This window comes from Paralichthys olivaceus, chromosome 21 (assembly GCF_024713975.1).
Source record: "Paralichthys olivaceus isolate ysfri-2021 chromosome 21, ASM2471397v2, whole genome shotgun sequence".
Lineage (NCBI taxonomy): Eukaryota > Metazoa > Chordata > Actinopteri > Pleuronectiformes > Paralichthyidae > Paralichthys > Paralichthys olivaceus.
In genome coordinates, this window is record NC_091113.1 from 14,153,459 (window position 1) to 14,214,406 (window position 60,948).

The window sequence follows — 60,948 nt, forward strand, 5'->3', positions numbered from 1 at the left end:
GCATAAATGATACATTTATCTTATAACAACTAGACTTCTTTTTTATTATTCATGAATAATTGTAATCTTGCTTCTGCAGAAATAGAGCATACAGAATGATGCAGATCCATAGGATTAGCTGTAACATGTTTATTATATGCAGTTTTTACAGTCATGCATTTGCAGAAAAAAACATTAATTTCTTAGAAATTTAGTACAGATAAATTTTCTAAGAACACAGGGCCATGCATCATTGCTCGGTCATTAATCAAACAGTTAATGTTTCTTTTGAACTTTTCTTCTAACTACTTCAAACAGAATGTTTATGAAAAACCTGCTCAACAGACAACCCTCTTTTCTGAATGTTTCAAAGATTGTCATTACAATTGCTTCACTTTTCACATAGGGAAGAAAACTTTCCAAGATGTTCCCTGTCACCAAGTCTATTTACCTGCATGCTGCTTTTCCAGCGTATGGTGCACACACACCGAGGAATCAGACATGACCCCCGGAGGATGTCCAGAGAATTGGGTCTGGACTTTCTCTTGAGTTTGCCTTTCACAACGCAGCGGGAGATTCTCCGCCCTGACACAAAAACACAAACATCTCCGGTACGTTCAGGTGAGGCGTGGAGCAGCAGGCAGAGGAAGGATGTAATGTCTAAATTCTGCTGTAGAGATCAAGGGTTTTTCGTTTATAGCACATTGACACAGGCGTCGGCCCTTATCACCAAAAGCTCTTTTTTCATTTTTCCCACATTGATTTTGGTTCTGTAAGTAGTTTCTTCAAGTTAATGAGGGAGTTTTTTTTCTCTCCACAGTCGCCAAAGTGTGGGGACTGTTGGGTTTCTCTATAGTTTTTAAGGTCTTGACCTTCTATGTAAAGTGCCTTGAGTTAATGTATATTACGATCTGGCGCTATACAAATAAAACTGAATTGAATTAAAGACATTTGTGCTCCCTGTATAATTACGCCAGGTCCTAATTTTAATCATGACTTCTCAGAGATATGATTTACTTTGTATGGCTTAATTATTAATTAAACAGTTTGGAAAAAGTTAATCAGAGCACATTTCAAAATATATACACATTTATAAAATATATATATATAAAGAGCAGATAAAACACAAATTGAGTTATTGACAGTACAGTCTCCTCACACCAGTCTTTACAAGACTTGTTTCAACTGATGTTTTCTTTCTCCTGGATGCCCTCCTTCTCCCTCCTTCTCCCTCCTTCTCTTCCCAGGGCAGGTTTTGACACCACATGAGCAGTATGGAGGCATGTTTGATGTCACTATGATGTACATCAGCTCCATTTCTATTGCCCTGTTTGTCTCACAACACGTGTTGAAACTGATTACAATTTCACAGTGAAGCTTCAAACGGGATTTGTCCTGACTTCCCTCCCACTGTCCCTCTTTGATACTTGAACTTACTGTTGCTGGTGGTCATGACGAAATGAAATCCAGTCTGAGTATCGAGTACACAAAGTGATTATAGTTTTTACTACACTAGTGCAGTACTCGTTCTAAACCGGCCTGTTTAGAATGTGCTCTTTCTTTGTCCTGAGTTAATGCTTCAGAGCTACTTCAGAGCTATTCCTTGTCATTAATGAGTCCTCCTCAAACAGTTCTACAAGTCACTTTTTATTGTTTGTGTGCAGAACTTTTTATAATGCGGAAGGAAGTTAGAAAACTTAGTGCTCATCCTACCTGGTTTATCTGAAGTAAAGATTTTATTATTAATGTTTTTCATAAAATAAAACTGTATTGGCTTTTTTACTGTTCATGAGTTTGGCATAGATGTAAGTTTGACTGAACCAATGTTATTTTATCCGGCCTTGCATGTCGGCTATTTCAGAGGTCTGAGTTCATCCAGTGACGTAGAAGAAGACTCGCCTTGACATTTCCCCTGAAATAAATGTCTCTTTCACACAATATATTATCTTTTCAGTTTGAACTGATCTACATTGTTAGCATGAGTGTCACACTGATAGAAGTATAGAGAAATGACCTGCAGCAACACATGCCAATGCTGCCAACATGACCTTTGTGGCTTTATGGCTGTGACTAAAACAGTCTGCAGGCTTCATACATGAATCTCTTTTTTGTAAGTGACAGATAAGTGGGTTACTCAACCAGAGCATGAAAGAGGGAGAGGATTATGAAACAAGATAATATTAAACATTCTCCAGTTGCTCAAGCGCTGCATGGAGGCCCAGAGGGCTTTATGACAACCCATGTGATCTGTGCATTTAAATGTTAATCCTCTGATGTATCATCACTCTGCATCTTATCTGATCATCCCAGCAGTGAATTGACAAAGATTTAGCCCCACTACAAAGCCATTCCTCATCTTATGATCCTTGGTTTTAGTTACAGCAGAGCTGTAAGGACACAGGCTACACATATAGATAGATATACTTAGAGATTTCCAGAACACACAGTTCTAATGAATGCTTTTAAAGTGATTTACCTTTTTATATGTATCTCATGACTGCTCATGTGGAATACTGCTATACTAGCATATTAATAGCACCTATAGAACCTTCTTTTCAATAGTAATATGTGGCAAATTATGTGCATTAACTGCAGCACTCTACTGTAACAGTTTATAAGCTCCGGAGCAATTTCTTTGATTATTGAACGTTCACTATGGGAGACGAAGTGATGCACATTAAAAGAAACTAGTTTTTTTGTGTGTGTATATGTGTATGTGTGCACATCTCTCAACTGTCAGTAAGTGGGAGTAAATGGACTGACGAGTTGCAGCTCAGCCCACAAGTGTACGTGGGTCGACATCTCAGATAGAAAGCTGAGAGAGTGCATGATTTGTTAAAGCCCACAAGTGATCACCCAGCCATCCCTCTCATGTTTGCTTCCACACAACCCTGTACACCGAGCAGGGTGTGCATGGGATCGAGGGATATGACAGAATGAGTAGAAGTAAGAAAAATTGAGGCGATGAAAATCAATTTGAATTGAAAAATAGATGTGAAATGAAAAAAGTTAACCATGAATTATCAAGTAATTTGAATAATTTAAAGCAGTTTTGACTAAAACATACTTAATATGATGAACACAGAGACACATTTCATCATTTCCCTGGTTCAGATTCATCATTGGCAACACAAATGATCATTTATTCATTTATCATTTCAGAAAGTGGCCTCAAGGGAATGAAATTCCTTCAAATTAACTGCTTACAAATGAATAATGGGAGTGATGAAGTGCACGTGAACTGATGTCATCATACCCAGCTTTCTATGGTCTACCATTCACCATTCAGAATTTTTGTTATTTCCGCCCAAAATGAGACTCAAAAACCCACAGCCATTGTAAAATGAGATCTCAGTGGCCGTGGACTTTGGACAGGAGAAACAAAATATGCTACTGAGTTAGCAGTTACCTAGCTAGCTTCAGGGGTTCACCAGCCCAACTCAACTAGGATGGCATCAATCACATACCTCTACCAAGACCCAACAGTCACATTAACCACAACTAGACCTGACTTTTTAATTTGCATCTGCACCGGATACTCATAGATATCAGTTCCCCTAAGGAGAACAGACATAGAGAAGCTGTGTCTCAATTGCATCCTTCGGAGGATGCATTCTACCCAGCCCATGTAGACAGCATCCTTTGTGGGCTTGGTAGACTGTGAAAGACAAACCAAAACAAGAATCCTCTTGGTTCTGTGATTGGCATCACCAGTTCTTCCTGCCCTGATTGCTGTTGCCTAGCAACAAAGTTGAAATTGGACATGACAAGAAAGTTATAATGCTCCTTGTTTTTTTAGTTGGCATTTTGGTTGACTTGAAGCGTGATACTTAAGCGTCAAACATCATGTTGCTTGTTGGTGCCATTTCTTCTTTGATAAAATGTGCAATGAATCCTGGGATAGGTCGGCCCGGGAAGGATCCATCCATCGGAGCCTTTATTTCCTGAGGATAGAAGGACACATTTGTAATCCACATCTGAAGGTGCCTTCAGAGTGGAAGAGTCTAGTTGTGCTGCTTTGATGCAATCAGTCTTCAAATTCAGCCTCCAAAGAATGCAGCCCCTTGAGTCAAAGCTACAGAGTTTTGAATAAGAGACCAGTTTTGTTTTACACTATAATTCACTGAACCTGACTCTTGTAGGCGACCCAATATTTTGCGTCTTAGTCAAAAAAACAATGCGCAGGTGGACAAAGAAGGGGAGGAGCCTGACAGCACTGCTTTGGATCCTCCGACTCAAGTGAACTGCACAGAACAAAAAATCCCTCAATAAATCCATCTCTAAAAAAACCTTCAGCCATAATCAGTCTACATGGAGGAGTATAACAGACAAAGATCTAACATTGTGCCTCACAAACTTACTCACTTACTTTCTGCATTGTTTCTTCATCGACCTCATGAATTGTTCTGCGCTGCTGCTGTTGTGGTAATGTAACATTATTTCATGCATCACCTGACGTTTTATGGTTTCTGTTTAGTTGTAACACTCATGAATGCTCAGAAAATTGTTGTTACATTGTTTTAGTGTGAAGCGTGAAGTTGTTTCTATGAGCATTTTACGAGAAAGCTGCAACCAGGGAAAGGGTCAAGGGTTTTCCTGATTCATATAAGGTCACTGACGAGTTCCAGCTCAGCCCACAATCATGGAACGACATGATGGAGCCTCTGAGAGAGCGCATGATTTTTGTATCACTGACCTTTGACCACTGAAACCTAATCAGTTAATGGTCAAGATTTGAATCAAGACCACCTTGAGAGAACAGATTCAAGAGGCCAGAAACATGTTCTGTGAGGCCACCTTGCACTTTTAAGAAATTCCTTGAAAGCGCTCTTGAGATATTGGATTCACAAGAATGGGAAATATGGCTGGACCGACAACCCAAAAACACAATCCCTCTGGCTACTGGCTTAAAAAAAGTATCCATCATTTACTCATATGCTTCCCTTTATACACAGTATGTGTTTTGGCTGTGGTAGAAGCAGGTTTCCCACTGGCTGATGACGAACAGGCCGCGTCAGTCTGTGTCTAAAACAAAAACACCAGGGGAATGGATGGAATGCCATTTAAGGATTTAACATGCTGAGTACGGGGAGCGACATGTTGGCAGCATCGCTCGGCATCACGCTGTGAGCCTTCCTCTGCGCTCCGGCCTCTATCTGTTGAGCAAAGACGTCAGTGTGTGAAGTTTCCTGGCAAACAAATGTGTGGTCACAGCCAAGGATGCTTACATAGAAATACACACATAAGGAAGACCTATATAGTGGCTGGGTTTACAACTGACGAAAGGAAATAGCCTGAATATGTTGATTGCCTGAAATACAATCAATATTAACCACTTTCAATGATTCAAGAGAGGATTTTGGACCAGTAGACCATAAGAGGAGACAACTATCAAACTGGAGCAACAAAAACCTTCAGAGGTTTAAAATCCACAGGACATCCCTGTGAAAATCCACCCCCCCTATTAGCACCTGCTCTAAAGAATATGCTTCCACATTTTCAAACCAAACGCAATTCATATTTGTAGAGAGGAAATAAGCTATTTTTGTAATTCTCTTTTTCATATGCCCGTTTCTTCTAATTTTAGCCCTTCTCACTTCAGAGCTGAGTGATTCAGTATTTCTGGTGGCAGCTCCTCCTCCCTCGCTTGATTAAACACACATACACAGACACACACACAAACACAGGAGAGAGACTTTGTGAGCCAATCTGTGCAGTGAACTGTTGCCGATCTTTCTTCCTTAATCCTTTCTCTTCTCAGACCACACACACACATATGCACAAAAAGATATAAATGTGCACTGTGTCGTTTGCGTCATCTTGTGTTTCCACTCGAGTGTGCGAGTGTGTGTGTGTGAGTCTCCTCTGCCGCTGAGCCCACTGCATCATTTATCATCTTGTATTCAGTGGAAAACCTTGCAGCCTAGAACGTATCTCTTGGAAAATGACCACATGATGGAAACAAACCCAGTGCTAATAAAAAAATTCACAATGACCTGTTGAGTCATGCATACACAATACAGCTTGTGATGGGAATACCAACCGTCAAAACACATCAATAATCTTAAATGCAGACATTGGACATTCTCAGCTGTCTAAAACCAGCTAAAACCTAGATCAGATCATACTGGAAATATGTGAAAATACATTAATATGAAAGTTTAAAGATGAAATAAAAAGTCTTGCTGGAGTAATAATTGTTGATTACTTATAATTATTAAATTCTTTAAAACTATTTTCAACTATTTGACTTTAATGTGATCACATCTCCAGTTCCTTTTTAATTCTGTATCATTTCCTGTTTTATATTGAATCTTGCCTGGTTCCAGGTCAGTTCACTTCCTGATGCTCCTGTGTTCCCTGCTCTCCAGTTCACACTCACCTGCTCTGATGTGTTTTACCTGTGTCTTGTTGTCTCTCGTCCTCTTTTACTCAAGTTTCCCTTTAGTTGTGTCAGTTTGTGTTCAACTTGTGAGTTCCAGCACATTCTTAAATATTGTTCCTACGTGTATGATCTTGGATCCTCTGTTGTTTTTGCCTTTTGATGGTTTTGCTACCTCTGCTGTCTCTTGGACTGATTTTATCTTCTGAACTTTATGGTTAAAGACTGAGATTTTGAGCCTGGTCCTGTCTCCTAGTTTACATTCTGTGTCCTTTGCCTCTGACCAGTGTGATATTGATGTGAAATCCCACACAGCATTCGGATGTGATGCTGCTCAATGATGCTGCACCTGTGCACTTCATGTGGCCTGAACAAAATGGATGTAAACTTGAAGTTGCTTGCTTGTAAAATAGCAAATGTGACCAAATAGCACAAGTGTACAAGGGCATCATATTAAATGCAGCTGTTGCAGCACCACATTCATGTTTTGTGTATGAATTTTAATGGACAACACTTTATTCCAATTTTAAAACATTTTAAACTACAACAGACGACAAACATTCGAACAATTAAAGTTTAGTTTTTTGTTTTTTTAGTTGTATCAATTATATAACTCATTATTTCTTATATTTTCTTGTATGTTAAAGCCACCAATTCCACAGAATGATCCAAGGGGCTCGCCAAGTTTTTCTTTCCATGTCAGCAGCTTGTGTGCTATTTTTAAAAGTTAATATAATCCTGTAGCATATGAAGGAAAAACATGCAAAGGAACACAGTGGGGAGCAATCTGTGACAGGAAGTTAACGACTTCATGGGAAATACATTCTTTATCCTGAGCAACCATATTGAGATGGTGGAAAAACACTATCTCATGTTGTTTGGTGATTATGTGTCAGATTAAGGTTATTGTGTTACCACAGACGACGCCAAATACCCAAACCTAATAAACAATTGGGACGGCATGAAATGAACATGTGTTTATTAGTGACGTGTGTGGCCCCTAATGTGAAAATTTTCCAGCTTGGCTCCCTGCGCCTGGAAATGAAGAAGCTCTACCGAGACCTCTGCGGCCGTCAGCAGCAATATCTGCTCTTGCGTGAAGATGGATGGCAGAGCGATGTGGTGGTCTGGCTGCACCGCTGTGGAAATTTACCCACTTTTCCTTTCCATTTACACACACACACACACACACACACACACACACACACACACACACACATGCACACACACAATAAAGCAGGTATTAACAAACGCATACGCTGAAAGAACACAAAGGAAATTAATCATAACTAATAATACGCTACACACAACTTATCAAACCCAGCGGACCCCAGGGCAGTTTTTTAATTGACATAATGCATAAAGCCAAATCACAACTGAGCTGTGTTAAACTTCTCCTGTTATATCGTAATATTAAACTTAATTTCTGGCTCACATACCAATCCATTTTCCCTGTACTCATCATTTTTATCCCTCTATTCTGCAGAAATCATTAAGCCCTACTTGGAAGCGAATTACATTTACAGGAGCCTTTGGCATAACATGACTAATAGTGATTACATGAATAAGTGTATGGCGGTCTGCAGAGTTTAATTGACACCCTCTTTCATCCCAGATATTTCATGTAATTTCATTTTTCCCTTGAAAAGAAAATGATGTCCCGTCTTTTATAAGCTTTAAGAAAATGTATTAATGGTCTCTTAACAGCAGCTCTTCACAGAACCACAGCGAACTCTTTGCCCTCCTAACAAACCTGAACCAAATGAAACAAGGAGAACTATTACATTGTTATGTTATCTTTGTTTCAGCTCAGTCCCAGTAAATGAGGCTTCACTTTATGAAACTATATAGTTAGTTCCATCTGCATTAAAGGTTCAGTGTGTGAAATCTAATGGCATCTAGTGGTGAATTAACATGTTGCAGCTGAACACCCCTCACTTCACCCTCCCCTTCCAAACATGAGAGAGAACCTATGGATCCTTCAATAATCATTTAAACTCAAAAAGTGTTTAGTTGGTCCAGTTTGGGCTACTGTAAAAAACATGGCGGCCTCTGTAGAGAGGACCCTCGCCTGATAAGTATTTAAATGTAAAGAAAACAACAATTTGTGCAATTCAGATGAAACACACTAGTGAAAACAGCCCAAGGATTCTTTTATATTGAATTTCTACCAACAGATTCCTTTCACCTAAATCTTACACATTCAACTTTTGAGATGAGGAATTGCTTTTCCTTGCCTGACCCACTTCTCTTCAATCCGCCTCATCTAAATCCTTTTTATGGTTTCCAACATTACTCAGGATTCCTCGACAAAACCAAATTAAGATGTGTTAATCAAATATGGCGGGGTTTTTTTCCATTGAGGAAGTGACTCATTCACCCTAATGCAGCGTAACAGGCCCTGGTCATACCTCTTATCAACATGGGTCTAATTTGCTGGAAATCAAAGGAGACATATGCTTGTATCCAGGTTCATTCATTTATATTCGTTAAATATTCAGTCATTTGGATTTGTACTTGAAAAAAAACACTTTCCTCATACTGTCTGTTACTGCAGCTCCTGTTTTCAGCCTGTGTCTGAAACATTTGATTTGAACTCCTTTCTCTTCTGGAGTCTCAGGGGTAAACGGTGCGGATTGAAGTCAGTTGTGGCTTCAGCTCGTTCACTGCCTTTTGAATCCAGGCAGAGTCGATCAGCCAACTAGTCTCAGCTGTGCCAATCCCCTCTCCCTGCAGGTGCTCACTGAGCCACCTCCACAATCCATGTTTGCCTTCTACCCTGGTAGCCAAGGCTAATGTCAGTTGTTTTCTCCTGAAAAGGGAGTCATTTGATAAGATCCAGACAAATCAGTGTAAGCAAAGTCGTGACCAAAACGACCAAATCAGCAAACCCTCGCGAGTGTCTACGTCACTGTTTCAAAACAACTCTGCTTCTGCCCATCCAGATTAAAATGCTGGGCTGGTAAAGTTAAGGCATTTTCAAATGAAAAGGTTAGAGTGTTGTGCATGAACAGGGTTCAGTGAACGCGTTCATATTTTTGGTGAACGCTGAGCTGAACAAATCTGTTTACAAATGATGAACGTGAACTCTCACTGGAGTGAACGCTGCTCACGTTTTTTTAATCGCCATCGTATAGGCCAGCACATGAAATACCAGGGGTGAGTGAAAACACACACACATGCCCAAGGGCCCAGCCCCACTCACTCACAGCGACACAGTGAGATAAGAGGAGCTTGTTCACGTGAAGCAGCCTGTAAGTTACTTTGTTGAAGAACAGTGGGAACAAACACTGAAAATATAGTTTCCACTGAAGTCCACAGCTGCACCACGATCAGAGCAGAAGCTGCATGTGGTTTGTACCGAGCTGAATTATCTCTGTCCTCCTCCACTCTGACCTGCTCTCACTTCAACTAATAAACTCTCCTCACAGGTTATCAGGACCTGATCAGTACATGATGTTTGCTCAGTGTTTGTTTGATTTGCTCCGGAGTTTATGAGGCTGCAACATAATGAAAAATGAGTCGTTAACATTTCGTGCGCTCAGTACAACACGAGACGTGACGCACACAGTCAGGACTCAGTGTTAAAGCCACCGGAGCGATTCTGATTCATGATCCGACACCATCGATTCGTATTTTAATACCTGACCGTAATTTTCTCATCCAAATCATAACCATCTCAAGATAGAGTAGTAGTTTGAAATTTTAACTTGAACTGATTCAACACTGGTGCAGCCTCAAGCGTGTGCAGAGAAAACCGATAAGACCAATTTGGACCATGTGAATCAAAGCAGAACAAACAAATGTTCAGTGTCACCGTACTGCAGGTGTACACTTTTCACTCGCAGTGTTTGACTTCCACCCACAGCAGCAGCTCAGCGAAACACAGTGTTCCTGTTCCTGCAGCCACACAGAGGCAATGAATAGACTGATGCACACACGCAGCGACAGGAACATAACAATAAGCCACACCAACAGAGAGCATGCTGCACGTCAGTGACTCACTCAGTCTAGGGCTATAGCAAAAACGTGGTATCTATCTGCTGACTCATATATTACATATTAGTAACATCTGTGTTTTTTGCACTTATTAACACATGAGGATCATATGCACGTGCACACAAACACACACAGAGAACACATTGGGCAGCTCAAGCACATGCAACTTTCCTTACATATCTAAAAAACTGGAAAATCACTGGAAAACACCACCAGCTACATAGTAAATATAGAAATGTGTTAGCTGGTCTGTCTGGGTTCTGGTTTAAGATCTTCCCTGACATTGGATTATTGATGATTATTGATATTTGCTGTGAGAATGGTCCTTCATTAGCTGGTTGTAATAACAAGGGAACAAAAGCAGGGAGTGAGTGAAGCTTCCACATGCAGATGGTCCTGATGTTGACCTGCAGCAGATCCTGCGCAGACAGAAGAGCGATTCAAACACACAGAGAGGACAACAGACTGCTGGACCGCACTCTCTGCACTTCCAGTTTTTTTCCGTCATCACATACGACACATCCACGAATGTTCTGTGGATTGTCCCAGTCCAATTATAAACCTTCCCCATCAGCAGCAATATCACCCCCCACCCCCCTCTATCTTAGGGAACATCTAGTACATTACATCTCCACAGCACAAACAGAAACTGTACTGCACAGGGTTTATGTCCTTATTGCGTTCAATACCAGTAAACTCCCATAAGCCCTTTCTATTTATCTTAAAGAGAAATTCACTCCAAGTTCCATTTTTACTGCTCCGGTGGGATTTCCTCAGGACTCTGACGCACTTGCGCTGTAACCCCAGCACAATGCAGAGCAGAAAACACAAGGACGTCCTCTGCAGGAATTGTGTTAGGTCAGAAATGGCCCACATGCTGTGTGGATGGATGGCACTTGGATCTGCTGATCTGGGCAACAAGTAAGCAAAAGATGGCCTGGATGTGTTTTGTGTGTGTCTGTGTTTTCCAGGTAACACGTTACTGAGAGCCCTGCCAAAAGAGGCACAAATTTGTTTTGGGATATTTGATCCTCATCCTTCTATTTTACAAATGGGCAACTTTAGGCTCACATCCATTTTGTTTGGGCCACAGGTGCCAGATCATTGCCTAAAGTGGCCCACATCCGTAATGCTATCCATACAGATTTTTATTTGGATCTGCACTGAATTGCACACACTCATAAATATCAGTCCCCTCAAGATGCCAGATTTTTTAATCAAGGGTTAATTATTATTTTCAGAGAAATCAAATAAATAGTCAAAAAACAGCCTATCTCAAACCAAAATTAGTGAAAAAACTAATCCTGGATCCGCCCCCGATCCAGATTCATACCAACATTTGAGGTTCTTTCCTGAACCACACCACATCCTTCATCCAACAGGTTTTCATGGAAATCAAGTCGTTTTTGCCTCATATACCTCAAGCTGCTTTCAGACCTCCAAAGTAACTGTCCACATAATCACCTGTCCCTCTCCAGAGAGGCTGTATGTGAGAGAGTGGAAGAGGGGGGGGGGGGGGGGGATTTCTCCCTTCCTTGTTTGTGTGATGCAGAAATATGAAGCGCCACCTTGTCAGCACGCCACGCTGTTTTGCCTCCAGGTAAAATGACACCTACAGAAGAAATATGGCCGACAGCAGAGTCGGAGAGCGAGACGCCAAACTTTAAATCATTATCCTGCAATGAGGGTGGAAATGTGTCACTGTGTGATGAGGGACAACTTTCTAACTGGCACACAAACACAAGACGACATGTGACACACACACACAGAAACATACTTTTTCTTTTATCCCTTATGTGTGCGTGTTTCACTTTCTATGTATTTAGAAACTGCAAATAAAAAAAGAGATAGTTTTATCACACTGTCCACCAGAAAATCTCAGATTATTTTTTCCTGCTTCCTCTCATGAAACGTGAGGCACAGTAGCCTATATGTCTGATGACGACAGATAAAGCCCACACTCGTTTTGAGATCCAACAGGTTTGCCCACCATTAACATTTCATCCACACTGTGCAGAAAAGAATACTGTCACAACATGCTTCACTTGACTTGGACTGGGATGAATACCCACTCAAGATATTCTTCAATAACTTTTTTTCTGAAGGCCATAGAGACCATAACCCTCTCCACTAATGTGGGTATGCCCGATCCATTGGTACCATCCCCGAGCTTCTACGACCTTTGGAAGGGTTAGGGTAAGGGTTGTGATTAGTGTTTGGTTTTTGGGTTGTGGTTAGGGTTAGGGATGAAAACCTATTGGAGATCAAGATATTCTTCATAGAGGCTTGGGCATTTCAGGATTAATAAAGGGTAGCTTGCCACGCAACCACACCGAATTTCAGCACGTTTCGCATAAGCAGCGCGGAGTTATTCACCCTATGGTGAATATGGCTTAGGGTTGCAATGAGGGTTAGAGTTAGGGTTAGGGTTGTGATTAGGGTTTATTAGGGAAGACTGTCAGCTGAAATTCGAGAATTGAGTTAACGCACAATTCTGCCACAATGCAATAATCAGAGAACATGGAAGAGGTGAAATTTCTTTTTTTATTGAAATAACATGTTCTTTTCTTGTTGGAATTTTCACAGTAGCAGTGGTGGACCTGGGATCTTTCTAAATCAGGGGCCATTAAGGGGGGGCCACTCAGATTTCAGCTGATAAATATCCACCCCTATCCAACAATGTTAGTAATGACAACATTTACAGCAATACTCTACTATTGACACTTTAAATAAGATTTTTCTTTTGATGTTTGCATTAGTTGTTAATGCACCATATATTACATTATTTTGTATGATTTTGATAATAAAAAAGACAGTTTTTAATAACCCCTGCAATATGTTTTATAAATGCAGCTAAATTTATTGAATATTGCGTTCAGGGTTTTTAAATTATGTACTTATCTGTGTTCAGTATGTGTGACTAACAATTTTCCATCCGCAAACAGGCCTTGAGAGACTCGGTCAGCCAACGATATTTGCATCAGGCTGACCCACATAGCTCTGTGCAGACATGACCTTAATATTCTGCCTCGCTTCATATAGAGCACACCACTTCCATCAGTTCAACTGAGCGGCACAAAAGAGTGAAGGTGCACGCTGAGATTTGAGTCTTGAGGTGTGTTTGAAAAGGCTGAAGAAGCAGAGCGATGACCTGAAAGAGCCCGAGAATCAATGCTGTGTGAGGAAGACATAAGATTGTGTTTATACCCCCCCCCTCCAGTGAACATATCCTTCCCGTTGACAAACCACTGTGGACAATGATTGCAGTGTTGTTTATTTAATATCCACTGTCAGAGAGTTACGCAGAGGTTCACTTCTACATGGAGCCTTTAGGGACCTATAGAGACACAGCCAGCTGCAGTAGTCTGGGCAGCTTCACGGGTACTGGTAAAATGCAGAGAACATGGGCTGCCTGTGAGGAAAGAGGATGTGCGACTGGGGTTGAAGGAGCTGGATCACCTAGGATCTAGATCACCATCTTAAACAAGGGAGTTACTTCTCAAAAGGACCAAAATATATCTGGCACCTGGACTTAATGACACTCCTCGGGGATCCAGCTCTTTCAACGCTGAGCGCACATCCTCTTTCCTCATGCGCAGCTGGTTGCGAATGAATTCATGACTTGTCCACTCTCATGTATTCTCCTGAGATGTCTTCCTCTTATGTAAAACCCTTACCTACTGATTTAATATCTTTATATTTGAGGCCAAAGTAAAGATCTTGTTGTGGTTTCCATGTTACCAAACTGGAGTACATTGAAGTGCTGAATGAAAAACATTATGAGATGTGGTAAAAGTAGATATTTTTTATTTTACAACCATCAATTTCTTTTTCTCCATGTCCCGTCATACTTTTACATGATAGATAACAGGTTATATCACTTTTCTTCATCGTTACTTTGAGAACTCTTTAATGAATCAATCATCTCCGGTGCTGCTCAAATATTTACCAGCACCACAAACATGAGACGTGACAAAAGTGGATGAGTTACAACTGACACTAGAACAGTGTTTGCGCCACTGAAAGCTGACTAGCTTTTTTTTTGCTTTTGAGTAGCTTCAGTGACAACAAATCCATCGAGGGGGCGATCACATGACACTGACAGGACTTCCGATGAAGCTGCTTCACAGTGGTCTCCAGCACAAGTTGACCTAGTTGACAGCGGATGTAAGCACAGTAAGGAAGCAGTTTCATAGGAGAAAGGAAGTGAGGGGAGAGAGAATGGCAGCAAAGTGCTGGGTTCACAAACAAATGCACAGCCGCTGCCAGGAGCCCCTCCCTGCTCTTTTTTGCGTAAACTTGACCATTTTCTTTTTCATTTGAATTAACTTCCTATTTCAGAGATATTGAAGATATTTTTTTCATAAATGAAGTAAAAAAAGAAGAAAAAATAAGCTTCATTTTAAAGAATCAACATCGGGCGGATGTTTAATGTCTTGCCTCTAACTGTTTGTCTCCTCTGTAACCATGATGAACTATATTATGAGCTATTCTTTAACATTACTCCTACACTTCTCCGCAAGAAAGAGGAAGTTGCTTAATTAACTTTCATTTATTCCCATGTAGGCTTTTGATAGTATTTCTTTTGTAATTCTCAAAAGTGTGAAAGAGTTTGATTACAAATGACACAGTATTTGGAGCTAACTACAGGAATCGTTAACAAAAACAACGATTCAAGTGTATGAGTAGGTCGATTGATCAAACCGATAGATCTACCTCTCCAAAACTCCTGAAATGGTTTTTAAGCTTTCCAAACTTTTGTCAAGCCGTTTGTGACTCTTAGCAATGTGAATTAAAATGATGACATGCCTTGGTCCAGTTATTCTTTGCTTTGAATGTGGTTGAAGTGAGGTGAATACATATGTTCAAGATCCATCACTTTGTTATTAAAAAGCACAATTGAGGCAAAATCATGACTGGTCACCCAGAGATACATTTCTCAGCTGAAACAGAGTGGTTTAAAAAATAATGTGGATACCTTGAATGATTTGTTTTGGTCGATACTGATTTGAAATTAACAAAAGACATGAAAAATAAACACAAACATATCTGATCATGTTTTGGAGATACTCTGGTTCTGTTTTCTTGTTTACCCTTTAACTTCAGTGTGTATTTACAACCCTAACACATGTAAAAGCGGAACATATCTGATAATATATCGTCTATATAAATGTTTTAATCTCAAAATTACAATTATATTCATTATTTTTCGTACATCTTTTAATTTTTTAAAATGTCTTAATATTTCATAAATTCAACACAGATTTGTTTGACACAAGTGATGGTTTTGGCCACATGCATATGTATTTGTTCAATTCTGAGGGGTTTGACCAGCACTTTGTTTGTCTTATCAATCTATTAAAGCTGCTTTCAGACATGCACTGAACTCTTGATAATGTCCAGAGGGGCTGTGTGTGAGAACGCAAAGGTCTGAGTCAGTTGCTCGGGAAATTCTCTAGAGTTCCCCCTAGTAAAAACTCTGGATAATGTGCGAGTGAGAAAAAAAACAGGAGATTCTCTTGAAGATTAAATGCAAGCGAGTGGGCGGGTTGATGTTGTTTCTAACACGTGACCCCCCCCAAAAAAAATACTAATATCTCAGGATGAAAAGGAGAATTTATATGTCATGTCCCGTTTCCTGCATGAATCTCCTGCTGCGTTCTTGTGGAGAAAGTCTGGACCCCATTATGTGGACATTCTGCAGAGTTCACATCTGAAAACAGCGTAATTAAGATCCATGGATCTTTGTGGAAAAAGCACCAGAATACAGTAGCCAGATTAACTCTTGAGGTATCTCTGCGTGTGTATTCACATTGCTGACAGTGGTATGGTACACACCTAAAAACAGCAACTAATAAGCTTATAAAACAGTAACAATGTAAGTCCAGGTCACTTTCCCTACAACTCATGGAGGCTATTGTTTTGTAAATATTAGCATGTAGTGGAGTGGTCTGTTGTTGTGAGTCAATCGTGGTTGAATGACTCATTAATGCAACACAGTGTTGAGAAATCCTGATAAGCCTTTTTGTGATCGACAGATAAAAACACTCTGGTGGCTCAAAAGAAAAAAACTAAAAACATGTTTGACTTGAGGCAGAAATGTCAACAGATAGATCCTTAAAAAAACATAATAACAGCAAACAGGTCGCAGCCGACAAGAAGTCCAATCTGCTCTGTCAGACTTCCCATGTATCCACATTGTCTAAATGTTCGTTTGTTTTGTTGTGACATGTTGTTTCAGAAAGAAGTGGAAATGTGGTTGTCAACATGACTTCACTCTCAGTCTCATAGTGCCCCCCTGTGGTCCTTCAAGTGAATGTCAACTCCCAGCAGAGACCTTGAGTCAACCATATAAATCAGTTTCCTTCCAGTGACACCCACTGGTGATGATATCATGGCGGTGGTGGTGACCCCCCACCCCAAGAAACTAACTTGGAAGCCAGGCCGCCATGGCTCTTCAGTGCAAGCATCCCTCACTGCCTCTTGCTGTCCAGGATGGCCCTCCAGTCGTCCGACCAAGACAGGAGGCGTCTCTGGGAGGGGCTGAGAGACAGATGCTTGTTGTGGCAGGCGGTAAACAAGATGTGCTCCCACGTCGGTTTCGTCTCCACGCCTGCTCGGGACACAACCACACTCATTTCACTGTGCGCAGTGTCCACATGTTTCAGACGACCTAGCAGCACCTGACTGACACTTCACACACTGTGGCAGCTGTCTCATAAACTGCAAACTGATTGAACTATTCCCAGGAATATGTATGTTTTCATTTTGATCTTGTTACATCACTGTCTATCTTGAGGCCAGTTTTTTCATCTTGTACGAACCCTCCCTGGAATGATTGTGTGATCATTATCGGCGGCCTACGGCTCAGGTGGTAGAGTGGATAGTTCATTAACCAGGTTGGCGAATTGATCCCCGTCTCCACCATCTGCGCACAAAGTGTCTTTGGACAAGATACTGAACCCCAAATGTGCAAGTGCAAAGTATTACTCATCTCAACATGACTGCTCCCCAAAAGTGAGGCTAATGCATCTCAATCACCCCCTAGTGGCTGGCTGCAGTGGACGTCATGAACCCTGCCTCATCAATGTTAGTGGATGGGACATGGACCAAACTAAAAAGTCGAATAGATTTTTCTCAGGGATAATTTTTACAATAAAATGAAATGTAAATCACTAGACATGTTTACATGGATATCAATAACCTGATTAAGCCTGAATAAGACGTAGCACATGTATATTTCTATATATGTCTATGTGCCCTGAGTGTAAACAAATAGTACGACTTAATGTTGACATGAGTCTTAATCAGATTATGCTCTGTAACATGTAAATGGGAATATGAAAAGAATATTTTATAAGCAATTCATGTAAACACAAACAAAACAATGTCTTATTAAGAATAGTCGGAATATTGGTGTCCATGTAAACATACTGACTGACTCATTTAACATTTAACATTAACAGCTTTCAAAACACTAACAATGTAAGTCCAGGTCACTTTCCTGTGTTCATGTATTGCACATGGGTGTCAGTGCCTACAACTCATGGACACTATTGTTTGGTAAATATTAGCATGCAGTGGAGTGCTCTGTTGACTGTCGAGGTAAACACTTCATGTGCACACACATTATCATGCACACAGTCCTCACCAAGAATATCAGGCTTGTCGTCTATGAGGATGTCTCCGCTGATTAATGTCTTGTCCCTGGTCAAGATGACCTGCTCCAGAAAGTCATGGCCCAAATGCTTCTCCACCCAAGCATACTGGACACACACAGCAGATTAGATCTCATCAGAAAAAAAAAGCAGAGTAATAATTTGCAAAAGGCACAGAATAGATGTTGTTGATTGGCAGAGGGCCTACCTTCTCATATGGGCAGTGTTTGTAATGCTTTATAGGGCTGGTGCAAATAAAGACATCTGTGCTGCAGAGAGAAAGAGAGACAAAACAACCAGAAGGGAAGAATTAATTATGAAATCAATGCTACACTCTCACCCCTGATGTCTCACAGCCACACAGGATGTTCATAACTGGAATGGATAACTATAACAGGCACCAGGCAGAGGTAGAGAGGGAGAAAAATATAAACATGAAATGACACCTGAGATTTCCCTGATGTGGAAACAGGTTCATTCAGGCAATGTGGAAAAGGGAAGTCCTATTTTCAGCAGGAGAGGAAATGTAAACATAGACTTTCATAAACGTGGTGGCTATTTCTGGATGTTGTTCCAGTGTGTTGTGTGTTTCTCAGAATGCTGCTGGAAAAGGCAACTGCAGCCTCCTTCTGTTGACTGAGATTACATATGAATTAAAACTCATAAAGTCGATGCTAATTACGTGTTGCTTCTACATGTAATCACAGTCTTTATGAAGAGTTGGACTGATGTGAGGTTTTCAAAGTTCTGGAGTGGAGCTTCTAATATCCATATTAAAACCTGAGTGACACTGACGTTTCTCAGTATCACTGTTGACGTGATGAAGGTTGCTCGAAAAGAGCAACACACTTGTGGCCTGAACTACAACGTGAGTTTATCATACCCAGGATATGTTTCTGTTGTCTAGCTTCACTAAGCCTAACATCAAGCTTCCTGGACAACCTTTATTACGAAGCTAATTATCAATTGTCTCAGTTAATTTGAAGTTAACTCTATGGCTGCAGTCAGAGAGTCAAAATAATTCTAAACACTATTCCTTGGAGGAGAAGCCGTGAGGAAAGGAAAGGAGAACTGCAGTGCAGAGAAAATCCATCCACTTAAAGAGTTCTGCTTTAAAAAAAAACAACTTTATATAAAACAGCAGATACACAAAGAAAACTGTGCCCTACGCCTACAATTCAAGACGGTTTCCTTCGGACTGGACAGATTTGACAGAGAAGAAATCAGGAGCTCAGACGATCATGTGAGAAGAAGAAATCAGGAGCTCAGGCGATCATGTGAAGACACTGAAGTGTATCAGGAAGATAAAACAACTGTTCTGTCTTTATATTTACATGGGTCTGTTACGCTGCTTTACAAATCTTCTGTGCCTGTCAGGATCCTGTGGACAGATGACTGGTTTTCCAGTGATCTGACTGGTCTGGACTTGGGCATTATCAGGTTTAAACTAGCTGCATTAATAGTTCAGAATATGTTATCATGGTGATTTACGGTGGTAGAGGAGATGACAGCAAATCCTGCTTCCTGGTACGTGAACTCTCCAGAGTTACAGAGTTACTCTCTGAAACAGTAATTCAAACTGGTGCCTCATCATGTGCAATCGAAAACAAATATGATTACAGCACATGTGAGACTGGAACCACACTCTATGGGCGGCTGTGGCTCAAATTGACCCTAGCTGTTCCATGAGTGATGTGAGATGAAACTGCACAAAGAAGCACTGTGTGACTCTGACCTCAGCAGGCCGAGTCTATTACAAGAGTGCCTTGTGGATGTAAGAAACTGGATGTCAAAGTATAACCCCCGGGCAAACTCATCCAAAAAATAAATCCTTGTTATTGGCTCCAGAAACAAAAAAAGTCAATTACTGCCATCTACTGGACAACCATCATTAAATCTGTAGAGCAGCTTCAGGAGGCACAGAACTCAGCTGTCAGGATTTTAACCAGAGTAAACAGGCTGAAACACATCACCCCGGTTTTAGCGTCTTAACGCTGACTTCCAGCGGGTTTCAGAATTGATTTTAAGGTTATTTTAATTACTTACAAAACACTCAATCGTCTGACTCCTCAATATATTGCACATCTTTTGTTTCAATACAAGCATTCTCACTTTGTGGTCCTTAAACAGGTGTCTTTTCAAATGCTCCAGATTCTCGGATAAAGGAGACAGAGCTTTTGAAATAAGAGCTTTAGCTTCAAGTTTTATTCAAGGTCTTGCTTACATTTTAATGTATTCATTCTTTTATGACTTGTTATTTTTATGTATTCTTACTTGTGAGTCTTTTATTTGTTAAGCACTTTGTAATTTCGTTTTGAGAAGTGCTGTAGAAATAAAGATATTAGATAGAAATATATTATTATTACTATAAATGTATTTTTGTGTGTGTGAGAGAGAGAGAATGGGCGAATGTCAAAATTATAGAATAGAAAAGCACTGTATAAATACAACCATTTACCATTATATATAATTGAAATAATATATTTTAATCTATATTTGCGGAATGTATGTAAAAATATACAGCAGTAATGAAGTAGAAAAAAAAGGAAGATGGGGGATCGTACCAAAGCTGCCAAGATTATTTCACTCAACTTTTTTTGGCACGTAATTCATTTTTTATATTAATATTAAACATTCAAATTTACAATCATTGCACCACTTTAACAGCAATGCACTTTTATTGCACGCACGACTACAGGTATTGAGATTTGTGAGGTAATGCAGTTTCAGCTTCAGTGCTATGAGTGATGCAGACCACTAGATGTCACTGTGTTTTCCTAATTGAAGCCCTAGAACTTTTTATCATTGTTTGTGCGCAAATAGAAATTAAAGCCTAACCCTCCCAAAAACTTCAATAGGCTTCATCGGCCCATCACTACAATAATGAGAAAAAACGATTAGGTAAAAAAAAACACTCTGGTTAACTTGTATGTGGCACTGCTGCTCATACTTCTATAACTGATTGACTACACACATCACCAGTAGATAAGCATCAGCCCACTTTAGCTAACACACTAATCCAGGTTGGTGTGACAGCTGGTCCAACACATTCAGTTCTTGCAGGTTAACAAATAAACTGCGTCCTTAACCATTGCAACACAAGTTGAGAGTTAAACCCTCTCATGGCAATGTTAGAAAATGAATACATCCGTCAGCAGCTCTGAGAAGAATGCCGCAGAACGAGGCCCCTCAATGGACTCAGATAAGACAAGGACTCTTGTGTTGTAATGCCGGCTATGGGACTCAAGGTCAATGACTGCAACTTATCAATGCTCTGAGTTCCGCCAGTTCAGGTTGTTTCCAGTGGTAACAGGCGTTTATCCTACATAGGCGTTGGACCCGAGTGAGGCAGGTTTGAGAGTACGGTGCATCTCTACAGATTGAATGTGAACTAGCTTTGCCTCAAATGACCAAATAGCTGCCTTGAAGTCATCAGAGGGTTTTGCAATGCTGTGCTGGGCTGCCTATGGACACCATACACCCAAACGGTGTGAGAGCTAGACTCAGTGTGAGCCTACTACTGACTGTGACGTATAATAACAGGAGTTCCCTCGTAGTAACTAACTTACTTATCCATCCTGGCCATCTCCTTGACGGCTTCCACTCCTCCTGGCAGTGGCTCCAGCTCTGTGAAGAAGTCTTTGGACTGCCAGATACTGATGGCTTTTTCCTGAAGTCAAAGCACACACACAGGCATAGACCTTATCATTGAGCAGTTAACAGCTGATGAGGTGCATTTATGTGTATCTGACCTGAAGCTGGACCGTCTAAAAGTCATGTTTTTCAAGGTCAGACTTCTCTCCAAGTGTCACCTGTGAATGGCTCCAGAGATGTGACAACACCAGACATGTTTTCGTTTTCCTGACACTTCTGCTGTGTTGGCGTTTGTGTATGTGAGAGAGACGGCCGAGGGCCAGGAGAGGATGAATCGTAGGAGATGTGGTGGGTTAGAGGTTTAGTCTCAGCATAGATTTGAAAATGAGGCTTGGCAGATTCACTTGTAGCAGACGATCGACCACCTTTAATTAGAGGGCATTATCAATAAATGTCGAGGTCCAAGATGTTTTGAGCCACGTTCCACTCATAAATATAACAAATGTGATATCAAAACCAACATTAATCTATTCCATTGAGGAAGAGTCATATATTTTAGTTACAGCTAAAAAAAACACTCACTTTGAAGACAAATCATTAAATTGTGCTTGAGTATATCAACATGGGAACACAATGTTTTAACTTAATGACCCTCCGACTGATTCATACAGGACTATAAATGTTTTGGATGCAGGGAAGAGCAATATTTCCTGTTGATTACTATCAAACTTCATCTTACAAACCTGCCACTAAGAACACACGGTCTCTAAATGAGAGGAATCGTTTTGCTCGTTTACTTCTGGCAGCACTGAACTGGTTCACCACTTGAAGAGGCCTCTCCAGGAACCATCCACTCACTCATTCATTCATACACCTACACACAGGTCCGTCCTCAGCTGTCCGTACTGCGCTGACACCCAGAACCCCCTCCTGTCCTCCAGGGTGATGTAGGGCTCGCCCGGGTATCTCGCCCGGTACTTCTTCAGGAACCCGCCCTCGAAGTCCGCCAGCACCCCGTCCATGTCGACCAGGACCCGCAGTCGCTTGCCGGCGAGGGAGGAAGTCGACATTTTCTCGCAGATCCTCTTCACCGGGTCAGCGAGCAGAGTCTTACCTCTTCCTCTTCCGAGAAGGCGTGTAGTAGCGGAGAGCAGCAGCATCGTTCACCATAAGCGAGCTCCGGGGACACGGTCCGGACGGCGACAGGAACCCGTGGATACAGTCCGCATAAGAGTCGAGAAGTTAAAACCCTGCAAATCCTTTCTGACTGTTCTCTGAATTAAATCTTATTCGTCTTCTCGTGCAGTTGTGTTCAGGTGCTATCTTAACTTTATTTTGATCACATTCGCCCTAACAGAGGGTTAGCTAACGTAAGAAGCTGCCGGGGCTAGCAGCACCGCAGCGGACGGGGTCAGACTTGGCCGCGGTGAGCGCACAGTTGGTCAGGGATAGTGATCTGACCCGGCGGCCTCCTCTCCACCACACGGTATCTGTGATAGGGACTATCGTGACCGGAAGGAGAGGAGCTGGACACCGCAGCACGGGGAGACCGGAGGAGCCCCGCTGCAGAGGACACACTGTACTCAGGTCTGCACTGCAGAGATATGTCCCTGCGGCGAGACGTCTCACTCCTCTGCGCTGCTGTCGCGTTCTTCTTCTTTTTGATGGTGTAGGGCAGTTAGCCAATAACGTTAAGCTGCTCTACCGCCACCAACTGGTAGGGAGTGTGGATCGGGAACCTGGTGTGAAAATGAATACGAAATAATCCTGTTGTCACGACTGTGTTTCATCTTTATTGTACAAAGTGTTTTCTTTACCATAGAATGGTCCCTCTTTATTTAAACTGATCTAAACTAAATAGACTGGACAAACTGAACACCTTTTGAGTTTTTATGACAACTGAAGGCTTCCACAGGTTCTCTGTCATGTTTGGAAAGGGAGGTTGAGGTGAGAGGTATTCAGCTATGACATGAAACTTCATCTAACCTAACCTAATTTCACCTAATTTCCCTTTGGGGATGAATAAAGTAATCTATCTATCTATCTATCTATCTAGATGTCACTACATTCTACACAGTGAACCTTTAAAGGCTCAGTGTTTAGAATTTAGTGACCTCCGTACCTCAGCAGTCTGACCAACTGAGGTTCGAGGAGATCAGTCCTACTCCAGAAATCAGCGTTCCTTAAAAACTAGAGGATGAAGAGAAGATAATAGCTCCTGTCCAGCATGGTTAGTCCCACGTCTGAATCCCTTAGTCACCTAGTGTTTATTGTTTCAACTAACATAACGTTTCATTGTGGTTTTCAGAGGTTGTGGGTTAGAGCAGAACAAAGAAAGCATCAAGATGTGTCAGGCCTTCTGCTGCTGCTTCAGCTGCTGTACTATAATACCATGAGTTCTACATGGTCATTTTTCAATGATTGTTTGTGTTTTTATATTTAATTTTGCAAATTCATTTTACCACTTCAAGTATTTCTCATTTCTTTATTTCAACATTTCTGTATTTATTTAAATATTTCAATGTTTCTTGATTTCTATGTTTTCTATCAAAAGTCAAATGTTTGCAAAGTTTTCACTTCAAATTTACCACTGCATCCTATATTGTATGCATATATAAATACAAGATGTTTGAAAATGTGCCAGAATAAACGTTCAGTATTGAAGATGATTATTAGTATTATCTGCAGTTATTGCGGTTATTCGGTAACACTCAAAAAGCTTGAGTCGGCTCATACTTTATCATTTCTTTTGTGGTAGCAAATGACAAGCAGGAATAGAGGTTCTCAGTTCAAGGTGTTTAATTCATGCAAAAAAGCCCAGATTCAGCTGAATACAGGACTGAATGTCGCATATGAATACATAAGAAAATAGTAACTCTCAGTTCATAAGGCAAATACTCTTTGAATACTACTATACAAAGAACAAGGACATGGGTTTGAACTGTTTGTGTGTGCTCATATCTATCTATCCAATTTTAGCTGGTGCTCACAAATTCAGAGTTGTTGAGGGAAAAGACTTGGAATTTGGGGTTTGGGTTAGAATCAGGTTAAGGTTCTGAATTTAGTTGTGATAGTTAAGGTTAGGGTAAGGGACTAGGGAATGCATTATGCCAATGAATGTCTCCACAACTATAGAGAGAAATGTGTGTTTGTGTGTGTACATATATATAGATATATATTTCTATGTTATTGTATACTTACACAATGACATAATAACAATTGATGCATTTCATCTGCATCAATAAATACAAATACAAGACAAGATGAATAACTACTGTATCTTGTGTTTGGATTTATAACAAACTTTGTTGGCCAGTAATAATCAATGGACGAGGTACAAACAAGTAAACAAGAGCTCTTTACATTTTAGAACACCTTTGTTTATCTTACCTGCATTTCTTTTTACCCTGAAGTCTCAAATGGGCTCATTTATTCCCTCAACACGTGAAATAAGCACAAGAAATAAGAAGTCTCAATAAAAACCACGAGGAGCATCGCGGGTAAATCATGTCGCTGGCCCTTTAACAAACCAACGGGCGGTTGGTAAATCTCGTGTCAGTTCGCTCTGCTCTCACGATCTCGCGATACCTTCTCCTCAGTGGCGGCTGTGTGGCCCCCTGTCTCAGTCCGGACGGAGTAGTTTCTGACGTTTGAATGAAAAACAGTGCGAATTACCTCCACTTTGGACCCGGGAAATAATGGCTTCAGCCTTGGAGCAGTTTGTGAACAACGTGCGGCAGCTCTCCGCTCAAGGTAAGCGCGCTGAACCCATTCAAGTGGGCAAGTATTAGCTAGTTAGCTAGCATATGCTATCTAGTGCCTTGCCGATAGCTCGGCAGCCAAACTGGCCAGTGCCCCTTTTTCTGCTTTATCATGTAAACACACCGCAAATGTGACTTTCTCCGGCTACGAGAGTTGCGCAAAGTGTCATCAGAAGATGCGTTAGGACTCGCAGACGCCGGTGGCGGCCGCGAACTTGGTGGCTCATGCAACATAATGTCAAAATCATACTTTTTGTTTTTGATCTAGAAAATAATTTCTGATGACTGCCTACCGGTAGTCCCGCCCCGGCCCCGCGCGATTGGCTGCCCGACTGAATTGGGGATTATCATTGGTTAAAAGTCATCTGTCAATCCCACTGGTATTACCTCTGTTGCAAGGCCTTGACAGGACACTTGACCGGGCGATGTTTATATAAATACTCAGCACGCAGCACGGTGGTCGTAAAGAATTCAAGTAGTCATTTTGTTCTCTGCACTTGTATTTACTCGCGTCTCTGCAACCTTTGACACGCACATTGAAATTGTATAAATCATTTCTCCACTCAAAACAATAAAGACAAAATCGTAGCACGCTCGACACAAGGTGTTTCCCTGCTGACCTTTGTGGATTCTAATATGTTCACCTCAATATTTACAATTGCTGTGATAATTTTATAATATAACTTCTAACCTATGCAACCAACCCATTGCAGTTGTATACTCTTGTGTACAACAGCAAATAATGACCCTGTGCTGTTGACACTGATATTAAATCCAACTGCACGCAATCTATGATACAAATAACAGGCCCACCTAAAGACAGTGATATCTGAAATGTAATCTGTATCCAGCGTTGCCACGTAATGTGTTTCCAATGATCTAAAGAACATGAGAGAAGTTTCAAAGTGGTTTAATGTTCTCTCTTTTTTTCTGTTGTCCCTCCACCTTTATTTCCCAACTTTACCCCCCTAGGCCAGATGACTCAGCTGTGTGAGTTGATCAACAAAAGTGGGGAGCTGCTGGCCAAAAATCTGTCCCACCTGGACACGGTGCTGGGGGCCTTGGACATCCAGGAGCACTCCCTAGGCGTGCTGGCTGTGCTGTAAGTACCCTGCATCGACACAGAAACCCCTTTTTACGCTGGTCAAAACAACCCACTAACACCTGCTGACATCTGGCCGTTATTTGCAATGAGAATGGATTCAGTCTGCATTCACTCCTGGGTCAAATGACAAAGCAGTGATGGAAACGTGACACCCGGTTGAACATGCAAATTTGACAAGACAATGCACACTTCAGTTGTAAGTGCATGTGTGACATGGAACATGACACATCGGGGCGGGGGTGTGAGGGCAGAAAGGTAAACAGGTTTTAAAAAATCTATCTGTAGTTGCTTGGTGTAAAAGGTATAACTTTATCCAGGTTTGCCTCCATTGCTACAGTTAGCCCTAGTCAAGAGCTCTGTCTCCAGGAAAGTTTTCTGTTGTTCATATGTTAATTTATGTCTGAAACACTTCTGCCTTCATTATGCTCCTTACTTGGCCAAGAGATTGTCGTATTGTTGTTCCTGGTGAAGGTCGTATTGTACTGTTTGCCTGATGAACAGGGCAGAAGCAGTAGGGCTAGGAAGAAAGATTGTTTTGAATGAGAGACGTAACTCTTCTTGGATATTTGTTATGTGGCAAAATAACGAGAGGGGGGGTTATAACTTGACACAGAAATTTAATTTCAAACATCAGTATTCTCGCACCAATATTAAAAGTATGTGCATATCCGTATGTGTTTTTGTAGATTGGACTAAGGGAAGAAATCAAACAAAGCAAAACTCTCAGACAGTTTAAAAATATTTAACTATTAATGCCCTAGATTAGTTCTCATCTCACCCAAACCTAAATATCTGCAAGTCAGTAAACAAAAGGTCCCTATAATGTATTTTAATTTTCATCCCACATGCAAAAGTATTGTTGTTACCAGTGAAGCTTTCAGGCCTGTATCAAAGTCTCTGTGTTTTACTTAATGTTTTTTCTTCTACTACTGTGTTCCAGATTTGTGAAATTCTCCATGCCAAACATCCCCGACTTTGAGACCCTCTTCTCCCAAGTCCAGCTCTTCATCAGTACCTGCAATGGGGAGCACATTAGATATGCAACAGACACTTGTAAGTCCTGACTAACCAAACCTCTCATTACTAAATGTTTAGGACCCTGTTTGTCTCCTGGTGGCTGTTTGTATGCTGCACAGGTTTTCAGTTGAACCAGAAAACATCTTTCTTGACTACTCAGTGTGCTGTTGTTTGTTATAAATAGGCAGAGTAGTCAGGCTTTAAGTGAATTATTCCCACTGCTTTCATTAGTTATCATTAATTATCATGTCCAGAATGTTTTTCAGTGTCTGTAGACAACTAATGCAAAATGTTTTTCAGTGTCAACTCAAAATAAGAACACGTTGTGTTGTCCTATGGAATCTGAAATGTAAGGGACAGACATGTTGCTAGAAATCCTTTAACAACAAGACAATAGTTTTCTATAGTACGTTATCCAATCAGTTTTAGGATGCTCATAAAAAGTAAAATGTTTCCAACTTGCAGCCCTTGGCAATGTCACAGTTGTCCAAGGCAGCCAATCAAATCTTAACCACTACCTGTTTGAATACCGGGTCTACAGGACAATTAGCAGTACTTCCTCATGAGGAACTGCATAATTCAAGGTCACCCCATTATGCAGTCATTGGCAAACGCATCCATTCCCAACACACTGAAGAGATGGTGGTTTACTGAATACCACCATCTCTTCAGCGAGTTCATGGTACTGTTTCCTTGTTTTCAGTTTATCATGAACTTGACATTTTCCCCCTCATCAAAAAATAGAGCAAAGGCAAGAGCTTGATGTCTATTTGAATCATTTTTTCCCCGCTATTTATATTTGATCAAAAACTACCTTCTACCCTGGCTAGGTTCTTGACATTAGATTAATTATTACAAACAAATTAAGACGTTTCTTTAGATAAATCATGGCACTCTTGCACTTTGAGATTGAGAAAAAGTTCCGTTTTTTATGTATATACTCCATTGTCAGTGTTGATAACGTATGTCCTTAACACATGTGACCAGTCATTTTGATTCCTCTCTGTTTCCTTTCATAGTTGCTGGTCTCTGCCACCAGTTGACAAATGCCCTTGTAGAGCGCAAACAGGTAAGACTGACGATTCTGACTCAAGTGAGAGTGAAATGTCCAACAAGATATTATAAAAGAGCTCTGATATAAAATATCTTTTCGAGTTTTAAACTCCAAACAAATCAATATTACCCAGCCTAGATGTTTGACAATCATGTGTAGTGATATTGCAGTATTGCTGCAGTTACTAATAAGGACCAAACTGTTTGAGTATCATTTAAAATACATGGCTGGTTTATTTATTTAAACGAAGACTTTTTATGCATAAAGACTATTTTAATGTGACAATTTTGTGTATTTTTTTGTTGACATACACAACTCACTGAGCACTTCATTAAGAACACTTGCACACCTGCTTGCTTATGCATTGGAGCATTTCTGTGCATAGACTCATGGGTATACCATTCAGGAACTTCAGTTTATGTTCACATCTAAATGATCTCAGTCAACTTGACCTTCTAAAGCTACTGTTGTGTATGGTTTCAAATACAACAGTCTGTAGAGGTGTGAAGGACAATTGAAAGCACGAAAACATGGATGTAAGTTAAGCAAGACTACAATATTAAAAACTAGAATTGGGTCAAGTCAGGAAATGTGAGAATGTATGTTTAATGTTTAAAACTTGTATGTAAAATGTTTTCTTGACACTGTAGCTTGTGAATGGGTGAAACATATCTCATGAAATGTTCAGTGCACCTTGCTGCAAAAGCAATTTACTACCTGCTGGAAAAATGATTCAATTTAAATCCTAGTTTTCAACACTGTCCAATGAGCCAAGGCCCCATCACTACAGCATCAGAGGCCCATGTTTTCCTTCTTCTAGCTCTAAATATTTAAATGCATTTTAAAGTGCGGTACAGTCATAGACCACTTAGAGTGTGTTTGTATGTCTCATGCAAGCTGTAACTGATTAAATACTTTTTTCTTCTCCTTCTCTAACAGCCATTGAGGGGTGTCGTCATCCTAAAGCAGGCAATAGACAAAATGCAGATGAACACAAACCAACTTACCTCAGTTCATGCAGACCTGTGTCAGGTGAGTCATTGCCTCCTGCAGCATCACCTCAATGGCTGTCCTAAAAGGCCTTGTCATGTAGCTAAAAGGGTACATCCATTTGTATACATTTAAAGACAGCATATCATGGGCCACTCACGTACACTGGGAATAAGTGTGCCAGTGTAAACAGGAAGTTATACACGTCTCCCTGGACAGAGGAATTGTTGCAGATTGCTCGATAATCCATTGCCTTCAAGAATTTAAGTGCACGTCAGCTGTTGGCAAAGACTTCAGGGTTAGCAACCCTGTACATGATAATCCATGTTGCGTTCTACACAGGTAGCTGAGGCTGGTTGTTGTGTTCCAGAAGTGGGTCATTTGATTGGTGCCTGACGAATCAGTGAAGAAAATTACAAGGGCACACAATCTATTTAAATATTTTTTCAGTGAGCTGCAAGCAAGCCTCACCATTTTAGCACCTCTAAAACTCTGAAGTGGTGTGGATGCCAGGCGAATCAGTAGCATTTTTAAATTAAAACGCAGTTGGGTGGATGTAACATAAATGTGGTCTGTTTGGGCTGTAATATCTATAATCAATGTGTTCTTTCTTTGTTTTTTCAATCGCCTTCTCTTCCCAGGTGCACATTATTTTATAACGCTTTATAGGTGTTGTGTTAAATTATTCAAAGACAAGCTCATGTCCACTGTGAACTGTCAGTCACACTTCATATCCCTGTCTCCCTGCAGCTGTGCTTGTTAGCAAAGTGCTTCAAGCCTGCCCTGCCCTTCTTGGAGCTGGACATGATGGACATCTGTAAGGAGAATGGAGCCTATGACGCAAAGCACTTTTTATGTTACTACTACTATGGTGGCATGATCTACACGGGCCTCAAAAACTTTGAAAGAGCACTGTATTTTTATGAACAGGTACTTTTTTTTTAATCCATCTGAATTTGTCATTTGCACCCACCTGTGTTGCCTATGTTTCTATATATGATCACATTTTGCATTTTCCCTCATCAGGCAATAACCACTCCAGCCATGGCAGTGAGCCACATCATGTTGGAAGCCTATAAGAAATACATCCTGGTGTCACTCATTCTCCACGGCAAAGTGCAGCAGTTGCCCAAATACACCTCCCAAATAGTAGGGAGGTTCATCAAGGTGAGTCTGCATGGCACTGGTGAAAAGAACGCTACTAGTATTAATAGAAAAAATGTGCCCGTCTGGTGCTCCTCAGTTTGGGAAACCAACTAGTTGAGTAAGGTTTGAAAAATCTCGAACAGTTAAGAGGTAATATGTTCAAAAACACTTTAATATAACTTGACGGTTTAGTCATTGGTTGTTTACAAGGACAGCAATATTACAATTACAGGGATTAAATGGTTACCGTTGTTGTTAAAGTTGTTAAAAGCAGCATTTTATACTGATATCTATTATACATATATATATATAAATATATTTAGTACACTGAGAAAGTATCCCTTAACTTTTTTCCACATTGTTACACTGCAGCCTCATGATTTACCTTCCATACTCCATATCGATAAAGCCAAGTTGTTTTGAATTAAAAATCTGTAGTATGAAATTGACATTAGTGTTCAGACCCTTTGCAATAGCACTTGAAACTTAGCTCTTTTTTTCCTTCTTGTCCATCAGCCCCTGAGCAATGCGTACCATGAGTTAGCTCAGGTTTACACCACCAACAACCCGGCTGAGCTGCGCAGCGTGGTCAACAAACACAGCGAGACCTTCACACGAGACAACAACACAGGCCTGGTCAAACAGTGCCTCTCCTCCCTCTACAAGAAGAACATCCAGCGGTTAACAAAGGTGAGTGTGTGTGTTTGCTTGTGTGCGCCTGTCTGTCAGTTATAAGAGCATGTGCTCCTCTATCTTCCAGAAACACTATATTCACATTACATGTTATTTTCCGAAGCAAAATATTGCTAATACTCATCCTTGAAATGTAGTCACATGATGCTATTTTACCAAGACTACAGTATGTTGATTAAACAAGGTACTTATTGGTCTGCGTGGCCTTTTATGACGTGTTTTGTCTGCTTGTCTTCAGTCATCCAACATTAAATATCCAATAAACTATTTCACCACAGTCCACAGGGTGAGTTGACTTTCCATTGTGATTTTGTTTAAATATCTCTCTCTCTCTCTCTCTCTCTCTCTCTCTCTCTCTCTCTCTCTCTCTCTCTCTATTGTGTCTCCTGCAGACTTTCCTGACGCTGTCTTTGCAAGACATGGCGAGTCGAGTGCAGCTGTCAGGCCCCCAGGAAGCAGAGAAATACGTCTTACACATGGTGAGTTGGTCCAGACCCCCCTTCACATATAAATTATAAAATATAATCACCTGATATCTAAACAGTCTTATACATTATACATTTAATCATATTTAACATATACTTTAAGTTTTCCGGGGGGGATATTTTAGCTGCATCCTCCCAACGGCCGCATAGACCATGTCGACCAAACTGAAAGGAGACATTCTAGTGTTCTTATTGCATCACCAGCTTGTCCCATCCGTTGCCTAGCAACAAAACTATGGAAGAAAATGCTCTTCAGTTGATTAAAAACATTGAAAAGATGTTTTTTTATCATGTGTTCTATGAGCTGTCCAGTTGAGTACTTAAATTTAAATTTAAAAATACAGTTCGTCACTGAAGGGCAGTGAATCATGGGATATGATGGGCCGAGAAGGATGCACCTAGTGGAGCCTCAGTTGCCCCAACACAGTTAATTTTTTATTAGACTGATGGGAAATAAATCTTTCAGCCTTCAGACAATGAGAGGATATAATTATATTAAAAAAATAAGCTGTTGTCTATCGCCATCATGGTCACAGGTTTTTTTGTGTGACACTGACATGTCTCTTCTTTGTGCCTTTTTGCAGATTGAAGATGGTGAGATCTATGCTAGCATTAACCAAAAGGATGGTATGGTCTGCTTCCATGACAACCCGGAAAAATACAACAACCCAGCAATGCTACACAAAATTGACCAAGAGGTGAAGATGCCCATCTCTATTTTCACTACTGACTTGCTTTGCAAGCTCTTGTCATAATAGTATTAGAACTTTTTAAGTGAAGCTGTGTCATTTTTTCCATTTTCAGATGTTGAAATGTATAGAGCTGGATGAGAAGCTAAAGTCTATGGATCAAGAAATCACAGTAAACCCACAATTTGTGCAGAAGGTGAGTTGATGTTAAACAGCATCTTATATGTAAATATCATTTCGTTCTCTATCATATGAACTTATGTTATGGGAAGGCCCTTGAAGTTTTCCTTGTGAATGTCATGATGTGCTTTTTTTCTCTGGGGAATTTACATTCAGGCGTTTTATGGGACAAAGATACATCCATGTTTAGTAGAATGGTTGCTTAGCAGTAGTAGAAATTAATGAAATTGTAGGAACTAGAATGGTATTTAGTAGAACGCAAACCTCAAAATTTCCCACACTCCTAGATTTCTGTTCTCTAAATATTTTTGTCATCAAGATCCATGATTTTTTTACCTTCATTCAAGAGAGTGGTCTTTCAGTTTTAGAGCAGGATGAGAACAGATTTTGCACTCAAATACCTGGCCTGTGCTTAGATTTGCTCTGCCTGGCTCAAACTGTGTGCTTGAACTCAGATATTTTGTTGTTGGGACATATTTCCTACGCTCTAGCTCTTCTTTATGCAAAAAACACATTTGATCATGGACTAATGTCAAAGCACTACTATTGGGTTTTCACAGCTAAAGTATCCAGTTAATCTGTTTGTAGAACTGCTTCCTGGAAAAGGCGCCTGGTTGGTTCCAAGAGATAAATGAGACAGACACTGTTTACAGAACTGTAGCAAAACCTGTTTGCTCCTAGTTGTTGGGTTTGTTGTCGTTACTGATGACAAAGTTTTGACATGTGACACATTTTTTCTTCTAGAGTATGGGATCACAGGAGGACGAAGTTGGTAGCAAAACATCAAGTTACTCCTGAGGGGCCTTGGACAGGGACAGAACGCTGCAGCTGCCCAACACGTTCTTCCCAGGATGAGTTGGATTTTTTTTAAAGAGGAAAAACATTCTATTGCATAAGGACATTGGTCAAGGAAAAAATCTAAATGTGTGGAATGATGATAAATTTGGTTATTCTTTCTTCACAGTGTCTTAAGGATAACAAAAAGGTCCTTACAGAAAAGGAAAAAAGATTACAATTTTGTCAGTGTTTTATTTATCAATGTTCAGGATGGAGCGCCACTGCTACATTAACAGAAACCACAATAATAAAAACTGGACTTTTTGTTCCAACATATGTGTGAATAATTTCACTGTTTGTTTTGGTTCTGCTGCATGATGGCCGTAACTCGAGAGCATTACATAAAAGGTAAACACCTCTATGGCTGACAAGGAATAAATCTGATATACTCTACATTTGTAAAGACTGCAACGATCGTTTCCCTCACTCCTTTGGTTAGAATGTAGATATCATCAATAGTCAAATCTGTACACATGTACATGCCCTTGACCAAATTCGGCACAGCGCAGGAGTCGTTCACAATCTGGTGCACTGTTTTGTTGTTTTTGTTGTTTTCCTTCCTTTTCTCTTTTTGTTTGTTTTTTAGGTGGGATCCACTAGAGGTCGCTAGAGCATTGTACAGAACCCCGTTTTGACAGCTTGTTATTTACAGGAGACGTGAAGTCAGCAGATGAAACCAATGTCATGTCATTTGGGAGCTTGAGCTTTTGCGATTGTGGATCTGTTAATAATAAATTGTTTACGAATATAGTCGTGGGTTTCATGCCTTTTGTGATCATAACACTCATCCAGCTTGTTTTCTGCTTGTTCTCTGGTGTGGATTTGAACTTCCATCCACTCTGATCGTCACTTTGAGCCACAATGGGTTGATAGTGAAGCGGAATTACAATTCAACCAATCAGCGTCCTCACACGGGCGGATGGGGGACAACAACCAATCGCGACGCCGCACCCTCTTCACAGAGGCGGGACCCAACCCCTAAATTAAAGTTGGCACACGCCAATCAAGCGCAGCTCTCGATCCTGATTGGTCCGCGGTTATGAATGAGGTGGGTCCTGACGCCACTAGCTACTGTTGAAATTCCAATGCTAACCAACTTTAGCCAGGCTGCTAATATGTAATTGAGCGGAGACACACTCGTACGAAGCTGCTGTGGATTAGAACGCACAAATAAAAGTTGGTTTCCAGCGGAGGGACATTGCTCAATTCGTCTTCATGTTCACTGCTGCCAGTGTCTCCGTCACCGCAGCCAGGACATGTCCGGTTAGCCAGAGCGCGGCTATCGGCGGATAACGAACCCTGGCAGGCGAGCTAGCCCGAGCCAGCCTCGTTCGGACTGCTGGGTCTGCGGCGAGGGTCGGGGTTTGAGCAGCAGCGGGTTTTCCCCCTCGGAGGAGCAGCAGCGGCGCCGAATGCTGTGACTACCATGAGTCCCGCGGGCTGCCCCCATGTCAGCGGCTTCAAAGTGGACAACTGGAAGCAGAACCTGAGGGTCATTTATCAGTGCTTCGTGTGGAGCGGTTCGGCGGAGACGAGGAAACGAAAGGTAAAAAGTGACAGGCGGAAACGAGTGATTAAAGGGGGGGGGGGGGGGGGGGGCAAGGATCCAACGGCTGGCCGTGTGTGTGAGCGTGTGATTGGGGGAGAGAGGGAGGGTGAGCTGGCATGGACACTTCCCCGCCCTTCCCAAACAACATCAACACCAGACGGGCGCTGCTGATGCTTGCCCCCCCCCGCCAAACACTCCCACACGTTCGGTGTGTGTTAGCCGTGTGGCTGAGCTCAAATGTCCGCCTCGACACGTGAAGTGCTGTTAGCATGCCCTGCAGTTAGCCCCACTCTGCCGCACGTTAGCTCCATCAGAGGAGCTGGAGACCGCATCGTGATGTGTTGTGCATTTGTTTTGCGGCTGCAGTGGCTCCACTTCCTCCTCTGACACACCGCTGGGCCACTGCTCCATGCCGCCGTTTCCTCGCTTGTTTTCTGGAGGAAGATGTGATCAAGCAGCCATAAATGTTTTTCACCACAGCCCAATCTAATTAGATGTTTTCCCGGTAACACCCAAGCCATGTTGATGGTGCGTTTACACTGCGTGACAGGATCAACAAGGTTTGACTACCATGGCAGGGATACGGGTTTGGTTAGGCTGTCAACAATGAGTGGGAGTCAATGCAAACTGCCAGTAAGGATAGCTAACCTGTTTGTGTTGCCTGACTTTTTCCAGCATAAACACTGAACCCTTGTCAGGACCAGTAAACCTCATGGGGACCAAAGCCCAGTTCTAATAAAGACAAAACGCCATTTCAGAGGTCCGGATTAAAACAGGGGGTAAGATGTAAACAGTGCTTCGGCTTAGGCAAGGGTTAGGCATGAATTGGCCATGGTTAAGTTTATAGTTAATGTTTGGGTTAGGCTGTCCACAATGAATGGTAGTCAATGCAAGGTGCTAATAAGGATTGCTGTGCAAACCTGTGTGTGTAACCACTAGTCAGCCTCTCATTTCATGAGGGCACACTGTGTCTGTACATGTGTTCTTCGTATTAAAAATCCACCTTTTTATGTTAGAATCAATATAACACAGTAAATACCTGCACTTTGTGCATCTTCTACTTGCATCTGCAGCATGTGAACATGCCTGATGCATCTGCATGCACTCTGCACCCCTGTGTGCTCTGGGCACCCTGCGTCCCCCTGTCATGTGCACGGGATCAGTGGGAGCTGGTCGTCCAAAGGGTTTGTACACTGGAGTTTGAATGTTGCAAACCCTATACCCCAAAGAGCAGACAAGACTGGCAGGAGGGCTCTCACATGCCTGCTGCGTATGACCTCCCTGTGGTGCTACATGTTTTATTGATCCTGGCTCAGTTTTCAGAGAGGAGCAATGTGTCTCACAGGAAAGCCCTTACTCCAGAGGAGACATAATCTAGGGAGTGTGATTACAGATCCCTTCAGAGTTTGATGTGCAGGAGGGAGCATGATGATTTCCCTCAGTTTCACATCTCATATTTTTATTTGGCAGATTAACCTCAATGCTGTGCATTCCTATAGAGCCCTATAGAGTCTCTGGACTGAATCATACACATTTAGCATCAGGAGAGAAATGAACAATGCCATGCATGTTACCAGATATTCCTTACTGCTCCTGCATCCACTGTGGTTGTCTGTAGGTGGCTACAGGATGGTTGGCCGTGGCTGAGAGGTAGAGAGGTCCTCCTCCAACTCAGAGGGTCGGCAGTTCGAACCCAGTTTTCCCTATGCCTAAATGTCTTGGGCAAGATGCTGAACCCTGAATTGCCCTTCATAGAAAAAGTGCTGCTATGTATGTGTGTGTGAATGGCTGACAAACTGTACTGTAAAGTGCTTTGAGTGGTCATCAAGACTAGAAAAACTTTTATAAATACAGACCATTTACATAAAATTTAGCTGGTTTCCTCCATTTTTTCCTCCGTCACTATATTCTCCCAGTGTTCACTCTCCACTTTGCTTACTGTTATATCTAGCAGCTGTCACGAACAACTCTCAGACGTTGAATGCTAAGCATCCATTCACCTTGAGAATCCACAGGCTCCATTGGCAGCAGTGTCGATCACTGAAGTGTCTTATCACATCTGGGTGACAGGTGCATTGGAAGTTATTATCAATCACACAATGAATTTCAAAAAGTCCAGCTAAGGCTGTTTTCTGTCAGCTTTGTACTACTGCTGCTGCCTCTGCTCAGCACAACAGCACAAAATGGAATCATTGTGAAAGAGGTCAAATGGGTTATAAACCCAGAGCTGGTGGCAGGAAAAAAGACAGTGTTTGCTGTTTCCTGCTTCTCAAATGAGAGGATTTGCGTTTTCTTGCCATATTTGAAAGTAAGGTCAATAAAGGTTCATAGTGTTGGTTGGACAGAGCAATTATATTTATATATCATTTTGGTCTCTGAAATTATGATGGGCACTTTTTCTTTATTTGTGACATTTTACCAAACATTGAATTGAGAAAATAATTAAGAGATTAGCAGAGGGGAATATGACCTTACATTTATATCATAGTATTTTCAAATTAAAAGGGATACACCTCAAAAGAAGATTCTAGGTAAATCTATAGATGATGAAAGAGAACTTATCTTAAGAATGGAAAAAATATATTTAAAAATAATAATCATAAATTAAATCAAGTGTAAGGGGATTTCGTTTTGTTAACAAACTCTTGAGGTAAACTAATGAAAACTATTAGTGCTGCTGCTCATATGGAATACATGAGCTGCAAGAGGAAGGCGATCAAATGAATTACATTCCCTGTGAGCGACATGATCAGAGGAGACAACAGAACTGAAGTTCTCTGAATAAAAACCATACCACACGTCATGCGTGTCAGTGAAGCCCTAAGCCAATTAGGGCAAAGTACTGTCATCACTGAGGTGCTTCCCATTTGGTGCAGCCAGAGGAGAGAGGCTGCTGCGCCTGACTCATGAAACAAGCCACTTTACTCCCACTAGGTTTTAATGTCATGTGACATTGTGATGCTCTGCAGCACAGGCAAAAGTCAGACTCTGACCAGAATGCATCATGTTAGGTTGCCTTGTCTAATGAGCTCATTAGCCACTGGCGCGAGTGGAGAAATCATTATTCTGCCCCCACCTGCATAAGTTCAATCAAAAATAAAAACACTCGCTAGTTTCAGCCATCGTTAGTTCATGTTATGTTTCCATTTTTCTTTTCAGCAGAATCAAGCTTGGTGCTTCAGTGTATAGCTCCACCACTCCTCTACTATACCATATTTTTGCCTAGTGTCTAAATCAGGGGGCCATAATGGGGCCACAGTGTACACAGAGGGGCCAATTAGCTAACATCCATGCCTAATACTATAGGTTTGAGCAAACCCACACATCATTTAATAGAGATGTGGCATTATGGTGCCACCAACCACCACAATTTTCTCAACCTGTGGGTAACACTTCACTGGGCCAGTGAATCGTCTGTGAGCGCCCATGCTGCTTTGTTTGGAAATTAAGAAATGCATGGAAGTGCTGCACACAACAAAGAGGAAGAGGGGTTTATAAAAAAAACAGCATCGTGATAATGCTTTACCCCTTCACAGACATTTACCACAGTTATACCCTGATATATACCTTTACTGTGTTTCAAATTTTACCATTATGATATTTATGGCCATACTGCTTAGCCCTAACGCAGACTGTTGTTGGCATGGCAGTAAAGGATGTAATTATGGGTTGATAGACGAGGAGACAAGATTTCCTACATGAGTGTCCTCAGGGACTAGAAAAGTACACATGTGAACTGTCTGGCAGGTCTGAGAATGAGTGTGAAGATTGTTGCATATTGATGCCTTTTCATAATTCATGTGCTGTATAAGCACTTATGCAGGGATGGGTGTGTGTGACTGGAATAAGAATCTGTGTTTCTCAGTTTTTTTTTTCCATTTTGTGTCTTCGTCCTTGTTTATGCTGATTTAAGGTTTTCTGCTTAAGGGGTTTTAAGGTGGATGTTTGTTGTTAGGATGGGGTTGTCATTAATCTGATCAAAGAATTTGGGTTTTCAAAATATGTTTATTTGCCTTGAGTCCGAGAGGGAAAAACTGATGGGACTTTCTTGTCTGGTGATTAGCTTAGCTCACCTCAAAGACTGGAAACTGAGGGAAACAGCTGGCCAGGTGTGGGTTGATATTTTATTTGTGTATGGATCAAACCAATATGTTACAGTATTAGTTCTATATAATGTGAGATTGAGACTGCTCGTCATTCATAAAGTCAGTAACATGCCACAATAGGCTGTGGTTTATAGGCACTTTTTACTTCTGTCTGACATTTTAATAGACCAAATAATAAAACGATTAACAAGGAAAATGAGCAGCATATTACCCAAATATAAAAAGAATTCCATTGTTCATAAATGTGGTGCATCACATGCTAATGTGCTCTCCACATTCAAACCAGGGTAAATGCATGCAATGTGACATCATTAGCACTGTCACAAAGACAGTGTGGCAAAATATAGGAGAGATTTTAATGTCATTTATTCCAGTGCATGTGTTTCGGTCAGTACAGGTGGACTGGTGTTCAAAACAATGCAAATAAAACACCTCAGTTTTCAGTCTTTTGACTCCAGACAGACAAGTCGTCTGTTGTTCACATGTTGATACTTATTTTCTTTCTTTCTATTAACTGTTTCAGTCTATATGTTTGTGTCCTTTTGTAGGTGACTGAAGTGGAACATATTCGGTCAGCACCTGAAATCTGACATTGAAATCAACCTTGGTCATTGGCATCATCAGCATCAACATTATAAACATCATCTTCTCTTTGATTTGTGTTCTTTTGTCTTTGTCTCTTCCCTCGCACCTTCCTCCATCTTCTTTCTTTTTCTCCCCCGCTGTCTTTTCTCATTACCCCTGCACTCTTCTCCCAGGCATTGCTCATTTCTTCACGCCTCCTCATATTCATGTTGGCTCTTTGGCATGCCAGCTTCTCATCTGCATGCTTTTGAACTTTTGCCTTCTACTCTCCATCCACAGTTACCACCCCGCTCATATTTCCAACATGACTATCAAACAGAATGCATGTGATTCATTAATGTCCATACACTACATACAGTAAATCAGGATTGCCAGGGGGTCTCTAGCCATTACAGCAACAAAATAGGAAGAGCCAAGTGTGAGAGATATTGCGCACACCACTCTTTCTCATACTAAGAAAATTGATTGCTTACTAGTTGCTTATTGAGATTATGTGCTAAACATCAGAGCCTATAGAAAAAGCTCAGTGGAATGTTTTTCATCTGATTTAAATATTAATAGAAGTCAAAAAGTTTGAATTTACTCATGAGGCAACATACTTTGTTATTGTGAGGCAACAGTGCTATAAACTGCACCTTCATGCAGCCCATTTCCAACATTAATGATACACTTTGTTTCTCAATTTTTACCTGTGTTTTATTATATCTTGAATATTTGTTTTTAAGCAGATGAAACCAGAGATACTGATGTCGTTAATATGTCTGTAAGTGCTAACAGTTGTGATAATCAATGCTTCTTTCTCTGTCCGTCTCCATTCCTCTGACCCCCACCACGACCCTTCCAGGCCAAGTCATGTATCTGCCACATGTGCGGCGCCCACCTGAACAGACTTCACTCCTGCCTCTACTGCGTCTTCTTCGCCTGCTTTGCCAAAAAACACATCCACGAACATGCCAAGAGCAAAAGGCATAACCTAGGTATGACACACACACCCAAGCAAACACATTTAAATATGCACTGTAGAAGAAAATATTTGACTAAATATCTCTTCTTGTTATTTTCTTAATGCCAGTTCCTTTATTCCTCTACATGACACTGTGGTCTGCGCGAGACAAACTGTTTATACATTAATTATCAGGTGCCTGTGTAAGATGAGAAGACTTTCTTGCCTACATGTGTATTAAATGTACCAGAACACCCACCCCCCTGATTCAGACAGGCATCAGGTTAGCAGAGGGGGTGAAGAGACTGTCCTCACGCAGACCCTCTTGTTTTAGTTTGACTTTGATGTGATGGTATAAAAATGTCTCCAAACTGTTGACCAGGAGGCAGTATGGTGTTGTCTTGCTGTGATGCTGTGCTGTGAATAAAACTCATCTGAACCAGCACAGAATTTGGACCTGAAGGAATTTTTAGTCTTCCACAGTACCCATTCTCTCTACCCATATATTCAGTGTCCGTATTTGATGTTGAAGCAGGTGTGTTTTGGGGGTTCTTTTATGCACATGGGTGTCACACTGGCCCATCCACACCTGCAATTAGCCCCATTTGCCTAAATGAGTTGGTGCTTGCCTCCTAAGCAGACACACTGACAGTACAAACATCACACACACAAATACACACACCTCTGCACACTCCGCCGCCAGTAACGCTGCTTCTCTCACAACATAGGCTGCTAAAAGGGCTAATTATACAGTTGAGTGGATAATGAAGATGTAGCTTTGGGAGACTGCATGAAACAGTGACAGTTCATATCACCAGAGTGTGTGTGTGTGTGTGTATGTATGTATGTGTTTGTCTTTGTGTGTCCATATTTCATATCATTTCAAACTTAGTTTTATTTTGGAAATTTTCAGCCACCTGATGTGTGACAGGGCAGAGTGAGCGCAAGGAGAGGAGCTGAGGCTGGAATGCAGGAAGGCTAATAAGTGCAAGCGCATGGTATTTGATTGAGAGCATAAAAAAGACCACGGTCTTGAATAAAGATAGGGGGGGAAGAAACACTGCAACACAGACAAAGGATTTGAACGTCACCTGTGGGCTGGCCTTGTGTAGTCCATTCGAGGCAATATATGCATTGGTGAACTTACTAATGAATACTGAGCTCTGTTGTGATGGCTCATTAAAATTAAGGACATTACAAGGCATTTTGTAAACTCGGTTTTTAAAAAGACCTTTATGAATTAAGTGTTTTAATATAATCATCAGCCTCCTCCAAAATCCTTCAAAATATGCAGTGTTATGCACGCGTTTTATGAAGTGGAAAGAAAAAATATGTGGTCTGTGTTTTTTTTTTTTGAAAGGATTATTCATCTAAAACTGAGAATATAATTGAAAACATTGCAATGTGATTTCAATGAATGTGATTTCAATGAATATAATTTTTTAAATAATTTTTTAGAGACGCACTAACCTTCTCACCACGGCTCACACAGAGGTCGCTTTGTTTGCTGCATCACAGTGAGAAATGGCAAAGTCATATTTGAACTCTATGTATTAAATATTTGCATCAGAGACACAATCTGGAAGGATCCTGATTCAAAACAAAGACGTGGGTGTCTGCAGAACCCCAAGAACAGTTGGCTGTTCTACCCCATCCCTGCTACTCCCACAGGGACACACTGCCTTTACTAATCAAAACATACGGAAATATCGCGGAGGAAATTGCTGAATTACCTGAAGTCACTCATTAAAAGCAACTGCTGGAAATGGCATGTTTCCTTCTGGGAACAATGGGCCATATTAATATACAAACCATTGTGAAGTCAAAGGAAAAGCCTCTGTGATGAGCTTCTAAAACATTTTCTGTGGTCTTTGCCATATACTCTCTACTGGAGGGATGAATGGAATTCCTACGATTGGCTTGCAAACATCTGGCTATCTTCTCTGCTTCAGTGGTGTGTCCTACACACATAAGCCGTTTGAACATTGGTTGTGAGTGACTGTCATTCCAAAAATCTCAGTTTCTGCTTGTCCAGACTAAAATACAACCGTGGATCTTTCAAACTAAAACGTCAACAACATACTTAGGATTTTGGATGTAGCTTATGTCTCTCCAGCTTGTGAAGACTCATGGTCATGAGCAGTGAGAGCACAGGTAGGCAGGTCGGTTAGTGACAGACAGGTACGCCAGCGATTCATTCGATTTGGTCCAAATGAAATTGGCTGTGTTTATTACCTTCCAGTGACGGCCACAGACAACACGTTTATTCGCTGATGGCAGGAAGAGAAGAGAACAACCCTACCTTTAACCGATGGTGTTTTGATGATAGTGCCCAAAACCTTTGGATGAGATCTGGTGACTGTAAAGGCCACAGCATCCAATTCACATCATTTTTAGAGCCCAACTGAGGTATTGCATGGGCTCTAATGAAAATGCCCCATTGATTTTACATTCAAAAGACTCAGTAATATCTTCAACACAAGGCATCATCTGTTAGTCCAAATGCTGCCACACCAGCGGCGCTATCTTTATTTTACGTTCTCCACATAATAGAATCAGGTTGTTTAAGTAAAGTGCATCAGACTGCAGTGTCTGGAGGAGAACTGTGCCGCAGCAGAGACACTCAGGATTGTCGATGACAAAAGCTGGGGTTGGCAGATGTTGAGAACCTGCTGATTTGTTTTCATGAAGGCTCCTTTTACTCTGCACTATCGCTCAGCTCAAGAAGACCCCCCTCTGTTTTCCACGAATTGTAATTGTGACTTTAATTAGGTTAACTGCTAAATTAAATGTTGCAAAAAAAAAACAGTGAGAAACTGTGTAATATGGAGGGAGAGAAATGATAAAATTAAAAAAGGAACAGATCTCAGAAGACTGGTGAGGAGGTAATTAAGTCGTCTTCAACAAACCCTGTGAAATTAGCCTCCATTAAACACGTCCCCTCCTCTTCTTCTTCTCCTCCCTCTCCTCTTTCCTCCTGCTTCTCTTCCCTGTTTTTGCCGTGCGATCTCTTTCATCAAACCATTATATGCATTTTCACTCCCTATTGCTTGTATTCTGTTTGCGGCCTCGTACTGTGATAATCTCTCTGTCTCTGTCCTCCATTTCTCTTCTTTTTCTTCCTCTCGTTCCCATGGTTACCTCATGACCCTTTCGATATTCAGAATAGTAACACGATTTCATCTAATTCTACTTGTACCATTACTGATCTTGCTGTTCCATTTTTTAGTTTTTTAATTTCTGCAAATCCAGTACTGTAGGTTAATTCCCTACCCCCTTACTTTCCTCTATGCTGTAATCCCTTTTTTTTCCCACCCATACCTGCAGTGGATGCCAGGAGAGGCCTGCAGGCAAGTCGTCATGGCAACTGCCAACAGGTAGCTGCAGGGCACAGAGCAGAGGTTAGGAGAGGAAAGGAGCGGAAGTAAGAGAGTTTGTGACAGTGAAAGATTGCAGCTCCCTCCTTCACCTCACCTTTTGACTTCCCTGATGCTCTCTCCATCTCTCACTGTGTCTCGCTGTTGTCTCTGGACGGTATTAACAGATCGCGGATAAGTCAGCAGATAAACCCCTGCTACCTGGCATTGCAGAACCATGGCAACGTGGCCTTAATAAAAAAAAAACAATGAAGAGTGTTGAAGCAGTTTACACGGCTCGTAGCTGCGCACAGCCCCATTATTACCCAATGAAAATCCGATAAAACGGCGTCCCTGCATTTAAATAATACAGCTTTTTGTTTTCCTTCTCATTCTCTGTCCTTCCAGCTATTGACCTGCTGTATGGGGGAATTTACTGCTTTATGTGCCAAGACTACATTTATGACAAAGACATGGAACAGATTGCCAAAGAGGAGCAAAGGAAAGCATGGAAAATGCAAGGTATGATGGGATCAAACACAAAGCTGTGCGCAATGACAAGTATAAGATAAAGTAAAAATAACACCCAATCATAGAATTTTAACTTCTTTGCTATAACATGCACGTATAGTATTTAGAGATAAGGATATTGTCACATAACTAAGGTCCCATACAGTCGCTCAGCACTAAACAAACTGAACTGAACAGATGTTTCCTGCAATTAAACAAGAATAAAAGAGAATTAAATGTGTTTTGAGCCACAGAAAAGCAACAGTAGGCTTTTATATATTAAATCACTAAGACAAAGAAAGAGGATCTGGTCACACAAGAGACAAAGAACAAGTAGTCCCTGCAGAGTCTAAAGGCAGATGTCAGATGGTGAAATACTATAGAAATATTTTTATACTTCTTAAATACTGTTAAAATGTCTTTATTTCACCTTGTATAGTTACTGCACAATAAATAGTTTGGCTGTTAAATGGTTGTGTACAAAGAAACTTGCCTTCCCGCTCAAGAATTGCATGATGCAAACGTGTGTGTGTTTGTTTCTTTTCAGGCATAGGGGAGAAGTACTCAACATGGGAGCCAACCAAGAGGGAGCTGGAGCTGCTCCGCCACAACCCCAAGAGGAGAAGAATCACCTCCAACTGTACTATTGGTACTTTCTTTCTCACCTTCTGTGTCTCATGCCCCTCACTCACTCATACACACACACACAAACACGCACGCACACACGCAAAGCAAAGCTTATCTAGTTTTGAGTTGCTGTTTGTCAATTTGGGCAGGTCACTTTTTTTGCTCTCAGACTTGCACTGAACTCCAGATAATCCCCTGAATCTTTTTCCGAAGGGGCTATTTGTGAGAATGCAAATGTCCAAGACTCAGAAGAAACTCTGGACATTCTGTAAGATCCCCCTAGTAAAGAGGAGAATGAGGACTCTGGAGGATGTCAGCATGAGCCCATGTGATAATACAGCAGTATTCTGTCCTCACAGTGAGCGAGGATGTGTTAATGTGAAGGACAAAGTATCTGTGGATGAAAAAGAGGTGCCATACACGTTGAAAACATTTTGCTGCAAGTACTGTGTTTGGAGCTCACCTCCTCCTCTCCCTCCCTCTGCTGTGGACTTACTGACCTATTATACACTCACTGGCCACTTTATTACGTACACATCACAGTCAAAACCAATCCCACTCTGCAGCTCTATCACTCCTACTTTTTCAAAGCTTACACATGCAACAACGAGGTCGCAAATACAAGCGGCCAAAATGAGTTTTCTTTGTCGGGTAGCTGGGCTCAGCCTTAGAGATAGGGTGAGGAGTTCAGACACCTGGAGCGAGCTTGGAGTAGAACTGCTGCCCCTTCACGTTGAAAGGTGATGGTTATGGGGTTCGGGTATGTAGCCAAGATGCCTCATGGGCGCCCTCTGTTAGAGATTTACCAGGCATGCCCAACTGGGAGAAGACCACGGTGTAGATGCCAAAGTTACTGGAGGGATTGAATATCCCATCTGGCCTGGGAACGCCACGGCATCCCCCAGGAAGAGCTGGAAAAGCATGGCGAGGGAGAGGGACCTCTGGGATGCCCTATTTACCCGGCTAAGTGGAAGACAGTGGAGGGACACGATGTTCAGTTTTTGTCGACACTACCAGAGGGGTGGTAATTCCACTCTTGAAAAAAACGTTTAAATGTCGTTCTAATATTTTGTCTATTTCCATACACAACAAGTCAAAACTATTAACGACATGAATTATAAATTAGTTATGCACAGCCCGGGGTAATAGATGGACGGTGAGAGGTGTTTTTTATTGTGTTCCGAGAAAAACACTAGCACATGTTTGTAGCAGCAGGGAATATTAAAATGAGGCAGTGTGTTGGAGAGAGGAAAGCTGGCATACGTTTAACACCTTGAAGCAGCCTGCGGTGATCTGATCGAGCACCATTTACATCCCTGGCACCGTCTTAGGTGAGGGGAAATTACCGGCTAGGGTGCTCATCTCATCTGTGAAAGCGCTACTTACCTCCATCTATCACCCCTTCCATCCTTCCTCTCCCTCCTGCTCTGTCCTTTTCTTTCACCTCCCCTGTGTGTACGTGCAGTTTAGTCTGCTGTAATCTGACAAGGGTTTCCCTGCATGCAGTTCAACATTGCCTAAGGGACATCATAGTATTAGTGTGTGTGTGTGTGTGTGTGTCATTGGCAGCACTGCAGCCTATTTGCTCCACTGCAACAGCCGAAGAAAAAGGATCTGGCTGTTTTTTTTTAGCAATTCCTCTCTGTCCCTCATGTTTCTTTTTTCCTCCCTGTCTCATCCCCCAATTCTTTCTGTTCATCTATTCTTTATTTACTTCTTATTTATCTATTTATCTAATTATTTCTTCTCTGCTCCATTCTCAGGCCTTCGCGGTCTGATAAACCTGGGCAACACATGCTTCATGAACTGCATTGTCCAGGCGCTGACGCACACTCCACTATTGCGGGACTTCTTCCTGTCTGACCGACACAAATGTGAGATGCAGAGCAACTCCTGCTTGGTGTGTGAGATGTCCCAACTCTTCCAGGAGGTACCTTTTAATTTTTTTGGGTTCGTATGTTTTCAAATAAAAGCAAAGAGATAAGAGATGTGGTAGACACCCACATGTCCTCTGTAGTTCTACTCAGGCCATCGCTCTCCTCACATCCCGTTCCGCCTCCTCCACCTGGTGTGGACTCACGCCCGTCACCTGGCTGGTTACGAGCAGCAAGATGCCCACGAGTTCCTCATTGCGGCGCTGGACGTCCTGCACAGACACTGCAAAGGTCAAATGGACAGACACACACAGGCCACATCCACACTGCTACATGTTTGTTTGAAAACACATGAACTCTGCCTTAGATACGTCTGACGTCCACAGTACTCTAAAGCAGAGAGAAGTTTGGAAACCCTGCTGATAAGTTCATAGTTTGAAAACTCTGGTCAGGCTCCTATCACGTATGGAAAAAATGCAGCAAAATGAACGTGTTCTGAAAACATTAATGAAGTTTAATAACAAAGTTAAATTTTCGCAGTGTGTCAACAAATTTACAAAATGTGAGGTTCTGTTCATTTTTAAACGTGATACAATTTCATAAGAAAAATACGGACTTGGTGTGCAAAGACCTTTAGACTAGAAGATGTGAAAGAAATGAGGAAAAAAGCAGGGAGGATGAAGAGGAGGAGAGCTGGAGTAAGTGATGAGTGGAGAAGAGAGGATGAGGGAGGGAGAGTGAAGTGAGAGATGGAGCGAGACGGACTCTCTTAGATCTCTGTGCCTCTCTGCAGTTTATAAGCAGAGGGAACTGTGAAGTCACACAACACTGCTTTTAGTGACTGTGTGTGTTTTGTGTGTGTGTGCGCAGATGATAACGGAAAGAAAGCCAACAACCCAAACCACTGTAACTGCATCATCGACCAAATCTTCACAGGGGGCCTGCAGTCTGACGTCACCTGTCAAGTCTGCCAGTAAGTGTTTGTGTGTCAGTGTGTGTGTGCTCTCCGGAGATGATATGAAAGATTTGAAGAGTAATAGAGAGGATGTGTTGTCTTAAGTGCTGCTGCTACATTGTTCCTTTCTCGGCTAAACAGGAACTGTCAGAACGCTCTAATCTGTCGCTTTGAGGTGACCCCCCCCCTCTTCTCCACCGTTTACACATTGCAACATCACTCACACACACATACACATGCAGTGCACTGCCACACTGCAGCAACAAGAAGACCCTTTAATGGCTTACAGTCTGTAAAGTTCATCTCTAGTTCCACCTGGTGGCCTGAGAGACCATTGGAAAAAAAATAATTTGCAGCCACAATGTTACATTTCTCCGTCTTACGCTTCACTTAGAGCAGCTCCAGGTGCAGACCTCCACATGTGGAGAAGGAGGTGGTGCCAATACAGATGTCAAAAACATTGCATTTGCAGCTGTAAGCCTGTAATTTTACAATACAATCTAATATTCTATCTATCCATTATCAACACGGCTTATCCTGTAAGGGACTGGGGAGCTGGAGAACATCTCATCTAAACTTCTAAGTGAAGTTTATTTGGTACAAAATAATTTTCTTAACAGTAAGCAAATGCCTCTGATTGTCTTTATTAGAACTTCAGTTTTAGGGTGGCTACAACCACCCTTCTGGCCGAAGTATATTTTGTCCTTGGACTTCAGAGGTCAAAGTTTTCCAAAAAACTCATTCAGTAGGACACACACTTCTGCCAAGGCCCAATAATCTACTTCAATCCAATCAAGCTATAACAAATTTCACACACTAATTGATTTCTGATCTGGGGTTCTTCCCTGACCCATACCACATCATGTTTTGTGTTAATCCCTTCAGCAGTATTTGAGTTATCCTGTTTTCAAACAAACAAGGGTGGAAACAAGCAGTTCACCTTTTTAATGAACCAGACATCCATATATTGTGCAGCAGTAACATCCATTTGAGTTTGCTTGTTCTCCCCTTAACTCTATAGTATAGGAAATAAACATATAGATTCAACCCAGCTTAAAAGTACATCTGTAACCTCAGATTGTGATAGTTTCCATTTTTGTCTTATAGTTAAAACCATTATTGAGGTGGCTGTTACATTTCTTGACTTGAGCTGGATTTCTAATGATGTCACAACATAAATAAGGCAAGTTAGGTGTCCTAATAGCTCCCCCTGCTGAATATAATTGGAACTGATTTAATTAATAAATGGATGAAGCTCTTCTCACTATTAGAGGTATTAATACTTTGAGTTAAATAAATCAGTGCATATAGGCAATATTTTGGGAGATGCTGATACTCACCAATGTGACTCTGGAAGGAAAATATTGGTAGAATGATAAATCGGTTGGGCTCCAGTAAAAACACAAATAACAAATAACAGCCTTCATGAGTCAGTGCTGTGACGGACTGGACACCTGCATTGGCTGAACCCCACCTCTCGCCCCGGAACCTGCTCTAATCCTTTGTGACCCGAAAAAACCTTGGAGACCATCTTTTCTGCAGGGTTACAAACACTATCATCTGATATCCTTTGTTGTATATCGTCAACTGCCGGCTGCAGAGTGCACCCCTGAATAGCGCTCAACAGCAGAGTAATCTTCACAGCCCAGATGAACAAGCTTAGCTGGTAACATAAGCACTGCAAGGGTGTAAGCCAGCAGCTAAATTGATGCCAGAATGAATTTCCTGCCCCCTTCTTTTGTGTCCCTTCTAATTTAAATGCCTGACACAATAAAGGAAAACTACAAATTACAGTGTGTGTGTGAGTCTCCTACCAACACATGAACACATGATACACAGCAACTCCTTGAATCTATGTTAGAGACTTACTGTACAGCATTTTCCCTCCCTCCAACACTCTCACCATCTTCTCTGTCTCTCTATCCCCCTCCTCTTAGTGGTGTTTCAACAACCATAGACCCGTTCTGGGACATCAGCCTGGACCTGCCAGGATCCTCCACGCCGTTCTGGCCCCTCAGCCCCGGAGGAGACGGATCGGCACTAAACGGAGAGAGTCACACCACCGGAGCCACAACGCTCACAGATTGTCTCCGCAGGTAACTGACCCAGCGAACAAACATTGTCATGGAATATTCAGCATGTAGTCGTATACACGGGACGGCGTGGGTTTCAAGAAGTGAGGCGCCAACCTCAGCTGGGAAAAGGTTGCTTAGGTGGGATGAGAATCTATTCAAAATGCATTTAAACATTCTAGTTTTCGAACTAACGTCTGTTCTGTGGCTGCAATAAATAAAGTACATGGTGAGAAATGAATTACAAGCTTGCAAACTTGCCCATTAGAAGATAGCAGCACATATTTGAAAATAACCCCCTGAACTATATTATATTATAATCTTAAATTCTAGTTTACTTGAACAAAGATATGTATTTCTAAACCATAATGTTGCAGTATGAGCATTTTTTGTTTCAAACTTCTCACTCATGCCATCTGCTTTGCAAAAGACACCTAAAATATCAGCAGGATGTACAGCTGGTAGTTCGCCTGAGCAGCCTGCCTTCAGTCATGTACAAAAAAACAAGTATTTTCATTGTCTCCAGACTCCACCCCTTCATGGCGTGCGCTGCTGCCTCTAATCTGGTCTTACCTCACATACTATGTACAATATTGTGCTGTATGTACTTTGCTATTCACCATATTGATAATCTTGGATTATTTCCTATGTGTATCAAAATCATTTTTCTAGCTCCATCGTGGCATTAACCATCAGACCATTTTTTTTTTTTTTTCTTTTTAGAACAGACACAAACTCAGAGACAACACCAATCTGAAATCACTTTCCTCAGCCATCACACTAAACCCTCAGACAGCAGTGAGTAACATGTACAGATACGCTTCCCTGAAACCAATTCCTGTTCATCCCCAATTCACTGGAGCAGAGACATCGGGGGGGCTGCAGCAGCATCGCTAAAAACACACATACACTCACAGACGCACACGCGTGCCCGCACACACGCACACACACATATACTAGCACTAAATCCTGTCCCCTCTCCTCCAGGTTCACCAGACCAGAGCACCTGGGCAGCAGCGCTAAGATCAAGTGCAGCGGTTGCCATAGTTACCAGGAATCCACTAAGCAGCTGACCATGAAGAAGCTGCCCATTGTGGCCTGCTTTCACCTCAAAGTAAGAGTGTGTGTGTGTGTGTGTGTGTGTGTGTGTGTGTGTGTGTGTGTGTGTGTGTGTGTGTGTGTGTGTGGTTGGTTATGGACAGAGCTGTAACACTTGCCTGTGTGGTTTTCAGAGGTTTGAGCATTCAGCCAAACTACGGAGGAAGATCACAACGTATGTCTCCTTCCCACTGGAGCTGGACATGACGCCCTTCATGGCCTCCAGGTGAGCACGGTCCAAATGAGGATTGGAAGCACTCAGCCTAAAACTCAAACATGCAAATCAAGTATGTCGTTTAAAAACTTGAAACTTCTTCAAATCTTGAATGAATGGAAGAGAGACCTGTGTTGAGGAAGTAATAACAAATAATAATGTTTCAGTTGTTCAGACACTTTTCCACACTGGTTGAAATCATAAAAGTAAATAAAAACAGAAACTAGGGTTTAATGAGGATCATAGATTGAAAAGTTTTAAACTGTCTTGCTCTGTGACTCATGTGTTGTGTTTGTGTTGTGTGTGATTCAGTAAAGAGAGCAGGATGAATGGGCAGTACCAGCAGACCATGGACCCCTTCAACAACGACAACAAGTAAGATGAACACTGTTGCACTGATGTAAATCTTTACAGTCTGTTTTGTAAAATAATGTATATCTTCTGTTTCATGAACCCTTTTCTTCTTCTTCTATGTTAGGTATAGTCTATTTGCTGTGGTCAACCACCAGGGGACACTAGAGAGTGGCCATTACACCACCTTCATCCGGCAGCACAAGGACCAGTGGTTCAAATGTGACGACGCCATCATCACCAAGGCCAGCATCAAGGATGTGCTGGACAGTGAAGGGTGAGCATTGACGATCCCACCTCATGCTCTGAAACATAGACTCTATGTAAAGAGGGACAACATGGCTGCTCCATAAAACGTGATTGCCCCCTTGTGGCTGGCTGCAGTATAGGTCATAAACCCTTCATTTTCATGTAACCAAAGATGGTATCTGTCATGTTAGCTTCTCCTGATGCATGTTCAACTCATTTTTCACTGTGGGCACATCATCAGTGACAGAAATGGCAGAACTACACAAGTGAACTTGAACGTGTCTGATTCAGGGGTCTGACATTCCACCATGTGCTATTGTTGCCTTTTCTGTCTTGATCTCCTCAAGTGTCGCAATCTTTGTTTATGTTTAATGCTCGCAAATCTGGAACTGGCAGTAAGAAAGACCGAGTCAAACATTATAGAGTGGAGCGCTCGACAATCATCAGTCTGAGTTCAGGATTTTGCTTCTATTGTAATCCTGCAGTAACACATAGTACAAGTACACGGATCATAACGTTCACGACGCAGCTGGTTGCCTTGGGTCTTAGTGTTGTTGCAATCTGATGCTTTGCTGCTTCTATCTCCGTAGGTACCTCTTGTTTTACCACAAACAGTTCCTGGAGTATGAATAGTCCCCTGCATCAGCACAGCCGGCAGGAGGAACTGAGGGATGACGCCAGAGGAGTTGCATGGGAACAGGTAACACAGTGATAAGAGAGGCAAAGTAGAAACACAAGGCTACCTGAATCATTCTGAGTCGCAATGCTCACTCACACGGAACCACGCGTAGGACATACGATCATGCTCCTCCGTACGACAATTTAAGACTGAAGTGTTTGATGTGTGGGATAGAACCAAGATGCAAGAACCAAACAAAATGCGCTGAAGGGATATTTGCGTACCTGCAAACATTTTTCACTGGAATTAAGGAGATGCAGAAGGAAGAGAAGGAATTTACTACAAGATCAGTCGGCTCGTTTTCAGAAAACAGACAAAAGGGCAAAAAGGTTCTTTTAAACCTTATTTTATCTGGGGAAGGTTTACATGATCACAAATGCTGTTCTTCACCAAGGTCCGGCTTCACGCTCGCACAGCTGCACACATTAACAAGAAAGTGTCGGGCTCTGCTTTAGCTAAGAAGTGTTTTTTTTATTTTATTTAATTTCTTGGGTGTGTCGGACAAACCCTTTTCTAAAGCACTCACCTACACACACTCCTCCAAACGACCAAATATTTCAAAGAAGGAAGTTTTATTATGCATTTTTGCTCCAAATGCAAAAGGTGGGGGTGCAAGGGAATCGCTTGACAAGTGATGTTGTGAAAATTGTACAGATTCCATTCATTACCCATGACTTTGTAGTTGTCTAGGAAATGTTCTGTGAAACAAGGACACGTATATAAAGGATCTGTTATTTTCTGCCTTGCTGCTTCCAACAGTCACAGGGGAAATAGATAACACAGTGAATAATATATTTTTATACATCGTTTACGGTTTTGCATTCTCTCCCTAAACTCTCACATTGTTCGCGTGTGTTGCATTGTGCTATCCAATATGTTTTCTTTTTTTTTAACACAAAAACAAAATAGTGCAGATCGTTCTGATGAAAATGCTGCTATAGCGGCTTTTATTCTGCTTTATTTGTTTCATTTGGCTTTTGGGGGCAGATTTTTTGCATAATCTCGACGATAAAGATGCGTTCAATGTCTGTCTTCATGATGCCGTTTCAGGTAAACGGTAAAAAAAAAAAAATTTGGAACGGGCAGGGTTTCAGTACAGTGTGTGTATAAAGGGTCAGAAGCTCGATCTCGCAGTATTAACCGTCGGCCGCATGTCGCTCTAATTCGGTGTGTTTGTATATATGTGCGTGCGTGTGTGTGTGTGCGTGCGTGTTTGTGTGTGTGCACGTGTATGTGCCCGAGAAAGGGGAGGGGGGGAGCTCGGTGTATGTGTTTGTATAAAATATTACTGCGTATAAAGAGGAAGAAGAAAAAAAAAAAAACAGTGCGTATGTGTTCCTGTTTGTATGCACGTGTGTTGTGCGCGTGCGTATGTACCGTATGTTCGTGTACTGAATCAGTACTTGCATTCAGCATGCCGTCTGAGCTGGGTATCACAGTTTGATAGGATTTTTTTCCACATGTTGATGATGTATGTAAAAGTATCTATGTACAGTTTGTATGTAAGAGCCAAATGGTGAAACCTCAAGTCAGTTTGTTCCTTGATATCGCTGGATCCAGCCACAGGGGGTCGTAATAGGAAAAATAAAGCGTCTCGACCCGATCAGTCATTCCTCGCACACACATGTAACTGCTGCAAGAAACTGGACACAGTGATTGAAAGACACTCAAATAAAGAAATATCTATATCTGTAGACTCATTTGTGTTGCTTGTTTATTTCTCATACATGAAACATATTGTTCTTTTTATATTACACATGTACACACAATATTCTGGGCCTATACGTACAGACAGTATCTGCTATGAAATTGACTTTGGCGACTCCCAGTGGTGGTAACAAAAAGAACACTTTTGGGGGGGTGGTTCAGGAGAGCTGATGCCCTTCATTCAAGCAGCCGACTGTTCTCCAGCATTGAGTCACTGTGCTATTACTATGAGTTCTCCTTTATCTAGATGAACACACTGTTTCATTCGACCATTCAGTGCTTCCTAATTTACTCTTGAATTTGTGTTGTTGTGGAAAAAAAAAACCCAAATGAGTCATAAATGTAGATTTGGTGCCTTTCTGACTGATAAAACAGTCGGTGAGCAATCAAAGGTTTCTGGGCTGTTGCTGTGCTTGTGTGAAATGGTCATTTCACCTTTCACACATTGGCCTGGACCAAAATTTAAGCTGCAACCAACTGTCAGTTTTACACTTACATAGTCCATAGCAGACGTTCAGGCTGAGGGGTGGGAATGAAAGAGGCCCTATCTCCCAATTCCTAGTCAGTGTACTGTCAAACTGCTTTGAGACAATATTTTCAGTTCAAATTTGAACAAAAATCCAGTATTCCACTGTAAATATTCTCTCACTGTATATATTCTGTTTTAGCACTGCATGTACTTGTGTCTATTCCATTTATATTTTTACATTTCCCTGCGATTCTTGCATGTTTACTTGCAATCTTGTCTATTTTTGACTGATCTCTTGCTGCTGTAACATCTGAAATGTACCTGTTGTGAAGAGAGAGGATTATCAAATGTTATCTTATGTACTGATGAGCATCTTTGGTGCGTTGGGGACGTGGTTATCCATTCCAGTTTTGCTGTGAGGCACTTTGATATGAGGGGGAGTAAATGGACCTCATCTCACTGCTGCCCCCTCCTGGACTGTGGAGGCTCTGCTCAGTGAAGAGAGGCCTGCCCTCCATGGTCTGGACTCCGGGGAGAACAGCTTGCTGGTTTATAGGGAGCGGTGGCCTGTCATTGCTTTGGCCTAGTGCTTTCAGATCAGGGAAACAATGGATGCACACGCACGTCTCTGTCGGGATGGAGTCATCTGACTGCATGCGGTTCGGAGGGCAGCTTGAACTTGTTACAAGATCTGCAGACAGACAGGGTATACAATGAGAAACACATGCCGAGATAAACAATTTAGAAATGTAAGAGGTTTTAAACCAATGATAATGATTTGTTCTTTCAGTTGCGGGGTCTTTGGATGTATCCGTACGACACTAACCTTTGGAAGTGGGCGCCAGCTGCCCACCTCGCATGCCGACCTTTTCACCTGGCTGCACAACAAGGTTCTGTTTGGCCTCGCTGGGTCTCGGTTTGGAGCTTTTGGCCGTCCTCAGTAAGACAGCCAGGGCTAAAGACAAGCTAGAAAACAGCAGCACCATGCACAGAGCCAGCAGAGAGTAGAGCAAGAGCGTGGAGTCTTCCAGGGCCATCGGCACAGAGAGCCCTCTGGAGTTCGGCAGGTGTGAGGTTACTTTAACCCCCAGCATTGTCGCGGTCACAGGATATGATGTAGCTGTTGGGGGGGGGGGGTTAATGATAGCTGTTAATCATCTGAGTCATAGTAGAAAAGACCTTCAATAATAATAAACTTCATTTGTTGAGCACCTTTCATGTTTAACATACAATACAGATTTAAATAAATGTAATGGAAATGTACTTAATGTACAAAGAAGAGAACAGATGTTCAGAAACAAGAAAATAAAATATTTAAATAAATACAATTTAAAAACAGGCATCAAACAGAAAAAGAGAGTTATGACAGGAGTTCAGGCAAGTGCAGGATCCTGTTAAAGGCTGAAGCGAAGAGAAAGTTTTCCTGTAAAGACGTGTGCTGAACGAGCTTCTCTGATATCTAGCAGCATAGTTTACAGAAGCTGCACCTCTGGTTTTCTATTGGCTGTTGTTGTTAACTTCTAACAGACTTGCTGCTGATGATCTCAGTGTTCTAGAGGAAACAGTTAACTAGAGAGTCAGCCATGTAACTGGGTCCTCGTCCATTCAGAGCCCTGTATGTACGGAGGAGAACATTAGAACTGGACCGACGTGTTCTCTCCTCTTGGTTCTGGTTAACAGCTGAGCTGCAGAGTTCTGAATGAGTCTCTGTTGTTTTCTAGAAATGAAGGCGTGAATCAGCTTTTCAGCTTCTGTCTGATTTATAAATGGCTGAACTATTGCTATGTTTTGACGAACAACATCTAGAAACCAAGGGAGTAACCTCGAACATTCTGGGTCTTGTTTTGTTGTTGTTCAGCTCTGTGCTTTGTTGCTTACTACATGCAACAAAGGTTCCTGACCAAATAAACCCAGGATCAGGTCTCACACTCGGTTGTAAGCATCCTCTTGTTTTCTAACTGCAGACATTCTGCAAAAGTCACAGAAGTTGCTGTTAATTTCTAGTGTGACCACAGTTCCTTCTTTGCCAATAATCTCTTTGCGTTAGCCGACTTGTGTTCTGAAAACCAGGTCCGCTGAGGTCAACCTCAAGCACTTAAACTCAGCGCCTTCATTAAAACAGCAGTGATGGGACAAGAAAGGTCATGAAGGGATTCAAACGTTAATCCAGAGGACCGGGGTCACTACTTACTGTGGCAGTGTCTGGAGCATTCTGCTGGATGTTTGCCACAAACCTCGGCGCACCTCATGCACGTCTTCAGCAGCACATCATAGTAGTGACCAGGCTGCCGCTTACAATGTGCAGACTCTGATGCAGGAAGACATGTGAAATCAAACGGGAGAAGTGGATACACAGTCTATTCTGTGCATTTCTATATTCTCTATTTCCCTCTGCCAAGGAGGTGATGTTATGTCTGTCTTTCAAAAACTGTAGAATCAGTTGATTCTATGATTTATTTATTTTTTCATTGTCAATAAGACGGCAAAATAGAGCGTCAGCCTTGCGCTCCTTTGAGTTCTCTTCTTTTTCTATAACTGTTGGAAAGAAATGCAAATATTCTGCTGGAAATAATCATTTAAAAGCATGTTACCTGTCATTGTTAAGTATCTGTAACTCATTTTAAGCACTTATGATTGGAAATGAGTAATTCTAAGACAGTGAAAGAAAAAAAAAACATAATGGCACTAAGGTAGAGCGCATCCAAGGCCCAACAGTCCCCATATGAAACCACATGTAAATCATCAGGGTCTATGCACCCCTCTATCTCATAATCTTAAAGAAAGTGAACACAAATCCTGATCTGCCCCTTTTCTGGATCTGCACCTAAATGTATTGTTCTGTCTTCTGCTCCATCCATTAGCTTTTACATATTCCTGCAGGGTCATATTCATCCAACCCTTAACTGAACTGCATTTATCTCCCTCAGACGAAGCCTCTGGTGCAACCTTTGTAACGTTCATATCATCCTTTAGACACAATCAATGCGATTAGAAAATGCTGGAGGGAGCAGTTTTTTAATTTGACATAATTTACTCATAGTTTGATTGAAATTCCATTTATCTGATGTAGCTCATCAGAAGGGGGGGGGCAGATGAAGAACAAGCACGTGACCGTGGATCAGCAGCACAATGAGTCAGCGCTTCAGTGGTCAATGTCTCATTGACCTTTAAACCTCGCGGCCATTCTGTCAGACGATACGTTTCTCGTCCCTCTGACCTCGTTCTGTGTGTGTGTGTGTGTGTGTACTCACCACAATAACTGATGCACCTGCTGCTGACATGCGGTTGCTCGCATACCAAACGACAGCACAGGCATTCTTTGACCAAGCCATCCCAGTACTGCCCCTCCGGGCAGCTTCCACCCATCAGCCCCGATAACTGTCACTCTGAGGAACACGCGCACGGCAAGACACAGACACACAGGAAGGTTACGAGAGGAGGAAGTAAATAAATATGTCAAAGATACTGTCTCATTTCTGCATATGTACCTACAAGTCACCAGGGAACACAATATTTGGGATAATATGGTTCAATATATATAATACTGAGAACTGTAATCTTATATAAATAATCCAAGAGCCGGACTGAAGATACTAGGGAGAAATTTCAGCTTCTGATATATGAATTAAAAAGATGTTGTTATTAAACCCTCATGACAAACAAGTGAAATTGGGGCTTTATATTATTTTTAGTTAAACCATAATCTTAACTATATATAACAATTAAAAGAAAATACGTATCAAATATATTGAACTTATCTTAATTAAATACAAATGAATTAAAATTGAATTACTGGTGCATAGTTTATTCTGTAAAACAAATATTGCTGCATATATTCATATATTGGCTGTAGCACTGTGTAAATATGGAGCGATTTCAGACACAGCCGGGGTCTTTGGTTGTTTTGTCCTTGGTTGTTGCAGCTGGCGTGTTCCTCGGCTGAGTCACGGAGGCTGAGGAACATGCGATGCTCAGTTTTTGTTGTAATGTTCAGTTTTTGGTCAAACTGTCTTACTTAGATTCCGATTCAGTGTTTTGATCATTCAGGAGGATGTAGTCGTGTGGTTGTTTAACTGACCCTCACTGTTGTCAATGGGCTGAATAACTGTTTGACTAAGTTTTACCTAATAAACTGTAAAGTGACTTAAACACTATACTTCCCATTGTTGTGAAGTTCTACTGAAAGATTCTAGAGTAACTAGTCTGCCGTACTATATTACTCTACTGTTATGTACTATGCAACAGTATACTATACTAAAATATTGTGTAGTACTAATATAGACTGGTGTTTTGTATCACATTAGATTATAGCAGATTATACTGTATAGTATAGTATAGCCCAGACCATACTATACTATACTACATAACATATACTTAAAGGACTATAGCCTGCTGTCGTATATACTATTGTATATTATACTTGTGACATTAAATATGAAGTAGGATTATAGATGTTTTGTCCTATATTACACTGCACCATGTTATACTATACTATAAAGTATAGTATTAGAAGAATTATCATGTAGTAGGATATAGAGTGCTGATGTATCATATAATGCACTATAGCAGATCATATGACACTATACTGCACTATCCTGTAGTATATTGTACTTAAGGAATCATCGTGTAGTAGAATAATAATAGTATTCTGTTGTCTAGTATAATGCACTGTACTAGATCATACTTTACTATGCTAGATTGTGCTTGAAGAATTATTGTGTTGTAGAGTTAAAGTAGATTTGTTGTATATTACACTAAAAACGGTATATACAGCTTTTATACGATATCATACTATACTGAACTTTGTATTGAATAGAAGTATTATGATGTGGTAGAGTATACTGTACTATACTACACATACCTACAATATATTCAACTTTTAAACCTTGTAGCACGGAGGATTACTCCAGATGTTCTGGTTACGTCTGCTTGTAGTGCTGGTGTTTGATTTCAGTGATTGGATATTGGTGTAATTATTGGTAAAAGCATGAGGTATCCAAAGGTGTGAGTGAACCAGCTATTGAACCAGTTAAACAGCCGACATACTGACAGCACAGACCCACTCGCTTTGGTTTATTAAAACGTCCTGTCGAGCCGTCCTTGCAAAACAAATTTGCACAACCACACTTTCAGAAACCATGTCTGTGCTCGTAGATACTGTCCTCCGCTCCAGCGAGCACTGAGTCAGCGAACTGTGAAAGAAGTACAGATCAAAAACCTCCACCCCTTCACTCCTTTCTCAAACATGCCAAATTCTAAGTCTGATTTACTCTTGAGTAGATTTGTCACACTCTTTTATTCACAGCTCAGGGTCTCACTCACGTCCCCCTCTCACATTGTCCAACAAGAAATTATGACAAGCGCTATGTTTGTAAGTCACTAAAAAATTTACATACAAAAAAAACCCATTAGACTCAGCCGTCTTCATCTTTGTCATATAGTTATTGAGTTTTCTTCTTCCTTATTTTACCATTGATCTTTTTTTCCATTTGGAGCTGTATTTGCCGTGTGTGCTCACAGACCCAACACAAACTTCACTACTCATGGTCAGAAAGTGAAAATGCTGGCTCAAAGTTGAGGATCCATGTCCCTCCTGGACCAAAAACTACTGATGTTAACCACTCTGTGTTGAAAACGACGTTTGTAGATCACTTACCTGGCGAGACGAAGAGGCAGTGGGAGAATCCTTGGTTTGAAGATGAGAGTGAGAGAGGCCTGTATTTTATTTCAGTGTGAAGGCTCATTTGAGTGTGAACTCACTGCCGGTGCTGGGACTTCCCCCATCCTGTGTGCGGAGGACCCCGTAGGGGACCACCCAGGCAGACACACACTGAATCATAGCTAACACTGATGATTTGTAAAGATTTCAATATGATAAACAGTAAAAAAGTAAAAAAGAGAAATAGAAAAACTTCCATCTCAAGACCCACTATCCTGGTTTATTCTGTTGCTTTTGTTCTGATGCTGTTTCTGTCTCACTTGGCTTTTTTTTTAAGGCCGTTCTTCACCCATCATCACATGGGAATAAATAGATA

At 41.4% G+C, this 60,948-nt stretch overlaps 4 protein-coding genes across 4 annotated transcripts; 2 read left to right on the forward strand and 2 right to left on the reverse strand.

Moving 5' to 3' along the window:
- Positions 1–14,150: 14,150 nt before the first annotated feature.
- On the reverse strand, positions 14,151–25,138 carry LOC109627132 (5'(3')-deoxyribonucleotidase, mitochondrial). The gene is made up of 6 exons (XM_069517229.1): positions 25,003–25,138; positions 22,491–23,351; positions 21,588–21,688; positions 18,227–18,287; positions 18,012–18,126; positions 14,151–16,973 (listed from the first exon to the last, which is right to left on the reverse strand). The coding sequence occupies exons 2-6, from the start codon at positions 22,770–22,772 to the stop codon at positions 16,834–16,836; spliced, it is 699 nt and encodes a 232-aa protein (XP_069373330.1). The 5' UTR covers positions 22,773–23,351; positions 25,003–25,138; the 3' UTR covers positions 14,151–16,833.
- A 45-nt stretch (positions 25,139–25,183) lies between these two features.
- cops3 (COP9 signalosome subunit 3) lies at positions 25,184–34,319 on the forward strand. Its single transcript, XM_069517227.1, has 12 exons — positions 25,184–25,365; positions 26,346–26,475; positions 27,419–27,531; positions 28,515–28,564; positions 29,489–29,581; positions 30,290–30,469; positions 30,566–30,706; positions 31,202–31,375; positions 31,771–31,857; positions 32,448–32,561; positions 32,668–32,748; positions 33,477–34,319. The coding sequence occupies exons 1-12, from the start codon at positions 25,311–25,313 to the stop codon at positions 33,528–33,530; spliced, it is 1,272 nt and encodes a 423-aa protein (XP_069373328.1). The 5' UTR covers positions 25,184–25,310; the 3' UTR covers positions 33,531–34,319.
- A 272-nt stretch (positions 34,320–34,591) lies between these two features.
- Positions 34,592–54,431, forward strand: usp22 (ubiquitin specific peptidase 22). The gene is made up of 13 exons (XM_069517226.1): positions 34,592–35,115; positions 40,654–40,786; positions 44,517–44,630; positions 45,166–45,267; positions 47,009–47,175; positions 47,263–47,410; positions 47,990–48,092; positions 50,012–50,170; positions 51,134–51,260; positions 51,379–51,470; positions 51,771–51,833; positions 51,937–52,086; positions 52,649–54,431. Exons 1-13 carry the CDS (start codon positions 34,996–34,998, stop codon positions 52,689–52,691), a joined length of 1,521 nt encoding a protein of 506 aa, XP_069373327.1. The 5' UTR covers positions 34,592–34,995; the 3' UTR covers positions 52,692–54,431.
- A 2-nt stretch (positions 54,432–54,433) lies between these two features.
- Positions 54,434–60,685, reverse strand: LOC109642189 (tumor necrosis factor receptor superfamily member 13B). Its single transcript, XM_020106876.2, has 5 exons — positions 60,570–60,685; positions 58,165–58,299; positions 57,105–57,221; positions 55,740–56,033; positions 54,434–55,604 (listed from the first exon to the last, which is right to left on the reverse strand). Exons 2-5 carry the CDS (start codon positions 58,277–58,279, stop codon positions 55,309–55,311), a joined length of 822 nt encoding a protein of 273 aa, XP_019962435.2. The 5' UTR covers positions 58,280–58,299; positions 60,570–60,685; the 3' UTR covers positions 54,434–55,308.
- Positions 60,686–60,948: the final 263 nt, after the last annotated feature.

Excerpts from the sequence above, each read along its gene's own strand:
- LOC109627132 (XM_069517229.1), bottom strand. The coding sequence starts at position 22,772 with ATGCTGCTGCTCTCCGCTACTACACGCCTTCTCGGAAGAGGAAGAGGT. Across the intron at positions 21,689-22,490 it reads AGCTGAGGACGGACCTGTGT|GAAAAAGCCATCAGTATCTG; the intron begins GTAGGTGTATGA and ends CTTTGACTTCAG. Across the intron at positions 16,974-18,011 it reads CGACAAGCCTGATATTCTTG|GCGTGGAGACGAAACCGACG; the intron begins GTGAGGACTGTG and ends TGTCCCGAGCAG.
- cops3 (XM_069517227.1), top strand. The coding sequence starts at position 25,311 with ATGGCTTCAGCCTTGGAGCAGTTTGTGAACAACGTGCGGCAGCTCTCC. Across the intron at positions 25,366-26,345 it reads GCGGCAGCTCTCCGCTCAAG|GCCAGATGACTCAGCTGTGT; the intron begins GTAAGCGCGCTG and ends TTACCCCCCTAG. Across the intron at positions 29,582-30,289 it reads TTCATGCAGACCTGTGTCAG|CTGTGCTTGTTAGCAAAGTG; the intron begins GTGAGTCATTGC and ends GTCTCCCTGCAG.
- usp22 (XM_069517226.1), top strand. The coding sequence starts at position 34,996 with ATGAGTCCCGCGGGCTGCCCCCATGTCAGCGGCTTCAAAGTGGACAAC. Across the intron at positions 48,093-50,011 it reads GTCACCTGTCAAGTCTGCCA|TGGTGTTTCAACAACCATAG; the intron begins GTAAGTGTTTGT and ends CCCTCCTCTTAG. Across the intron at positions 51,834-51,936 it reads CCCTTCAACAACGACAACAA|GTATAGTCTATTTGCTGTGG; the intron begins GTAAGATGAACA and ends CTTCTATGTTAG.
- LOC109642189 (XM_020106876.2), bottom strand. The coding sequence starts at position 58,279 with ATGGGTGGAAGCTGCCCGGAGGGGCAGTACTGGGATGGCTTGGTCAAA. Across the intron at positions 56,034-57,104 it reads ATGCTCCAGACACTGCCACA|CTACATCATATCCTGTGACC; the intron begins GTAAGTAGTGAC and ends CCCCCCCAACAG. Across the intron at positions 55,605-55,739 it reads GCTGGCGCCCACTTCCAAAG|ATCTTGTAACAAGTTCAAGC; the intron begins GTTAGTGTCGTA and ends GTCTGTCTGCAG.